This window comes from Bombina bombina, chromosome 3, assembly GCF_027579735.1.
Source record: "Bombina bombina isolate aBomBom1 chromosome 3, aBomBom1.pri, whole genome shotgun sequence".
Classification (NCBI taxonomy): domain Eukaryota; kingdom Metazoa; phylum Chordata; class Amphibia; order Anura; family Bombinatoridae; genus Bombina; species Bombina bombina.
This window is the reverse complement of record NC_069501.1, coordinates 15,468,831-15,540,919: the sequence shown is the minus strand read 5'-3', so window position 1 is coordinate 15,540,919 and position 72,089 is coordinate 15,468,831.

Below are 72,089 nucleotides of genomic sequence, written 5' to 3'. Positions count from 1 at the left end.
AAAAATCAAAGAATTTTTTCAAGAACATATCAATAGGCCCGAAGCTAACAGCACACACCAGGTACCAAATAGCCTGAAAAAAACAAGTACATTTGAGCAAATAAACTTCAGCCCTAGCATAAAAACTTTCACAAGACTAGTGACACAGGATTTGGAACAGAATATATATGATATTAAGTGGGAAACTAACTTAACTACTGAGGAACGGATCACCATTAGATCTTTGCAGTCTGATTCTTCCCTGATTATTAGGCCCGCAGACAAGGGCAGGGCAATAGTCCTGATGGACTATAAAGAATACAGGGAAGACATACTGCAGCAACTAATGGATACTGTAGCCTATAAGAAACTTGTGGGTGACCCAACAGGAACCTTTAAAAAGAAATTGGATAATTTATTAAATTTTATACCTGAACAGATTCGTGACTTTTGCACTACACACTATCCCAGAATACCGGTGTTATACACCATTCCCAAAGTGCACAAGAGCCTTGAGAAACCACCGGGATGCCCCATTATCTTGGCGTTCCGATCATTAACACAACCAGTGGCACAATACATTGATTTTTTACTACAGCCCATTGTGAGACAGATCCGTGCATTTTTATTGGACACCAACCAGTTGATTAGACTTTTGAAAGATGTCCTAATTGAAGAGGGAGATTTGTTGGTTACATTGGACGTCAACAGTCTGTATACTATCATTCCTCATGATAAGGGACTGTTGGCGGTCAAGAACCACATACTTGGAGATACTCAGTACATTGGCCCTCCGGTGGAATTTTTAATGATCCTAATAGAGTTTTGCCTCAAACAAAATTATTTTCAGTTCGAAAATGACTTCTATGTACAGACCGCTGGCACGGCAATGGGGTCAAATATGGCCCCATCATATGCCAATATCTTTATGTCAGAATTCAAAAATAGCTTTATTTGGCTCGGGGAGATATCGTCTATTGTCTTCTACTGAAGATATATAGACAACATCTTCCTGATCTGGTGGGGTGGTATGGACTCCCTACAATTGTGGTTTAATACTCTTAATAACATGGATACTACAGTATACTTTAAAACGACATCAGACAGCCAAAGTGTGAGCTTCTTGGACTTAGAGATTTTCAAGATTGGCCCCAAATTAGGGACTACTTTATATAAAAAATCAACAGATCGTAATTCGATCCTTAGAGCTGATAGCTTTCATCCACCCACACTATTTCAGGGTATTATCAAATCACAAATGGTTAGCGCCATCCGCAACAATTCTATTTATACACAGGGGTCTCCCAGTTGGAAGATACTAGGAAGAAGTTCCTCCAGAGTGGAGAAACAGAACATGATGGGTCCTATTCTTGACACAGTCCAACAATACACACAGGATGAATTGATAAACAAAGAGAAGAAGAATCTAGAATTTAATAGGATGATCATGGTGACCACCTATACCCCTGGCACCATTAATACTGGCAAGATTCTAAGAAGATACAAGCAATTGGGTAAATCTTTCATGCGCTGCTAATTTTAAAGGTAAGCTAAATCTCCTAGGATATTCCCCCTTTAAATATCAATTTGTGGTGGACAGAAAAAAGAAGTGGTAGGAGAAAAAGTGCAAATGGATGCTTAAACCTAAATGAGTATGTCTTTTAGAAAGGAAAAATATTACTTCCTATACTTATATATTTAATATGTTGAAACAAATGGTCTAAATGTTTCTAGTCATAGGCTCATTAATATAAAAAATGTAATTTTGTTACAAATGGTCTAAACGTTTCTAGTCATAGGCTCAAAGTACTGATTCAAAGTAATATTTTCTGAGATATTACCAGTGCCGTGTGCTAACTCAGTAAGGTAGAAGGAGCTAAGGTCTATTAATTCATGGTTAAAAACATGGTGTAAAAATGAGGGGTTTGACTTTTTAGAGCACTGGGCTGACTTTTCACTTGGGCACAATTTGTACAGTAAGGGTGGATTGCACCTGAATGACATGGGTGCAGGTGTGTTGGGGAACGGATGGTAGCACGTTTAGAGAATCTTTTAAACTAGGCAAAGGGGGGGAGGGTCAATTAGAACAAAATAGAACAGAGAGATCAGTCTGTGAATTTGTCACTCCCTTAATATCTCAAGGAAGGGGTGACTTAAGAAATGTCATATTAGAAAGTATAGGGGAAAGCACACCAAGTAGCAGCAGAAAGCACATGAAAATTAAATGTATGACAACAAATGCAAGAAGCATGACAGGTAAAATGGAGGAGCTGACGCTCTTAGTTGCAGAAGAGGACTATGATGTTATCAGTATAACTGAAACTTGGTGGGATGATTCACATGACTGGGCAGTTAACTTAGAGGGGTATACTTTATTTAGAAGGGACAGGAATATTAAAAGGGGTGGAGGAATCTGCATGTATATTAAATCTAACCTTAAACCTACAATAAGGGAAGATATTTATGATACAAGTGACAATGTAGAGACCCTGTGGGTTGAAATAAAGAGTGGGGGGAAAAATCCTAAAAAAATATTACTAGGAACATGTTACAAGCCCCCCAACATTAGTGACCTGGAGGAAACTCAACTACTAATGCAAATAGGTAAGGGTGCTAATAACAGTGCTGTAATTATGGGAGATTTTAACTACCCTGATATAAACTGGGCCAATGAAACTAGTAATTCAGCTAAGGGGGATAGATTTTTATATGTTCTCAGGGATAACTTCTTGTCACAATTAATAGAGGAGCCAACTAGGAGTAAAGCTATATTGGATTTAGTGCTATCAGACATTACAGATATAATATCAAACATAGAAGTCAAAGAACATTTGGGTAACCGTGATCATAACATGGTCAAAATTGAAATTTCTTTTATTTCTTTTCATATGCAGTGTCTTAAAGGTAGGGTGACCATATTGCCACTTTAAAAAGGGACACATATGAAAAATACATATGTCAGGGTTCTTATACAAATCAGTTGTTTAAACAGCACTGAAAAAAGCCCTGACATATGTATTTTTCATATGTGTACCTTTTTAAAGCGGCAATATGGTCACCCTACTTAAAGGTTTAACTAAGACTTTTAACTTCAAAAAAGCAAATTTCAACAATTTAAGGAAATCGTTAAATAATATAAGTTTGGACAATGTATTCTCTAATAAAAATACAGAGGATAAATGGATAATATTTAAAACTTTGTTAAATAAATATACATATCAACAAATACCATATGGTTATAAAAATAAAAATAAAAAATAAAAGCCGTTGTGGATAAATAAAAATGTGTTAAGAGAAATTAGGAAAAAACGTAGGGCATTTAAATTATTCAAAGAAAATAGTACAGACTCACAATGCATGCAAAAAAGCAAATTAGCCAAAATTGAAAATGAAAAATTAATTGCAAAGGATTCTAAGTCTAACCCTAAAAGGTTCTTTAAGTACATAAATAGCAAAAAATCTAAGAAGGATAATATAGGTACATTAAAATGCGGAGAGGGTAGCATGATTAACAGTGACAGGGAGAAGGCTGAGGTACTAAACCTTTTTTTTTCATCAGTATACACAAGAGAGGAACCATTGGATGATACTTTGGAACAAAATAGAACATGCCAGTCCATACCATTAACTGAGTTATGTTTAGAGGATATCAGGAAAAAAACTGGGTAATATTAAGATAAATAAAACTCCAGACCCAGATGGAATACACCCAACGGTGTTAAGGGAACTTAGCACTGTTATAGACAAACCTCTACTCTTAATTTTTCAAGACTCATTATCCTCAGGCATGGTACCCCAGGATTGGCGTAAAGCTGATGTGGTACCACTCTTCAAAAAGGGAAGCAGGGATGATCCAGGAAGCTATAGACCAGTTAGTCTGACATCAATAGTGGGGAAAATATTTGAAGGTATTATAAGGGATTATATTGATGAGCATATTTGTGTAAACAAGATTATAAATTCTAATCAGCATGGTTTTAGGAGAAATAGATCATGTCAAACTAATCTAATTAGATTCTACAAGGAAGTAAGTAAAAATATAGATAAAGGGGAATCAGTTGTTGTGATATACTTAGATTAAAATTAAGGGACTGGGAATAGCTGAAAATGTTAGCTCATGGATAAATAACTGGATAAAAGATTGGGAGCAACGAGTAGTAGTAAATGGATCATACTCAGATTGGACAAAGGTAATCAGTGGAGTCCCCCCAGGGATCAGTAATTTTTTTATAAATGACTTGGAGCAAGGATTAAATAGCGACATCTCTATTTTTGCAGATGATACTAAGTTAAGTAAGGTCATTAGGTCAGAACAGGATGAACTTTCATTACAAAGGGATCTGCAAAAATTAGAAGTATGGGCAAGTAAATGGAAAATGAGATTTAATACGGAAAAATGCAAGGTTCTACATTTTGGAAGTAAAAATAAGCAGGCAACGTATTTTTTTAAATGGGACAAGACTTAGCCAAACAGAGGAGGAAAGGGATTTGGGAGTAGTAATAGATAACAAGCTAAAGATGGGTGCACAATGCAGGGCAGCGGCTTCAAAGGCTTCAAAGGCTAATAAGATACTAGCATGTATTAAAAGAGGCATTGATTCAAGGGAGGAAAGCATAATTCTGTCACTATATAAAGCCCTGGTAAGACCTCACCTTGAGTATGGAGTGCAGTTCTGGGGACCGATCGCTAAAAACGATATTGCAGAACTAGAAAAAGTTCAGTGAAGGGCCACAAAGCTAATAAGGGGATTGGATAATTTAACCTATGAGGAGAGGCTAGCCAAACTGAGTCTGTTTTCTTGAGAGGTGACATGATTACTTTATATAAATATATTCAAGGCCCATATTCAGAGATGGCAGAAGCTCTGTTTATTCCTAGAAAATTGATTCTGACAAGAGGTCACAATTTAAGGTTGGAGGTAAGGAGATTTAATCTCCTGCAACGGAAAAGTTTTTTCACTGTAAGAGCAATAAAATTGTGGAACCCATTACCAAAGGAGGTAGTGAATGCCAATACCCTAGATACATTTAAAAATAGTCTGGATATATTTCTGTATATAAACAAAATTCATGGATATGATTGATAGTATTAAATGAGTCTCCTTTTAGTGGGGTTATTTAAGCTTAACTGTAGCTTTTTGTAAGTATTTTAGATTTATAGATTGAACTCGATGGACTTCAGCCTTTTTTCAACCTTATTTACTATGTTACTATGTTACATTATATTTAATACGTTAAAACAAATGGTCTAAATGTTTCTAGTCATAGGCTCATTAATATAAAAAATGTAATTTTTTTACAAATTGTCTAAACGTTTCTAGTCATAGGCTCATTAATATAAAAAATGTAAATTTGTTACAGTAAATACAGAGCGAAGATCGACCGACCAAATAAGGTTAAAATGTTTAGGGTACCCTGTTTAAAAAGAGGGGAAAAGGAAAAAATTGGATGTTTCCAGAAGAGTGATTGTTATGAAAACACAAATCAGTTATTCTTTATATATCCATTTTCTGTATTGGGGAGCGTTTTTTTTTTTAAAACAAAACTTGATCTCCTTATTATGATAATCGGATTGTCCTTTGGTGTAGACGTGTTAAAGTTAGTACTTACTGTCTGCCTCAAGCTTATCCCGCAGACTGGTCCTGGAGCCTGTCAGTAGTTTACCTTGTAACTTGTGTGGAGATGTTTCCGGGCTGTGTTCACAGACTAATCCTTTTTTGCTGTTCCTTGGCTCTGTGGTCCTGCGTGTGCTCTCTGAGGTCAGACATTCTAAGAAGACACTGGGAAATTTTGTCATCTGCCCCTAAGCTCGGATTCAGTAAGGAACTCAACCCCATGGTGGGGTTCAAAAGGAGCACCAATCTTCGTGACCTGTTGGTACGCACAGATCCAAAACAGTGCTATCAGAAGAAACAAAAGATAAACATCAAGGGAAGTTATCGTTGTGTGGGTTGCATGACATGCAATGGACTTATTGCAACAAAGAAATTTCATCACCCCCATACTTATAAGATGTATACCATCAGGCACTCAATCACCTGCACCACTACCCATGTAGTCTATTTGCTCATGTGCCCGTGCTCAAAATTCTATGTGGGTAAAACGAAGGGAAACCTGAGAGAAGGCATGGCGAATCACAGACTGGCTATACGCCAGGCACTTGTAAAAGGTTCGTCGGACCAACCTGTGACACGACATTGTGTGGAAAAAAGATCAGATACACTCTAATAGTGTGCCAATAGTGTGCCAAAACCTGACTGAGGTGGAGGTCGAGACAAAACCATCCTATACCGGGAAGCCCAGTGGATCTATAGGCTTGGAACCATTGTACCAGGAGGGTTGAATTCTATACCAGACTTCAAGGTGTTATTCTAGTCTGACACAAACCTAGGGTGCAGTGATCTAGCATGGTATGATGTGGCCTTGGTGGGCGGGTGATATCTGGGGGCATTACCTGTACATTAGGGGGCTCACATGGAAACCCTGATCCAGTGGAGGAGATCCTCTGGTAAGGATTTCTTAATTACCTGCTTGAGGGAGTCCCCCTTTAATACAGACATTAACCACAAGACCTGGAGTCTGGGAGATATACATGATAAGGATCTATATGTTAAAGGGCTTATTTTATTTTATTATGTTCATTGGAGTATGGACAATATGTGAACTTTTGGTGTGCCATGGAGGCATATACTAACGATATATACATATGCAGGACATTCAAGAGGAGATGCAGTGCTATCTTTGTTTTATTGTCATTTTTGTTTTCCTTTTAGCTATATAGTTTTATGATTATATATACAGATAGGGTAAGTAGTTAATATCCCTAGAGTCACTAATATTGGTCTGTAATGGAGGGGAAGTTGGATCTTGGATGATTAAATGTATTTGCACCCCTATTCACAGTAGAATCCTATATCAATGGGCACAGATGGGCTTAAGATCATAGAGGTATGAATCTTTCAAATCCTGCCTAAAAGGTGCCCAGTTGATATATGGTCATTATGTACAGTCACTATCACCTACATTACGAGTTTTGTCGGTAATGGTGTGCGGTGCTAACGAGCAGTTTTCCCTCACCGCTAACCTACAGACAACGCTGGTATTACGGGTTTTTATAAACCCGGCGTTAGCTGCAAAAAAAGTGAGCGGAGAGAAAAATTTAGCTCCACATCTCAACTCAATACCAGCGCTGCTTACGTTAGCGGTGAGCTGGCAAAACGTGCTCATGCACGATTTCCCCATAGGAATCAATGGGGCCGAGCCGGCTGAAAAAAAACCTAACACCTGCAAAAAAGCAGCGTAAAGCTCCTAACGCAGCCCCATTGATTCCTATGGGGAAATACTTTTAATGTCTACACCTAACACCCTAACATGAACCCTGTGTCTAAAAACCCCTAATCTTAAACTTATTAACCCCTAATCTGCCACCCTCGATATTGCCGCAATCTACATTATAATATCAACCCCTAATCTGCCGCTCTGGACACTGCCGCCACCTACATTATAATAATGAACCCCTAATCTGCCGCCCCCAACATCGCCGACACCTACATTATATTTATTAACCCCTAATCTGCCGCCCCCAATGTCGCTGCCACTATATTAAAGTTATTAACCCCGAAACCTAAGTCTAACACTAACCCTAACACACCCCTAACTTAAATATAATTTAAATAAAACTAAATAAAATTACTATAATTAACTAAATTATTCCTATTTAAAACTAAACACTTACCTATAAAATAAACCATAAGCTAGCTACAATATAACTAATAGTTACATTGTATCTAACTTAGGGTTTATTTTTATTTTACAAGCAACTTTGTATTTATTTAAACAAGGTACAATAGTTATTAAATAGTTATTAACTATTTAATAGCTACCTAGTTAAAATAAAGACAAATTTACCTGTAAAATAAATCCTAACCTAAATTACAATTACACCTAACACTACAATATAATTAAATTAATTCCCTAAACTAAATACAATTAATTACAATTTTAAACAATTGTCTAAAGTACGGAAAAAAAACACACACTAAATTACAGAAAATAATAAAATAATTACAAGTTTTTTAAACTAATTACACCTAATCTAATCCCCCTAATAAAATAAAAAAGCCCACCAAAATAATAAAAAGCCCTACCCTATACTAAATTACAAATAGCCCTTAAAAGGGCCTTTTGCGGGGCATTGCCCCAAAGTAATCAGCTCTTTTACCTGTAAAAAAAGTACAATACCCCCCAACACTAAAACCCACCACCCACACACCCAACCCTACTCTAAAACCCACCCAATAACCCCTTAATAAAACCTAACACTAACCCCTTGAAGATCACCCTACCTTGAGAAGTCTTCACCAAGCCGGACCGAAGTCATCAATGAAGCCGAGCAAAGTGGTCCTCCAGACGGGCAGAAGTCTTCATCGAAGCCGCCCAGAAGAGGTCCTCCAGACGGGCAGAAGACTTCATCCAGGCGGCATCTTCTATCTTCATGTATCTGGCGCGGATCGGCTCCATCTTCAAGACATCCGACGAGGAGCATCTTCTTCCAACGAAGTCGAACTGAAGAATGAAGGTTCCTTTAAATGACGTCATCCAAGATGGCGTCCCTTGAATTCCGATTGGCTGATAGAATTCTATCAGCCAATCGAAATTAAGGTAGAAAAAATCCTATTGGCTGATGCAATCAGCCAATAGGATAGATGTTCAATCCTATTGGCTGATCCAATCAGCTAATAGGATTGAGCTGGTATACTATTGGCTGATTGGAGCAGCCAATAGAATGCAAGCTCAATCCTATTGGCTGATTGCATCAGCCAATAGGATTTTTTTACCTTAATTCCGATTGGCTGATAGAATTCTATCAGCCAATCGGAATTCAAGGGACGCCATCTTGGATGACGTCATTTAAAGGAACCTTCATTCTTCAGTTGGACTTCGTTGGAAGAGGATGCTCCACGTCGGATGTCTTGAAGATGGAGCCGCTCCACGCCGGATGGATGAAGATAGAAGATGCCGCCTGGATGAAGGCTTCTGCCCTTCTGGAGGACCACTTCAGGCTTCTGCCCTTCTGGAGGACCACTTCGCCCGGCTTCGTTGATGACTTCGGCCTGGCTGGGTGAAGACTTCTCAAGGTAGGGTGATATTCAAGGGGTTAATGTTAGGTTTTATTAAGGGGCGGCGTAATGCAAGTCCCATAGAAAATATAGGATATGCAATTGACGTAAGTGGATTTGCGGTATTTTTGAGTCTGACCAAAAAAGAGAGCGGTACACCTGTCATTTCAAGACTCGTAATACCAGCGGGCGTTAAAAAGCAGTGTTAAGACCTCTTAACGCTGCTTTTTAAACCTAACGCACAATTCGTAATCTAACCGTATGTTATTATGAGGAACCTTTCACTTAGATTACGAGTTTTTTTGGTAATGCTGTGCGGTGCTAACAAGCAGTTTTCCCTAACCACTCACCTACAGACAGCGCTGGTATTATGGGTTTTTACAAACCCGGCGTTAGCCGCAGAAAAGTGAGCAGAGAGAAAAATTTAGCTCCACAAAAGTACAATACCCCCCCCCGAACATTAAAACCCACCACCCACACACCCAACCCTACTCTAAAACCCACCCAATACCCCCTAAATAAAACCTAACACTAACCCCTTGAAGATCACCCTACCTTGAGAAGTCTTCACCCAACCGGGCCAAAGTCATAAACAAAGCCGGGCGAAGTGGTCCTCCAGACGGGCAAAAGTCTTCATCGAAGCCGGCCAGAAGAGGTCCTCCAGATGGGCAGAAGTCTTCATCCAGGCGGCATCTTCTATCTTCATCCATCCGGCGCGGAGCGGCTCCATCTTCAAGACATCCGACGTGAGCATCCTCTTCCAACGAAATCCAACTGAAGAATGAAGGTTCCTTTAAATGATGTCATCCAAGATGGCATCCCTTGAATTCTCATTGACTGATAGAATTCTATCAGCCAATCGGAATTAAGGTAGAAAAAATCCTATTGGCTGATGCAATCAGCCAATATGATTGAGCTTGCATTCTATTGGCTGATCCAATTAGCCAATAGAATGCCAGCTCAATCCTATTGGCTGATTGGATCAGCCAATAGGATTGAACTTCAATCCAATTGGCTGATTGCATCAGCCAATAGGATTTTTTCTACCTTAATTCCGATTGGCTGATAGAATTCTATCAGCCAATCGGAATTCAAGGGACGCCATCTTGGATGACGTCATTTAAAGGAACCTTCATTCTTCAGTTGGACTTCGTTGGAAGAGGATGCTCCGCGTCGGATGTCTTGAAGATGGAGCCGCTCTGCGCCAGATGGATGAAGATAGAAGATGCCGTCTGGATGAAGACTTCTGCCCATCTGGAGAACCTCTTCTGGCCGGCTTCGATGAAGACTTCTGCCCGTCTGGAGGACCATTTCACCCGGCTTCGTTGAGGACTTCGGCCTGGCTGGGTGAAGACTTCTCAAGGTAGGGTGATCTTCAAGGGGTTAGTGTTAGGTTTTTGTAAGGGGGTATTGGGTGGGTTTTAGAGTAGGGTTGGGTGTGTGGGTGGTGGGTTTTAATGTTGGGGGGGTATTGTACTTTTTTTTACAGGTAATAGAGCTGATTACTTTGGGGCAATGCCCCGCAAAAAGGCCCTTTTAAGGGATATTTATAATTTAGTATAGGGTAGGGCTTTTTATTATTTTGGGGGATTTTTTATTTTATTAGGGGGATTAGATTAGGTGTAATTAGTTTAAAAAACTTGTAATTATTTTATTATTTTCTGTAATTTAATGTTTGTTTTTTTCCGTACTTTAGATAATTTTTTTCAATTGTATTTAATTGTATTTAGTTTAGGGAATTAATTTAATTGTAGTGTAGTGTTAGGTGTAATTGTAACTTAGGTTAGGATTTATTTTACAGGTAAATTTGAATTTATTTTAACTTGCCTGTAAAATAAAAATAAATCCTAAACTAGCTACAATGTAACTATTAGCTATATTGTAGCTAGCTTAGGGTTTATTTTACAGGTAAGTATTTAGTTTTAAATAGGAATAATTTAGTTAATGATAATTATTTTATTTAGATTTATTTAAATTATATTTAAGTTAGGGGGTGTTAGGGATAGGTTTAGACTTAGATTTAGGGGTTAATATATTTAATAAAGTTGCGGCGACGTTGGGGCACAGCAGATTAGGGGTTAATAAATGTAGGTAGGTGGCTTCGATGTTAGGGACAGCAGATTAGGGGTTAATAAAATTTAACTAGTGTTAATAACATTTAACTAGTACAAATATTTTTATAGTGTTTACGATGTGGGGAGGCCTTGGTTTAGGGGTTAATAGGTAGTTTATGGGTGTTAGTGTACTTTTTAGCACTTTAGTTAAGAGTTTTATACTACGGCGCTAGCCCATAAAACTCTTAACTACTGACTTTTAAATGCGGTATCAGTCTTGACTTTTGGTTAGACTCGTAATACCGGTGCTATGCAAGTCCCTTAGAAAATATAGGATACACAATTGACATAAGTGGATTTGCTGTATTTTCGAGTCTTACCAAAAAAGTGAGCGGTACACCTGTCATTTCAAGACTCGTTATACCAGCGTGCGTTAAAAAGCAGCGTTAGGACCTCTTAACGCTGCTTTTTAACCCTAACGCACAACTCGTAATCTAGCCGTGTAAATTTTGGTCTAAGAATGGGAACAGACCCTGACAATTTAGTGTGGTACACAAGATGAAACCTGACATTATCATCACGTCTGATGAATTACACAATACTAAGGTAGATGTTTTTTAGGTTTGTTTTTGCACATTGTGGGTATGGAGTACACCAATATGTTACTTAGTAAGATTAGTAGTAAATAGTTTTCTTATTATATTGTTGAAAATGTTCACCCAGCGAAACCAGAAGTGAGGAGTCGTTGCGCTTCCTGTTTGGGTTTCAATGGAACGCAAGGTTGAGTTCCAAGCAAGGTTGCATTCCAAGCACATAATTTGGCACTTTTTCTGTTTGAAGTGGGAGGTATGTGTAAGCAAATGTACACATAAAGTGTTATAGTGTTCACTATTATTCACTGTTTGTTTGATCTGAGGAAAGGGAAGATCGTTCCCTGAAATGTCATCCATTAAAGCTGACTTTATTTTGTTTATCAAATCCTGAGAGTGCAGTTTTTTTTGGAGAATTTATCACTGGCTATATTTGCACCCAGATGGCTGCATCTGGAGGATTGATTTTTTTATGCTGAACTTTATATATATATATATATATATGTGTGTGTGTGTGTTATGTCAGAAATCTTTTGCAAACTTATTTACATGTCCCTAAGTTCCTTTTTTTGTTCTGAACAATGCTGTCTGTCATATCTCTGTGTTTATTTATACCACTATATGTTTATAGTGTAAATGTATTATTATTATGAGCAGGAATAATTGCAAATATAACATTTATTGACCAATTTATCAAATGTCTGTCCGACATGATCCGATCAGCGGATCATGTCCGACAGACCTCTCTGAATGCGGACAGCATGCACTCTCAGCATTTATCATTGCACCAGCAGTTCTTGTGAACTGCTGGTGCAATGCCGCCCCCTGCAGATTCGTGGCCAATTGGCTGTTAGCAGGGGGTGTCAATCAACCCAATTGTATTGGGTCGGGTTGATTTCCGGCGATGTCTGTCTGCTGCCTCAGAGCAGGCGGACAGGTTATGGAGCAGCGGTCGTTAAGACCTGAAGACTCCCCAGAAACACGGGGCATCAAGCTCCATACAGAGCTTGATAAATCTGCCTCTTAATCAGTGTATCATTTGTATTTATTTGCAATCAATGGAAATTTTAAAGGGATAGGAAAGTAAAAATGTAAGTCAAATGTGCTTTGTTCTTTGGTATCCCTTGTTGGAAAAGAATACGCACATATCCTACACTAGTGGGAGCTGCTGCTAATTGGTGCCTGCACACATTTGTCTCTTGTGATTGGCTAACTAGATGTGTTCAGCTAGCTGCCAGTAGTGCAATGCTGTTCCTTCAGCAAAGGATAACAAGAGAATTAAGCATATTTGATAATAGAAGTAAATTTGAAAGTTGTTTAAAATTGTATGTTCTATCCAAATCAGGAAAGAATATTTTGGGGTTTCCTGTCCCTTTAAGAGCTTGTCCAGGTTTCTCTCTGCACCTGTCCAACCCCTCCTGATTGCAATCTGGTTTTAAAAACCACCCCTACACAGGTGTTATAAAATGGCCTGGCATATAAGATGACATTTCTTACTGAAAAATAAATTCAAGAGAAGGAAGACATCCACTGAAAATAGCATGCCAGTAAAGAGGTGATTTTAATTTCTCCTGTATCTGAATCTTGACAGTTTAATGTTAGGTGGGCTATCCCTTTGAGCTATCATCTTAAAGGACCAGTCAATACAGTAGATTTGCATAATCAACAAATGCATGATAAGAAGACAATGCAATAGCACTTAGTCTGAACTTCAAATGAGAAGTAGATTTTTGTTAAATAAATTGCAAAGTTATGTCTATTTCCACTCCCCTGTATCATGTGACAGCCATCAGCCAATCACAAATGCATATACGTATATGCTGTGAATTCTTGCACATGCTCAGTAGGAGTTGGTGACTCAAAAAGTGTAAATATAAAAAGAGTGTGCACATTTTGTTAGTGGATGTAAATTGGAAAGTTGTTTAAAATTGCTGCTCTATCTGAATCATGTAGTTTAATTTTGACTTGAGTGTCCCTTTAAGATTATATTGAATGAAACATAAATTCAAATTTTAAAATCCTTGTCTAAAATATTACACTGTGTGTCCTAATATCAGCATCAATGTTTATCTTTAATACTAATTGCACATATACAAACTTTCAAAGTATAATACACAATGTAACAAATGGCACTTACAAGTTCTGATGAGTGATCAATGACACAAGTATCGAGCAATCTGATTCGTTAGTGATAGTTTATAATGTGTATTTGAATTGATTGGCTGATGCTTTAAATCATGTGATTATGCATATTCCAATCAAAAGTGGTGCAGAAATTCACTAGTGTGTGGGTTATTTAGGAGTTTGTGTCATAATTGGTGCGAAAAGTGTTGCCTCAAATATGGTGCGAAGTGGAGAGTGTGACTTGTATTACATGGCTTAAACATGGTGCACATAGATTTTTCACAAAAAATAAAAAGGAAGTTAGCTATATTATGTTGTGTATTTCATTTTTATCTCTATATCTATTAGTGCAACAAGTTTGGGGCAAAACTTTACAACAAATTTGTAGAAATAATATTGTCCCCTTGCTTTATAGAGAGACAAAGTTGTAGCATAATCCATAAGTAGTAATGTATTTTTCATTTGTATCCCTATATCTAGTAGTGCAACAAGTTGGGGGCAAAACTTTGCACCAAAGATGTAGAAATAATATTGTCCCCTTGCTTTGTAATGAGAGACTAAGGGGCCTATCTAGCAAGCTCCGTACGGAGCTTGAGGGTCCGTGTTTCTGGAGGGCCTGCAGGCTCGCCAGATACACCAGTTATGAAGCAGCGGTCTAAAGATAATAACCGTGTCCGCCTGCTCTGATGAGGTGGAAAGGAATCGCCGGAAATTCAACCCGATCGAGTACGATCAGGTTGATTGACACCCCCTGCTGGTGGCCGCGAGTCTGTAGGGGGCGGCATTGCACCAGCAGCTCACAAGAGCTGCTGGTGCAATGCTGAATACGGAGAGCGTATTGCTCTGCACATTCAGCGATGTCTGTTGGACCTGATCCACACTGTCGAATCGGGTCCGACAGACATATGATAAATAGGCCTCAAAGTTGTAACATAATCCATAAGTAGTAATGTATTTTTCATTTTTATCCCTATATCTTCTAGTGCAACAAATGTGTAGCAATAATATTGTTTGATTTAGAAAGGGAATACAAATTAAAAAAAAATCTAATTTCTTTCATTATGTAATATGCTTCATTCTCTTGCGGCATCAAACATTAGCTTTCTGTGTTTTCAGACTCCCATTGAGTTCTATGGCATCTGTGACCTCAAGGGTGGTGGATTGAAAACTAGATTCGCTGAGACGGAAAAGACGCTAGCGTAAATGTAGAATTTTTGATAACTTTGTGAGAGCTTCAAATTGTGTTGATTAGGAGGGCGAATGAACACGATTCCGCTCGAATACCACAGTTTTTAACTCGATCAATATGTGTTGGATTGAGATCGTGGGATCGTATTTTGCGTCACAAATTTCAACATTTGCCGATCTTGACGGTTTGATAACTACAGCGGATCAATCTGGCAACAATTGCATATGCTGTCGGCATTTAACATTGCACAAGCAGTTCTAGTGAACTGCTTGTGCAATGCTGCCCCCTGCAGATTTGTGGCCAATCGGTCGCTAGCAGGGGGTGTCAATCAACCCGATTCTATAGAATCGGGTGGATTGATGTACGCAGCCTCTGAGGCACGGACCAGTTAAGAAGATGCGGTCTTAAGATCGCTGCTTCATAACTGCTGTTTCCAGCGAGCCTTAAGGCTCATGCAGAAATAGGGTCATCAGGGGCTACTGCTTTTTTTATGATGAAAATATTTTATTCATAAGTTTTTACAAATACAATAAACAATGGTCATAAGTTCCAACATTCGCAGGTCACTCGGTACAAATCACATTCACTACAAAGAAATAAATTTTAACATACGGATTCATATGTGTCTCCACTCTCCTAAGATGTTTCGTGATGCTATTCTATATAAGTTTTGCTTGGCCTAGTCCATTCCCGCCCCCCCACTCCTCCTCGAGGCTTCATAGTAATGTATGAAGGGTTCCCACTGTTGAAGAAATGTTTTTTTATCATCTAGATATTCTGCTGTGGCACTTGCCATATCAAAGTGATATATCATCTTTTGTTTAATCATATCAAAACTAGGGGGGGTTCCCTTCCAAAATTGGGCTATGCTCAGTCTGACAATAGTGCAAATCCATCTTGCTAACTTATTATTATGTTTGGAGATTCCTGGGATCGGGAAGTGTAGGAGAGCCTGCTCCATTGTCAACGTTATTGTTTTTTGGAAAATCTCACTCACAAGGGAGGAGGCATGATTCCAAATTTCCTTAACGAAACTACAGTCCCACCACATGTGTGAGTATGTCCCAGGTTCGCCACACCCTCTATAGCAAAGTTTGGTAAGTGGATCTCCTCCTCCTCCCGACCTAGTTGGGAATAAATACCATCTGAAGGCTACCTTAATGAAATTTTCCTTAAGAGCCGCATTTTGTGAGAAAGATAACCCGCTGGCTAAAGTCTCCCTCCACGTCTCTATAGACCAGGTTTTCCCTGTGTCATTTTCCAATTTTAGCATTATGGGTGGTTTGCTATCTTGAGGAGTACTGTTAATTAATGCATATAAGGTAGAGATCCCACCTCTAGTATGCTGATCAGAAAGGCAAAGCCTTTCCAATGTGGTACTTATAGGAACCCTCTCCCCACCATAATTTGTTGTGCTCTTGATTTTAATTGAAGGTAATGATACCAAATATTTCTGTCTTCGCTATCTAAGGCTTGATACTGTTCGTATGAAATTAACTTGCCTTCTTTGTATATATCTGCTATTCTATAAAGCCCTTTATTGTGCCATTTCTGTTGTGTGATTTTATCAAGTGGGGTGTTATTGGGTGTCAAGGGTGTGATCATAGACCTCCTATTGAGGAGGGGGAATTTGGAATTCACAGTTTTCCAAATGTGTAGGGTGTGCTGAATTGCAATAAATTCACATTTTTTAAGAGTGATACCGGTGTAAGGGGTCCATAAGAGATTAGATAATGGTGAGGTGTTCATAATGTTAGATTCAATTTTTACCCATTGCGAGTTATCATGAGGTTTGAACCAATGTAAGGTCTGGGCCATACGGGCTGAATAATAATATGGGATAAGGTTTGGAAGACCCACCCCCCCCCCCCCTCTCTTTTTGAAGTACACATGAGAGTTTTATTGATTCTTGCTCTTTTTCCCTGCCATACAAACTTTGAGATATCCTTTTGGAGTTTATGCTGGTCTGTTAGGGGAAGAGATATAGGCAGGGACCGGAATAAATATAGCAACTTGGGTAACAGGGACATCTTGGTAGAGATAATTTGCTTTTTTTATTTTACAACTGGTGTACTAGGTAAACAGGAAACATAGTTTGTACTAGACTTGTGTGCCGCTAATAAATTAGTTTTGTTTAGTTTTCAATTAGTTAAAAAATAATTTCTTTTCATTCATAGGAATGAGAGCTGCTTTAATCCTATTGGCTGAGATTTGAACAGCAAATTTCAGGGCAATGGCTAGATTAGGTTTTTTAGTAAGTTTTTTTTATTTTGTGGATTTGGGGAGGGTGGGGTTTGTAATGTTAGGGGGGATTGTTTTTATTTTGTAGCAAAAAAACTGATGTCTTTAGGGCAATGCCCTACAAAAGGCCCCTTTAAGGTAGTTGGTAGTTTATTATAGATTAGGGTTCATTTATTTTGGGGGTGTTTTTTTTAACGGGGTGTTAGAGTAGGAATCATTTTTATTATTTTGGATAATTTGTTTTATTTTTGTAATTTTTTTTTTTCTTTTATGGATGTTTTTTTTTTAGAATAGCCATTTTTTATTTTGTGGGCAGTAAAAGAGCTGAATGCCCTTAAAGTTAGGATTAACTTTATTTTTTTATTTTTATTTTGTGGGTTTGGGGGGTGGGGGTTTTAGGGCAATGCCCTACAAAAGGCCCTTTTAAGGGCCCTTGGTAGTTTATTATAGATTAGGGTTTTTTGTGTGTTTTTTTTACGGGGTATTAGAGTAGGAATACTTTTTATTGTTTTGGATAATTTAATTTGTTATTTTTGTATTGTTAGTTTTTTTTGTAATGTTAGGTTTTAGTGTACGACAGCTTAGGTTTTATTTCACAGGTAAGTTTGTATTTATTTTAAATAGGTAGTTAGTAAATAGTTAATAATTATTTACTAAATTTTCTACCTAGTTAAAATAAATACAAACTTACCTGTGAAATAAAAATAAAACCTAAGCTAGCTACAATATAACTATTAATTATATTGTAACTAGTTTAGGTTTTCTTGTAATTTCACAGGTAAGTTTGTATTTCGTTTTAAATAGGTATTTTATTGTGTTAATAATTTAACCTTAAATTTAGGTCTATTTTAATTATGTTAACTTTAGGGGATGTTAGGTTTAGGGTTATGTTTAGGGTTAGGGTTAGGGTTAGTGTTAGGTTTAGGGGTTAATATAGTTTAATTAAGGTTGTTGCGATGTGGGGGCCGATGGTTTAGGGGTTAATAGTTTTAGATAGTGTTGGCGATGTGGGGGGTGCGGTTTAGGGGTTAATAGGTTAAGTTAGTGTCGGCGATGTCGTGGGAACGGCGTTTTAGGGGTTAATACGTTATTTAGTGATTTAGTTAGTGTTGGCGATGTTTGGGAACGGCGGTTTAGGTGTTAATAGGTTTAGATATTGTTGGCAATACCACAGGAAACCACAGGGCTCAGGTGCAAGAATCTAAGAAGGGCCGCCCCACCCCCCTATCCCCCCACCCACAGAAAAAAAAAACATGTGAATCAGATTAAATGTCTGCAATAGGAGGTACCCTGTGCCCACATTCTGTGAGATGGTCTGACCCCCCTATTACTGTATATAGTGACAATGTTTAACCCACCAGTACTGTATATAGTGAGTTAGTGACACAGTCTGTAATTTGCTGGTGAGATGGCTGGTCTGACCCTACCCGCCCCAGTACTTTATAGAGTGACCACAGTAGTTTGTGACATGGTCCAGCCCCCCCGTACTGTATATAGTGGTACTGTATAGACTGACACTGTTTACCCCCTCCCCCATGCTGTAGTTACAAGGTCTGTAATTTACTGGTTCCACAAACATACACACACACACACATACATGCATACATACACACACACAGTCACATACATACATACACACACACATACACACATACATGCATACATACACACACACACACACATACATGCATAAATACACACACAGTCACATACATACATACACACACACATTAACACCAATGGGTAAAACAGAAACACTAACCCCTGTAGTCAGGAGGCATCATGTCACACTCATATGATATCAGTGCAGGCAGTGGCAGGTCAACATATTTTATTGAAAAGAAAAAAAAAATATTTGTTTTATTTTCTTTTAAGCTGGCCCCCACCCTCAGGGGGCCCAGTCACAGTTGCAACCTCTGGGTTTAGGGGTTCATAGGTTAAGTTCGTGTCAGCGATGTTTGGGAACAGCGGTTTAGGGGTTAATATGTTTAGTTTGTGTCGGCGATGTTTCGAAAAGGTCAAGACTGGATGTTCCACAGCACCTTGTTATAACAAATTCTTTGTTTGAAAAGCATAAAACAGCAAGTTAATGCAACGTTTCGAGGACAGGCCCCTTAATCATGCATAGGTTCAAATACATTGATCAGCTGTCTTTTAAAGGTAGTCTGGCACCATTCTATTGATTCCTTACACTATAGCACCATCTATTGGGTACATTTCATATTTTCTTTTGTCAGCTTACATTTAGATATATTGTATTTGACCATACGTATTTGTACTGCAAACAATAATGTCACATCATAATTTGCAACAAACTATGAATATAAGCAATTTACAAAATCTTTCACTATACTGGTCTTTAGATTGCACTATGCCTATATAGAGACTTCAGATAACTTTGCAGTCTAACAACTTATAACTAAAGAATACTGAATCATAAGTATTAGAATATCTTAAATCCAAATAAGTAAGACATTCAAAATAATACAGAATGGAATAAAAAGCAATGATACATATATACATTTTTGGGCACTTCTTAATGATAGAAATACTGTGAGGTCATAATCTTTATTTAGCCCTTTTGGTACTAACGTGTCAAGTCTATTGATCCACCACATTTCCACCACATTTCTCTTTGTTTGAGTTATTTTTCCCTGTCCATGCCATTTCTAGGGGGCACTACCTGTTTGATTACCTGCCACCTCAGTTGGCTGGTTTGATGGCCTTTTCCTAAAAAATGGCTAGAAAGGGGTGCCTCACGGTTATTACACTTTATATTGGCTCATTCTATCCCTGGCTTTATGTGTCGTTCCCCCTATATAAATTAGGGAGCATGGACACTAAATGAGATAAATAACAAAAGTGACTTCACAAGTATAGTACCCACTTATCTGTCTGTTTTTTTTGTTCTGTGTTATATGTGTTTTGTGAGTGTATCTGTGTGTGCAAATGTGTCTGTGTGTGCAAATGTGTCTGTGTGAGTTTCTGTGTGAATTTTCTGTTTTTGTAGAGGGGGCCCAATCAGCAGATTAGTTAGGGGCCCAAAAATTTCTAGTGGCGGCACTGATTGGTATAGCCCCATTATATTATTGCAATGCTAAGGTTGCAGTAGCTTGACATTTAAAAAACACTTGTCTATGTATGTGGTAGTATCTCTCTCTATATGAGTGTGTGTGTATGTATGTGTGAGTATCCTTTACAGTCATATAAAACTGAAAGCAACCCTCACTGAAATATCAAAGTATTTAGGAACATTACATGCATGTATATATGTGAGTGAGTGTCTGAGTATGTATGTATGTATGTATGTGTGGGAGTATATGTGTGAGCATCTGTGTGTGTGTGTGTGTATTTCACCAATTAATTGCTGTTTTGTAAAAGATCTGCATAGAACATTTATTTTATTTTTTATTTACATGTTTTTGTGGAAATGTGCATTGTTTTACAGTCTAGGGACACACCATAAAAAGATTTTGTAACATGTTATGTTATTTTCATTGATGTGGCCATACTCAGTAGTAGCTGATGCCTTAGAAAGTGTCCATGTAAAAAAGACTGTGATCAATTTTATAATGGAAGTCAATTTGGAAAGTCTCTTATACCTGCATACCCTATCTGAATTAGAGCAACACCAGGACATGGGATCAAGACCTGAAGCTGGAGGGTAGTAGGTTCAGGGATAGTTTAGAACAGCATTTATTTACAGAAAGGGTAGTTGATTCACAGAATAGACATAAGTGAACTGAAGCTTTCTGGGATATGTTCATCTGCCATCAGAATATTGTATTGTCAGTATTTGTTTACAATTAAAGCAAAAAAGTGTAGACATTAGTTGTCAGGAACAAAGACCCCCCCCCCCCCAGGTAAAGCACAAACTACTATATTACTAATATTAAATACTACTACAATGGGTCTCTTTTATTCTATTTTTTGTTCTTTGGGATAATGTCTGGTGGTGTAGTACTGTGTATGTTTTGTTTCTGTAGTCTGTATGCGTGTATGCTACTCATTGTGCAACCTGCTAATTTAAATGTAAATTTAAGCTACCTCTATTGGCATCTTATATGTGCGTCTCGGGCGTTTCATAGCCAATGCCTCACCAGCCTCTGACCTCACCGCAGGTCACTGCACCAGTGTTATATGTTGTAGAGCTAATATATATCCACTTACAGAGCTTGTGCACAAACACAGGAAGCAGGTGCAAATAAGTTAGAACTGAAGCATGTAAACTCACAGGAATGAGGTACTTGCACAACATGGAAACAAGAGGAATACCAGATAAATTATCCAGCGCAGGTTGTATATAAAAATGCAGACAAAGGCTTTAGAAATCCAAATAAGAGAGATTAGACTATGGCAGTTGCACAGACAGTGATAACCTATGCTAATGCAAGGAATAGGCCTCTGAACAAGACTTATAAAGGACCCAGGTGAAACCAGACAAGAATCACAACAGTAAATGAAACACCCACAGATAGGTGATTGACAGATGCAGCAATCTAATGGAACATGAACAAAGCTGTCTCTTTAAAGGCACAAAGAATCCAACAAAATGGTCTTTCAAAAGGAAGCTTCTTAAAGAAACAGCAACAGTACTGGTAAGACAGGCAGGACATGACAGAACCCCAGTAGAGAAATATAGGAGACGTATAAAATATAGATGTCTATATTGTGCTGCTAAGGAGCACAATATCACCTCCTGCCCTCTCCTCAAGAAAAGGCATTGGGTAAGATTCCCCTCTTAGTACATTGATTTTCAAAAAACAGTTACTTATTGTACCCTTTCCATATCTCTCCAGTGGGTTCAGAATGTTCTTCAACTTGAAGTCATTAGAGATTACAGTTCCTGCTCCAACTTTATTGATTTGAGTGTGTTACAGTGTAATAAAATACCTTATGTTAAAAAGCATAACTTTGTCTCAGTAAAGATTTTTGATGGTTTCCCAATTCCAAATGGTCCAATCACCCATAACAGCATTCTATTACTCATGTCCACAACAACTGGACACTCAGAACACATAACACTCAAAATCATCTCCTCACCACTCTACCCTCTTATCCTTGGTCTTCCTTGGTTACAGCTCCATTCTCCTTCTTTTACTTGGAATAACCTCCAAATATATTTCAACTCTCTTTATTTTTCCAAGATCTGTCTCCAACATGCCATCTTGCTCCATCCTATTAAGACTCCTAACCCCTCTAATTATACTGAATTTATTGATGTATTTAGTGAAAAAGAAGGCCAATCACTACCCCCTCATCATTCTTATGATTGCCCAATTTACTTATTCCAGGTTCAACCATTCCCTTTGGTCACATATATTCGCTATCTGAACCAGAAACAACTCAAAACCTATATTGACGAAAATCTCTGTAAAGATTTCATTAGACCCTTAACCTCACAAGCTGGAGTGGGCATGTTCTTTGTACAAAATAAAGATCAATCATTACGTCCCATTATAGATTACAGACAATTGAATACAATTACCATAAAAAATGTTATCCTCTTCCTTTAAGCCTTGATCTTGTAGAAAGGTTAAAACAGGCTACCATTTTCACAAAACTCGACTTAAGAGGGGCTTATAACCTGGTTCGTATAAAGCAAGGTGATGAGTGGAAAATTACTTTCTGTACCAAATACGAGGGGGTAGTTATCAACGCGTCTACTTTTCCTGCCTTCGCCGGTTCAATACGCCCGCCTAAGCTCGCCTACCATCGCCGCCGCAGACCTGCAAAATTTCGCCTAAGTTATCAATAAAACTGTCAAAAAGCCGCGCACCAAGTACGGGGCGATGAGCAGCGGACTGTGAGAGTTATCACTCATCCGATCTCGCTGCTCTTCGGCTTTTTGACAGCTTTATTGCTAGTCTGTCACTAAGCACTCACACTATACTACACTGTTCTACCCCCTATACCGGCACCCCCGGAGCCCCCGCAACTCAATAAAGTTATTAACCCCTAAACCGCCGCTCCTAGACCCCGCTGCAACTCTTATAAATGTATTAACCCCTAAACCGCCGCTCCCGGACACCGCCGCAACCTACATTATACCTAGTAACCCCTATCCTGCCCCCCCTATACCGTCGCCCTCTATAATAAAGTTATTAACCCCTATCTTGCTGATCCCGCACCTCGCCACAACTAAATAAATAGTTTAACCCCTAAACCGCCGCTCCAGGACCCCACCGCAACCTATATTAAACTTATTAACCCCTAATCTGCCCCCCCTACACCGTCGCCACCTATAATACATTTATTAACCCCTATCCTGCCCCCCACTACACCGCCGCCACTGTAATAAATATATTAACCCCTAAACCTAAGTCTAAGACTAACCCTAAAACCCCCCTAACTTAAATATTAATTAAATAAATCTAAATAATATTTCTATTATTAACCCCTTAAGGACAAGGCCATTTTTCAATTTCTTTCCCTTAAGGACCAAGGCTATTTTTACATTTCTGCGGTGTTTGTGTTTAGCTGCAATTTTTCTCTTACTCATTTACTGTACCCACACATATTATATACCGTTTTTCTCGCCATTAAATGGACTTTCTAAAGACAACATTATTTTCATCATATTTTATAATTTACCATAAAAAAATTATAAAATATGATGAAAAAATGGAAAAAAACACGTTTTCTAACTTTGACCCCCAAAATCTGTTGCACATCTACAACCACCAAAAAACACTCATGCTAAATAGTTTCTAAATTGTGTCCTGAGTTTAGAAATACCCAATATTTACATGTTCTTTGCTTTTTTTGTAAGTTATAGGGCTATAAGTACAAATAGCTATTTCCAAACCATTTTTTTTCAAAATTAGCGCTAGTTACATTGGAACACTGATATCTGTCTGGAATCCCTGAATATCCCTTGACATGTATATTTTTTTTTTTTAGTAGACATCCCAAAGTATTGATCTAGGCCCATTTTGGTCTATTTCATGCCACCATTTCACCGCCAAATGCGATCAAATAAATAAAATTGTTCACTTTTTCACAAACTTTTTCACAAATATTAGGTTTCTCACTGAAATTGTTTACAAACAACTTGTGCAATTATGGCACAAATGGTTGTAAATGCTTCTCTGGGATCCCCTTTGTTTAGAAATAGCAGACATATATGGCTTTGGCATTGCTTTTTGGTAATTAGAAGGCCGCTAAATGCCGCTGCGCACCACATTTGTATTAGGCCCAGCAGTGAAGGGGTTAATTAGGTAGCTTGTATGGAGCTTGTAGGGTTAATTTTAGATTTAGGGTAGTGTAGTAGACAACCCAAAGTATTGATCTAGGCCAATTTTGATATATTTCATGCCACCATTTAACCGCCGAATGCGATCAAATAAAAAAAATTGTTCACTTTTTCACTAACTTTGGGTTTCTCACTGGAATTATTTACAAACAGCTTGTGCAATTATGGCACAAATGGTTGTAAATGCTTCTCTGGGATCCCCTTTGTTCAGAAATAGCAGACATATATGGCTTTGGCATTGCTTTTTGGTAATTAGAAGGCCGCTAAATGCCGCTGCGCACCAAACTTGTATTATGCCCAGCAGTGGCAGGGTTAATTAGGTAGCTTGTAGGGAGCTTGAAGGGTTAATTTTAGCTTTAGTGTAGAAATCTGCCTCCCACCTGACACATCCCACCCCCTGATCCCTCCCAAACAGCTCTCTTCCCTCCCCCACCCCACAATTTTCCCCGCCATCTTAAGTACTGGCAGAAAGTCTGCCAGTACTAAAATAAAAGTTTTAATTTTTTTTTTTTTTATTATTTAAAAATCATATTCTGCTGTGTAGGATCCCCCCCTTAGCTCCCAACCTGCCTGATCCCCCCCAAAGAGCTCTCTAACCCTCTCCCCACTAACTATTAGTCACCATTTTCGGTACTGGCAGCTGTCTGCCAGTACCCACTTTGCAAAATAACTTTATTTTTATTTTTTTAACCTAACATTTTCTGTAGTGTAGCTGCCCCCCTCCATACCCTACACCCTCCCCCTCCCAGATCACCCCCAGATCACTGCTTGATTGCCACTCCTCTGTACCCACCACCCTCTTCCAGCAAAAAAAATTGACATCAGAATTGCTTTAGATCGTGATCGCGCACGCGTGAACACGCACCCGCATCTCACCTCCAGCGCGCGCTCCCGCGCGCACCCGGCATAGTTAACAGCCGGAAGGAAGTTCCCCAGTGATGGGCCACCCACCCACCTCCCTGCAATGGCTCCCACCCACCAACTATCGGCACCATCACTGCCCGATGCAGAGAGGGCCACAGAGTGGCTCTCTCTGCATCGGTGTGCCTAAAAAGGTATTGCAGTGATGCCTCAATATCGAGGCATCACTGCAATACCTTGAAAGCGTCTGGAAGCGATCAGGATCGCTTCCAGTCGCTTGAAACCCTTAACGACGTACAGGGTACGTCGCTGGTCTTTAAAGACCAGCTTCTGTAAGACGTACCCTGTACGACATGCGTCGTTAAGGGGTTAACTAAGTTAATCCTATTTAAAACTAAATACTTACCTTTAAAATAAACCCTAATATAGCTACAATATAAATAATAATTATATTGTAGCTATCTTAGGATTTATTTTTATTTTACAGGTAACTTTCAATTTATTTTAACTAGGTACAATAGCTATTAAATAGTTATTAACTATTTAATAGCTACCTAGCTAAAATAAAGAGACATTTACCTGTAAAATAAAAACTAACCTCAGTTACAATTACACCTAACACTACACTATCATTAAATAAATTATTCCTATTTAAAACTAAATACTTACCTATAAAATAAACCCTAAGATAGCTACAATGAAATTAATAATTACATTGTAGCTATTTTAGGATTTATATTTATTTTACAGGTAACTTTGTATTTATTTTAGCTAGTTAGAATAGTTATTAAATAGTTATTAACTATTTAATAACTACCTAGCTAAAAGAAATACAAAATTACCTGTAAAATAAATCCTAACCTAAATTACAATTAAAACTAACACTATACTATCATTATATTAATTAAATAAATTAAATACAAATAACTACAATTAAATACAATTACATAAACTAACTAAAGTACAAAAAATTAAAAAAGCTAAGTTACAAAAAATAAAAAAAATAAGTTACAAACATTAAAAAAATATTACAACAATTTTAAGCTAATTACACCTAATCTAAGCCCACTAATAATATAACAAAGCCCCCCAAAATAAAAAAAATTCCATACCCTATTCTAAATTAAAAAAGTTCAAAGCTCTTTTACCTAACCAGCCCTTAAAAGGGCCTTTTGCGGGGCATGCCCCAAAGAAAACTGCTCTTTTGCCTGTAAAAGAAAAATACAACCCCCCCCAACATTAAAACCCACCACCCACATACCCCTAATCTAACCCAAACCCCCCTTAAATAAACCTAACACTACCCCCCTGAAGATCATCCTAATTTGAGTCGTCTTCACTCAGCCGAGCCACCGATGGAACCGAAGAGGAGATCCGGAGCGGCAGAAGTGATCCGCCAAGGGGCGCTGAAGAAGTCTTCCATCCGATGAAGTGATCCTCCAGGCGGCGCTGAAGAAGTCTTCCATCTGGGCGATGTCATCTTCCAAGCGGCGCTGAAGAAGTCTTCCATCCGGGCGATGTCATCTTCCAAGCGGCGTCTTCAATCTTCTTTCTTCAGGATCCATCTTCATCCCGCCGACGCGAAACATCCTTCTTTCCCGACGGACTACCGACGAATGAAGGCTCCTTTAAGGGACGTCATCCAAGATGACGTCCCTTCAATTCCGATTGGCTGATAGGATTTTATCAGCCAATCAGAATTAAGGTAGGAAAAATCTGATTGGCTGATTGAATCAGCCAATCAGATTGAAGTTCAATCCGATTGGCTGATCCAATCAGCTAATCAGATTGAGCTCCCATTCTATTGGCTGTTCCGATCAGCCAATAGAATGCGAGCTCAATCTGATTGGCTGATTCAATCAGCCAATCAGATTTTTCCTACCTTAATTCCGATTGGCTGATAGAATCCTATCAGCCAATCGGAATTGAAGGGACGCCATCTTGGATGACGTCCCTTAAAGGAGCCTTCATTCGTCGGTAGTCCGTCGGGAAAGAAGGATGTTCCGCGTCGGTGGGATGAAGATGGATCCTGAAGAAAGAAGATTGAAGACCCTGCTTGGAAGATGACATCGCCTGGATGGAAGACTTCTTCAGCGCCGCTTGGAAGATGACATCGCCCGGATGGAAGACTTCTTCAGCGCCGCCTGGAGGATCACTTCATCGGATGGAAGACTTCTTCAGCGCCCCTTGGAGGATAACTTCTGCCGCTCCGGATCTCCTCTTCAGTTCCATCGGTGGCTCGGCTGAGTGAAGACTACTCAAGGTAGAATGATCTTCAGGGGGGTAGTGTTAGGTTTATTTAAGGGGGGTTTGGGTTAGATTAGGGGTATGTGGGTGGTGGGTTTTAATGTTGGGGGGGGGTTTGTATTTTTTGTTTACAGGCAAAAGAGCAGTTTTCTTTGGGGCATGCCCCTCAAAAGGCCCTTTTAAGGGCTGGTTAGGTAAAAGAGCTTTGAACTTTTTAAATTTAGAATAGGGTAGGGAATTTTTTTATTTTGGGGGGCTTTGTTATTTTATTAGGGGGCTTAGATTAGGTGTAATTAGCTTAAAATTGTTGTAATATTTTTTTAATGTTTGTAAATTATTTTTTTTATTTTTTGTAACTTAGCTTTTTTATTTTTTTGTACTTCAGTTAGTTTATGTAATTGTATTTAATTGTAGTAATTTGTATTTAATTTATTTAATTAATGTAATGATAGTGTAGTGTCCTAAGATAGCTACAATATAATTATTATTTATATATTTATATTGTAGCTATATTAGGGTTTATTTTAAAGGTAAGTATTTAGTTTTAAATAGGATTAACTTAGTTAATAAGAGAAATATTATTTAGATTTATTTAATTAATATTTAAGTTAGGGGGGTGTTAGGGTTAGTGTTAGACTTAGGTTTAGGGGTTAATAATTTTATTACAATGGCGGCAGTGTAGGGGGGGCAGGATAGGGGTTAATAAATGTATTATAGGTGTAGGGGGGGCAGATTAGGGGTTAATAACTTTAATATAGGTTGCGGCGGGCTCCTGGAGTGGCGGTTTAGGGGTTAAACTATTTATTTAGTTGCGGCGGGGTGCGGGATCAGCAAGATAGGGGTTAATAACTTTATTATAGAGGGCGGCGGTATAGGGGGGGCAGGATAGGGGTTAATAGGTATCATGTAAGTTGCGGCGGGGTCTGGGAGCGGCGGTTTAGGGGTTAATACATATATTATAGTTGCAGCGGGTCAGGGAGCAGTGGTTTAGGGGTTAATATGTATAGAGTAGCTTGCGGTGGGCTCCGGGAGCGGCGGTTTAGGGGGTAATACATTTATTTAGTTGTGGCGGTGTAGGGGGGACAGATTAGGGGTGTTTAGACTCGGGGTACATGTTAGGGTGTTAGGTGCAGACATCTCCCATAGGAATAAATGGGATATCGGGCAGCAGCGAACTTGTACGTTTGCTATGGTCAGACTCCCATTGATTCCTATGGGATCCGTCGCCTCCAGGGCGGCGGATTGAAAACCAGGTACGCTGGGCCGGAAAAGTGCCGAGCGTACCTGCTAGTTTTTTGATAACTAGCAAAAGTAGTCAGTTTGTGCCGCACTTGTGTGCGGAACATCTGGAGTGACGTAAGAATCGATCTGTGTCGGACTGAGTCCAGTGGATCGAAGCTTACGTCACAAAATTCTACTTTTGCCGGTCTCTAGCCTTTGATAACTAAGGCGAATCAGCCTCGCCACAAATATGCTGCGGAATTCCAGCGTATTTGAGGTTGATGGCTTGATAACTACCCCCCACGGTCTCTACGAATATTTGGTAATGTCATTCGGGCTCTGTAAGGCCCATGCAACTTTCCAGGCATTTATTAATTATATCTTTCATGACCTTTTAGACATGTCATTTATTTGAATGACATTCTGATCTACTCAACCTCAGAACAAGAACACATTAAGCATGTATGATGGGTCTTATCCAGACTTAGGGGCCTATTTATCAAAGCGTCAACTGAAAATACAATTGAATTCCGCATCGTATTTGTTGCAAGATTGATCTACCGTAGTTATCAAAGCATCAAGATCGGCAAATGTTGAAATTTGTGACGTAAAATACGATCCCGAATCTCAATCCGACGCACATCGATGCTTGCGTCATTACAAATGTTTCGAACTCAGATTTTACTCTATTTGAGCCTTTTCCCAATTTATCAAACATTAACAGTTACGCTTGTGTGTATTCCGAAGCAACATATCTAGTTTTCAATCTGCCAACCTTGAGGTCACGGATGCCATAGGACTCAATGGGAGTCTGAAAACACAGAAAGCTTATGTTCGATGCTGCAAGAGAATGAAGTATATTACATAATAAAAGTAAATTAGAAAGTCTATTAAAATTGTATACCCTTTCTAAATTAAACAATTTTATTGCTCCACATTTGGTGCACTACTAGATATAGGGATGTCTATGTTCGCTATGTTTAAGCCATGTAATACAAGTCCCACTCTCCACTTCGCACCAATTTTGACGCAACACTTTTTGCACCAATTATGATGCAAACTCCTAAACAACCCACACACTAGTGAATTTTTCAACCACTTTTGATTGGAATATGCATAATCACATGATTTATGACATCAGCCAGTCTGATTTAAATATACATTTTAAACTATCACTAACAAATCAAAATGTTCGATACTTGTGTCATTGATCACTCATCAGAACTTGTAAGTGCCATTTGTTACATTGTGTATTATGCTTTGAAAGTATGTATATGTGAAATTAGAATTAAAGATAAACATTGATGCTGACATTAGGACACACAGTGTAAAACTTTAGAAAAGGATTTTAAAATTTAAATTGATGTTTGATTTAATACTCTTAAACTGATAGCTCAAAGGGATAGCCCACCTAACATTAAACTGTCATGATTCAGATACAGAACAACTGGATAAACTAATTGTATAAGAAGATACAAAATAGTTAGTAGCAAAGAACTCCACACAATTGTCATAAGTCTTAACTTCCAAAAAATCTAATGTGATTTAGACAATACTTCTATTTTTAAAAAAGTTCCATTCCATTCATACATTACAATCTTTATTAAATAAACTAGGAACACACATTCATACTGTTGCAAAGGCAAGTGAATTAAAAACACTTAAACCTGGTTTTAGTAAATATAGGTTTTGCTCAAATAATCATAGTAATTGTATATATGGGCACACTGTAGTATTATCCTATAGAAAGCTAAGTCCTTACAATCTGAGGGCTATATTACTTTTAAACATTAATAGCTGCTATTGTGGGTACCATAGATTAGTTTGCAGAGATTTTTTAAGGCATATATATTTTTTTAAATACCAGATAAGCTAGTTAAAAGCAACAAACAGGGGAGACACAGCTACTCCTGTTGGACCCCTGACGCGCGTTTCACAGAACGCTTCCTTAAAGGGACACTGTACCCAAAAATTTTTTTTCGTGATTCAGATTAAGCATGACATTTTAAGCAACTTTCTAATTTACACCTATTATCAAATTTTCTTCATTCTCTTGGTATCTTTATTTGAAATGCAAGAATGTAAGTTTAGATGCCGGCCCATTTTTGGTGAACAACCTGGGTTGTCCTTGCTGATTGGTGGATAAATTCATCCACCAATAAAAAAGTGCTGCCCAGAGTACTGAAACCAAAAAAAAGCTTAGATGCCTTCTTTTTCAAATAATGATAGCAAGAGAACGAAGAAAAATTGATAATAGGAGTAAATTAGAAATGTGTTTAAAATTGCATGCTCTTTCTGAATTACAAAAGAAAAAATTTGGGTTCAGTGTCCCTTTAAGAATTATGACAATTGTGTGGAGTTCTTTGCTACTAACTATTTTGTATCTTCTTATACAATTAGTTTATCTAGTTGTTCTGTTCTGCCTAACTTAGGCCTAGATTTAGAGTTGGGCGGTAGCAGTGAAAACCAGCGTTAGAGGCTACTAACGCTGATTTTTACCGCCCTCAGGTATTTGGAGTCACTCAAAAAAGGGTCTAACGCTCACTTTCCAGCCACGACTTTTCCATACCGCAGATCCCCTTACGTAAATTGCGTATCCTATCTTTTCAATGGGATCTTTCTAACTCCGGTATTTAGAGTCGTGTCTGAAGTGAGCATTAGAAATCTAACGACAAAACTCCAGCCGCAGAAAAAAGTCAGGAGTTAAGAGTTTTCTGGGCTAAGGCCGGTTCATAAAGCTCTTAACTACTGTACTCTAAAGTACACTAACACCCTTAAACTACCTATGTACCCCTAAACCGAGGTGCCCCCTAATCTGCCGACCGCCACCTACGTTATACTTATGTACCCCTAATCTGCTGCCCCTAACACCGCTAACCCCTATATTATATTTATTTACCCCTAATCTGCCCCCCACAACGTCGCCGCCAACTACTTACACTTATTAACCCCTAATCTGCCAACCGCAAAGCGCCGCCACCTACGTTATCCTTATGAACCCCTAATCTGCTGCCCCTAACACCGCCGACCCCTATATTATATTTATTAACCCATAATCTGACCCCCTCAACGTTGCCTCCACCTGCCTACACTTATTAACCCCTAATCTGCCGAGCGGACCGCACCGCTACTATAATAAATGTATTAACCCCTAATCCGCCTCACTAACCCTATAATAAATAGTATGAACCCCTAATCTGCCCTCCCTAACATCGCCGACACCTAACTTCAATTATTAACCCCTAATCTGCCGACCGGAGCTCACCGCTATTCTAATAAATGTATTAACCCCTAAAGCTAAGTCTAACCCTAACACTAACACCCCCCTAACTTAAATATAATTTAAATCTAACAAAATTAATTAACTCTTATTAAATAAAGTATTCCTATTTAAAGCTAAATACTTACCTGTAAAATAAATCCTAATATAGCTACAATATAAATTATAATTACATTGTAGCTATTTTAGGATTAATATTTATTTTACAGGCAACTTTGTAATTATTTTAACCAGGTACAATAGCTATTAAATAGTTAAGAACTATTTAATAGTTACCTAGTTAAAATAAATACAAAATTACCTGTAAAATAAATCCTAACCTAAGTTACAATTAAACCTAACACTACACTATCATTAAATTAATTAAATAAAATACCTACAATTACCTACAATAAAACCTAACACTACACTATCAATAAATAAATTAAATACAATTCCTACAAATAACTACAATGAAATAAACTAACTAAAGTACAAAAAATAAAAAAGAACTAAGTTACAAAAAATAAAAAAATATTTACAAACATAAGAAAAATATTACAACAATTTTAAACTAATTACACCTACTCTAAGCCCCCTAATAAAATAACAAAGACCCCCAAAATAACAAAATGCCCTACCCTATTCTAAATTACTAAAGTTAAAAGCTCTTTTACCTTACCAGCCCTGAACAGGGCCCTTTGCGGGGCATGCCCCAAGAATTTCAGCTCTTTTGCCTGTAAAAAAACATACAATACCCCCCCCCCAACATTACAACCCACCACCCACATACCCCTAATCTAACCCAAACCCCCCTTAAATAAACCTAACACTAAGCCCCTGAAGATCTTCCTACCTTGTCTTCACCTCGCCGGGTTCACCGATCGGTCCAGAGTCTTAATCCAAGCCCAAGCGGGGGGCTGAAGAGTGATGTCCATCCTCGGGCTGAAGTCTGGATCCAAGCGGCGGCTGAAGAAATCCATCATCGGGCTGAAGTCGGAAGTCCATCATCGGGATGAAGTCTTCTATCAAGCCGCATCTTCAATCTTCTTTCTTCTGGAGCGGAGCGGAGCCATCTTCTTCCAAGCCGACGCGGAACATCCTCTTCAAACGACGACTAGACGACGAATGACGGTTCCTTTAAGGGACGTCATCCAAGATGGCGTCCCTCGAATTCCGATTGGCTGATAGGATTCTATCAGCCAATCGGAATTAAGGTAGGAATATTCTGATTGGCTGATGGAATCAGCCAATCAGAATCAAGTTCAATCCGATTGGCTGATCCAATCAGCCAATCAGATTGAGCTCGCATTCTATTGGCTGTTCCGATGATGGACTTCCGACTTCAGCCCGATGATGGATTTCTTCAGCCGCCGCTTGGATCCAGACTTCAGCCCGAGGATGGACATCACTCTTCAGCCCCCCGCTTGGGCTTGGATCAAGACTCTGGACCGATCGGTGAACCCGGCGAAGTGAAGACAAGGTAGGAAGATCTTCAGGGGCTTAGTGTTAGGTTTATTTAAGGGGGGTTTGGGTTAGATTAGGGGTATGTGGGTGGTGGGTTGTAATGTTGGGGGGGGGGGGTATTGTATGTTTTTTGTACAGGCAAAAGAGCTGAAATTCTTGGGGCATGCCCCGCAAAGGGCCCTGTTCAGTCAGGGCTGGTAAGGTAAAAGAGCTTTTAACTTTAGTAATTTAGAATAGGGTAGGGCATTTTGTTATTTTGGGGGTCTTTGTTATTTTATTAGGGGGCTTAGAGTAGGTGTAATTAGTTTAAAATTGTTGTAATATTTTTCTTATGTTTGTAAATATTTTTTTATTTTTTGTAACTTAGTTCTTTTTTATTTTTTGTACTTTAGTTAGTTTATTTCATTGTAGTTATTTGTAGGAATTGTATTTAATTTATTTATTGATAGTGTAGTGTTGGGTTTTATTGTAGGTAATTGTAGGTATTTTATTTAATTAATTTAATGATAGTGTAGTGTTAGGTTTAATTGTAACTTAGGTTAGGATTTATTTTACAGGTAATTTTGTATTTATTTTAACTAGGTAACTATTAAAAGTTCTTAACTATTTAATAGCTATTGTACCTGGTTAAAATAATTACAAAGTTGCCTGTAAAATAAATATTAATCCTAAAATAGCTACAATGTAATTATAATTTATATTGTAGCTATATTAGGATTTATTTTACAGGTAAGTATTTAGCTTTAAATAGGAATACTTTATTTAATAAGAGTTAATTAATTTCGTTAGATTTAAATTATATTTAAGTTAGGGGGGTGTTAGTGTTAGGGTTAGACTTAGCTTTAGGGGTTAATACATTTATTAGAATAGCGGTGAGCTCCGGTCGGCAGATTAGGGGTTAATAAGTGTAGGCAGGTGGAGGCGACGTTGAGGGGGTCAGATTAGGGGTTAATAAATATAATATAGGGGTCGGCGGTGTTAGGGGCAGCAGATTAGGGGTTCATAAGGATAACGTAGGTGGCGGCGCTTTGCGGTCGGCAGATTAGGGGTTAATAAGTGTAAGTAGTTGGCGGCGACGTTGTGGGGGGCAGATTAGGGGTTAATAAATATAATATAGGGGTCGGCGGTGTTAGGGGCATCAGATTAGGGGTACATAAGGATAATGTAAGTAGCGTCGGTTTACGGAGCGGCAGATTAGGGGTTAAAAATAATATGCAGGGGTCAGCGATAGCGGGGGCGGCAGATTAGGGGTTAATAAGTGTAAGGATAGGGGTGTTTAGACTCGGGGTACATGTTAGGGTGTTAGGTGCAGACGTAGGAAGTGTTTCCCCATAGCAAACAATGGGGCTGCGTTAGGAGCTGAAGGCGGCTTTTTTGCAGGTGTTAGGTTTTTTTCAGCTCAAACAGCCCCATTGTTTCCTATGGGGGAATCGTGCACGAGCACGTTTTTGAGGCTGGCCGCGTCCATAAGCAACTCTGGTATCGAGAGTTGCAGTTGCGGTAAAAATGCTCTACGCTCCTTTTTTGGAGCCTAACGCAGCATTTTTGTGAATCTCAATACCAGAGTTATTTTTATGGTGCGGCCAGAAAAAAGCCTGCATAGCTAACGCACCCCCTTGGCCGCAAAACTCCAAATCTAGGCCTTAGAATCCACACCAGATGTTGATCCAAGTGATCTAGAATAATTAATGTATCATTCAAATGTGAAGGCTTATTTATTGTGATATATATATATATATATGAGCAGCATCTGTTACTACTTAACTTGAATAATCACCAACCCTATATGTTCTAAAATGATTCAGATACAGCAGAAATTAAAATCACCTCTTTACTGTTATGCTATTTTCAGTGTGTTTCTTCCTGTTCTTGAACTTCTTTTTCAGTAAGAAATGTCATCTTATATGAAAGCCCATTTTATAATACCTGTGAAGGGGTGGTTTTTAAAACTAGATTGTAATCAGGAGGGGTTACACAGGTACAGAGAGAAAACTGGCCCAGCTCTTAAAATATCCATTCATTGCAAATAAATACATATAATACTCTGATTACATGTTATATTTGCAATTATTCCTGCTCAGAATAATAATAAATGTACACTATATACAGTACATATAGTGGTATAAATAAACACAGAGATACGAAAGACAACATTGTTTTGAACAAAAAATGGAATTTAGTGACATGTAAATATGTTAGAAAATATTTCTGACATAACAAACACACACATATATATATATATATATATATATACATACATACAAGTATATTATATCTGCATCACTGGAACACGTAATCACTTTGTACTCTACAGTATGTGCAAAGAAATATGTACAAATTCTAGCATTAATAATCATTTATAAAAAAAAAATATGAGATAAAGGCCCCTAGTTGTCAAGCCGTCAACCTCAAATACGCTGGAATTCCGCAGCGTATTTGTGGCGAAGCTGATTCGCCTTAGTTATCAAGCCCTACAGACTGGATGAAGAATTCAGCTCGGCTGAGTGAAGACGACTCAAGGTAGGAAGATCTTCAGGGGGGTAGTGTTAGGTTTATTTAAGGGGGGTTTGGGTTAGATTAGGGGTATGTGGGTGGTGGGTTTTAATGTTGGGGGGGTTGTATTTTTATTTTACAGGCAAAAGAGCTGTTTTCTTTGGGGCATGCCCCCACAAATGGCCCTTTTAAGGGCTGGTAAGGTAATAGAGCTGGTATCTTTTAAATGTAGAATAGGTTAGGGAATTTTTTTATTTTGGGGGGCTTTGTTATTTTATTAGGGGGCTTAGATTAGGTGTAAGTAGCTTAAAATTGTTGTAATATTTTTATAATGTTTGTAAATTATTTTTTTATTTTTGGTAACAGTTCTTTTTTTTATTTTTTGTACTTTAGATAGTGTATTTATTTGTAGGTATTTGTATTTAATTTATTTAATTTATTTAATGATAGTGTAGTGTTAGGTTTAATTGTAACTTAGGTTAGTTTTTATTTTACAGGTAAATTTCTCTTTATTTTAGCTAGGTAGCTATTAAATAGTTAATAACTATTTAATAGCTATTGTACCTGGTTAAAATAAATTGAAAGTTGCCTGTAAAATAAAAATAAATCCTAAGATAGCTACAATATAATTATTATTTATATTGTAGCTATATTAGGGTTTATTTTAAAGGTAAGTATTTAGTTTTAAATAGGATTAATTTAGTTAATAAGAGAAATATTATATAGATTTATTTAATTAATATTTAAATTAGGGGGGTGTTAGGGTTAGTGTTAGACTTAGGTTTAGGGGTTAATAATTTTATTACAGTGACGGCGGTGTAGGGGGGCAGGATAGGGGTTAATAAATTTATTATAGGTGGCGACGGTGTAGGGGGGGCAGGATAGGGGTTAATAAATGTATTATAGGTGGCGACGGTGTAGGGGGGGGCAGATTAGGGGTTAATAAGTTTAATATAGGTTGCGGCGGGGTCCGGGAGCGGCGGTTTAGGGGTTAAACTATTTATTTAGTTGCGGCGAGGTCCGGGATCCGCCGGATAGGGGTTAATAACTTTATTATAGGTGGTGGCGGTATAGGGGGGCAGGATAGGGGTTAATAGGTATAATGTAGGTGGCGGCGGTGTCCCGGAGCGGCAGTTTAGGGGTTAATACATTTATAAGAGTTGCGGCGGGGTCCAGGAGCGGCGATTTAGGGTTTAATACATTTATTATAGTTGCGGCGGGGTCTAGGAGTGGCGGTTTAGGGGTTAATAACTTTATTTAGTTGCGGGGGGCTCCGGGGGCGCCGGTATAGGGGGTAGAACAGTGTAGTTAGTGTGGGTGCTTAGTGACAGGGGTATCAATAAAGCTGTCAAAAAGCTGAAGAGCAGCGAGATCGGATGAGTGATAACTCTCACAGTCCACTGCTCATCGCCCCGTACTTGGTGCGCGGCTTTTTGACAGATTTATTGATAACTTAGGCGAAATTTTGCACTTCCGCGGCGGCGATGGTAGGCGAGCTTAGGTGGGCGTATTGAACCGACGAAGGCAGGTAAAGTAGACGGCTTGATAACTAGGCCCCAAAGGCATATCATGACTTCTAGAAATATAAATACACATTAATTTATGTGAAAGTATCATATAACATATATTTTTGTATAACAAATAAATATAAAAATAACTTTCTATGAGATATTGTTTGTTAAGGTATAAATGTAGCAATTTCTTCGGCATTAAAAGTTGAAAAATAAAAGATTAGCTTTGGAGAAATGTGCTTATTCATGGACAGTAATGAAATGGTATAAATAAAGTTGGGAATAACCGTGACATCGATGACTGTTAGTTAACAACAGTCTGATGCTCTTTGCACCGTACTTGACGCGCGTCATTTTGACGGCTTTTTTGATCAATAAGGGGATAGTATTCAGATCCGCAGCAGCGATGTCTGGCGAGGGTATTGACGCAGACGAATGCAACATAGTTGACGCTTTGATAAATCGGCCCCGTAGAACCCACAACTTTTATGTAAAGCTGGAAAATGTGAGTTCCACTCACACAGTATTAGTTGTTTGGGTTACAAAATTTCCCCTGGGATGATCTGTATGGAGGATAATAAAATCCAATCCATTCTCAAGTGGCCTATCCCTGAAAATGTGAAAGCACTACAACGTTTCCTTGGCTTTTCAAATTTCTATAGAGAATGTATCAAAAACTATTCATTCATTGTTAAACCTTTAAAGGGACACTGTAGTAAAAAATTAATTCCTCATATTTCAAAAGTAAACCTTTAAATAAAGACATTTTCAATACCCATCACGTTTAAAATACTTACCGTTTATAATCTATTTGTCTTTGAAATATTACCTTTTTCCAAACCCACTTACTTTCTCTTCATTACCAATTTCCAATCCGGGCTGACAACTCCAGTTGGAAGATGGCGACTCTTCGACATGATGCGCATGCACGAGCTAGCGAAACGTCATTAAATACGTCACCGTCTTATTTTCAGTTTGTCTGTGCCGCAATATGCACATGCGAGAGTACTCAAACTCAATTGCGCATGCATAGATTGATGCAATAGAATTATAATAAGATGCAAATACTCACCATCTGATTGGTAAGTGTGTTATACAGTGGACAGTCCATATTTCAGGGCTGAATGAAGTGTTATCATGGGGATAAAATAAAACTTTATTTTACTAATAAATGGAGCTTTGTTTCAGCACAGAATAAGGTACATTAGATTTGTTTGATAATTGTAATTGAAAATATATGGTCCGTTTTGCATATAAAAAACAAAAATTAGTTATCCTTCAACTAGACTTATAGGATCTACTTCCAAGTTCGTCTGGAACCTTGGAGCACAACAACCCTTTGAAAATCTAAACACTGGCATTCACCACACAACCAGTATTAAACATACCAGACCCGAACTTACAATACGTCCTGGAAGTGGATGCATCCGACTTTGCCATTGGTGCAGTCCTATCACAAAGAGCCTCTTTAACTTCACCTCTACATCCAGTTGCTTATCATTCTAGAACCCTTTCTTCTGCAGAAATAAACTACCCCATTGCCAAAAAAGAACCATTGGCAATCAAAGTCGTACTTGAGAACTGGAGACACTTACTATACCTGTGTTAATTTATACTGACCACCGTAACCTGGACTTGAGAACCACCAAACTTTATCTTCTAGACAGGTTAGATGGAGTTTGATCTTCGATAAATTCAACTATCTCATCACCTATAGGTCTGGCACATCTAATACAAAGGCAGATGCCATGTCTCGTATGTATTCAAAGACTGTAACAACTTGTAACGCTTCCCTGATACCACAAGAATAAATCATCTCCCTCTTGACAGATTTTATACTCATCTACGATATGTCCAGAACAGTGATCCAGACTTGTCTAATCTCCAACTCCTTAAAAAACAGACCACGTCTTCTACAAAGATGATAGATTGTACATTCCAGACAAACTACATATTGAGGTCTTCCAAATGGTTCATGGTAACCCTCTCAGTAGACATCCTGATTTGCACAAAACATTAGAACTCCTCAGAAGAGAATTCTGGTGACCATCTATGTATAATACAACATATGATTATGTCTACACCTGTTCAGTTTGTGTAACCTCAAAACACCCAAAAACAGCTCCTTACGGACTTTTACTTTCTCTCTCATCTCCTGAAAAACCCTGGCAATCTCTTTTTCAATGGACTTCATTGTTGATCTGCCACCATCAGCAAATAATACTTCTATATTTGTTGTCATTGACCAACTCACCAAGATGGCACCTTTCATTGCTTTACCAGGTGTCAGGTATCACATAACCACTGTACCTTTAAGACCCAGAGCAGGCTCACTCCTCTCCCTATTTAAGGCTCGTCCTCATGATATCTCATTGCTTAGTATTGCAGTAATCTTTCCTAGATCCTCTGTGAACCTATGCCATCCTGTGAACGCTATTCACAAACCTCTGAACTCCTGAGAAACTTAACATTGAAACTCCTATCTCTGTTGTCTTGTTTTACTTTAAGGCAACTTATCGTTTTTCCTGTGTTCTATATTTAAAGTTGAGAGGACTCTGCTTTACCTCTCTGCCGCACTCCAGTTCCAGCTACCTCTCTCCTTGCCTGTCAGCTCGCAGCAGTGTTCTACGGGACCGCGGTGACGTCATCCGCCAGCTTCACATTACCGCTCTTAGCAGCAGCTCCTATTCTCTGCTCACTCCCTCAGCTTGCGGCCAGTTTTGCTTGGCGCTCCTGCTTGGTAAGCACTGCTCTATTTTGATCCTCTGAGCTACCGCAGAACATTGTATCTTTGCCTTACTCTCCTAAAAAACAAATCTAAACGTATATGAGTGCCAATATTATTTGTTCTGTTCCTCTCACTTCCATAAGTTTTTCTCACTGTGTGGCAGCCATTTTTAGTTTTCTCTTGCAAGAGTCTGAATGTTATAAACATCACACAGCATACAACTCTTATATCAGGATTGTTTTCAACTACCCCTGCTGCTTTATTTTTTCCTCCCACAGTGTCAACCCTGACACATGTGGCAGCCATAGGGGATATGTGGGAAACTGCACCTGTATATTAATATTGTATTGTGTGATTACTGAGTAATACATTGTTGCGCAGGATCACCATGTGTATCCCATACTATTCACTAATACAATACACCCTATTTAATACTGTCATATCCTAGCAGTTGTGGTTCTAAAGCATCTGATGTTACATTCTTATTTAAGCTCTTTAAATTTCAGTTCCCTTGACATACCCTTGACATAATACTAAGCCCACTATCATGGACCCAGCTGGGATGAATACACATATTCAGAACCTCACTCAGAGGGTTGATCTGCTTACAGAGGCCTTGAATACCCTCAAAGTGGAGAATGATACTATGAAAACTTACATCCGGGATGTTGTGGATAAAAGGGTCCCCTTACTGGAGCCCCAGGTTAGTACTCCAGAGAAATTTAATGGTGATCGCTCTCAATATAGGGATTTTAAGAATGCCTGTTTGCTCATGTTTTCTTTAAAACCCCATACCTATCCAAATGATAGAGCTAGAGTATTAACTGTTATTTCCTATTTGAGGGGTGAGCCACGCACCTGGGCTAACTCCTATTTTGAAAGTAACGATGAGATTCTTAATTCATTAGAAAATTTCTTTACTGCCATGGGTACCCTATACGAAGATCCATACAAACAGCTCACCGCAGAAAACGCTATGAGAAACTTAAAACAGAAGAAAAGAATAGTCGAAGACTATATTACAGACTTTAAAAAATGGGCCAAAGACTCACAGTGGAACAACCTGTCACTGAGAAATCAGTTTAGGTTGGGCCTATCAGATGGCATAAAAGATGAGCTCTCTTGCACTGACTTACCCCAAACCCTAGAAGAATTGATGTCTCTCAGTATTACCATCGACAGGCGCCTTAGAGAGAGACAACAGGAACGCTCCTACCATGATAGCTATCCTAAAAAACAAAACATACCTGCTGTGAGTAAATCTTCTTCCGAACCTATGGATATAGGTTTCATTAAAGGCCCCCTTTCCTCCGAGGAGAAGATCAGACGTAGGGCCAACAACTTATGTTTGTATTGTGCCTGCGACAGTCACACTGTTAGAGATTGCCCATCCTTGCAGAAACAGAACAAGGGTAAGACTAGCATTCAACCTTTTTGTTGTACCACTCAGCTCTTACCTGATCCATACTTACACTTGTCTCTTCTCTTGCAGTGGGACTCCCATCGGGTCAACGCTACCGCGATCATTGATTCGGGAGCAACAGCTTCCTATATTGATAGTGTATTTACTCAAAAAAATAAAATACCTGTAGTCAAAAAGAAGTCTCCTGTCTTATTAAGAGGTATTGACGGTACTCCTATCCCCACTGGTCCTGTCGAATATCAGACTATCCCTTTACTTATCACCTCCACCGACCATCATAGGGAATATTTTACTTTTGATATCATTCCCTCTCCTATTGCACCTATTGTTTTAGGTATAAATTGGCTTTGTACTCATAACCCCCAAATAGATTGGAACTCACTTACACTTGATTTCAATTCAAAGTTTTGTCTGTCTACTTGTTTCCCTGCGACTGTTCTTCATACATCTGCACTTCCTGAGGATCCTCAGATCCCTGCTGTTTACCAGGACTTTGCAGATGTTTTCAGTAAGGCAGAGTCTGAAAACTTACCACCCCATAGAAAATATGATTGCCCTATAGAGATCATTCCAGGGTCTGAAATCCCTACAGGGCATATCTATCCTCTATCCAATCCAGAACTCTTACATTTAAAGACTTACCTAGACGAAAACCTTAAGAAGGGTTTTATTCGCCCCTCTACCTCTCCAGCTAGTGCAGGAATTTTCTTCGTGAAAAATAAGGATGGTACTCTTAGACCCATTATCGATTATCGTCAACTTAACAAGGTTACTATAAAAAACCGTTACCCCTTACCCCTTATTCCTGAGTTAATAGAGAGGTTAGAGGGCGCAAAATTCTTTACCAAACTGGATTTGAGGGGTGCCTATAACCTCATCCGTATAAGAGCTGGCGATGAGTGGCTGACGGCATTTCGAACCCGTTACGGTTTGTTCGAATATGTCGTCATGCCTTTTGGGCTCTGTAACGCGCCCGCAACTTTTCAGCACCTCATCAATGATATCTTTAGAGATATTTTAGATATTTTCATTGTTATATATCTTGACGATATTTTAATTTACTCCAAAACATTTGAAGAACATATCTCTCATGTTAGACAAGTACTTTCTAGACTAAGAGGTAACCACTTATATGCCAAGGCAGAAAAATGCCTTTTCAATACACAGTCTATATCCTTTCTCGGTTATGAGATTTCTCCCAAAGGTATCTGTATGGAAAACAAAAAGGTTGAAGCAGTCTTAAACTGGCCCATACCAAAAAGCGTACGTCAGGTTCAATCTTTTATGGGTTTTGCGAATTTTTATCACAAGTTTATCAAAAACTTCTCTAAGATATCTCTACCTCTCACTTCGCTCACAAAAGCAAATACATCGTTTAAGTGGACCCCTCAAGCACAACAAGCTTTTGATTTACTTAAACAGATGTTCACTTCAGCTCCCATACTCCGTTTTCCTGATCCTAATTTACAGTTTGTACTGGAGGTAGACGCTTCCAACCATGCTATTGGAGCTGTTCTCTCACAGAGAGAAAGTTTGAAAAAAACCCTTCATCCTGTCGCCTTTTATTCTAGAACTCTAAACTCTGCAGAACAAAATTACCCTATTGGTGATAAAGAACTTTTAGCCATAAAACTGTCTTTAGAACATTGGCGACACCTTCTTGAAGGCACTCCAGTGCCAACACTCATTTATATGGATCATAGAAACCTCCAGTATTTGAAATCCACTAGAACACTCTCGGCCAGACAGGTTCGCTGGAATCTTTTTTTTTCACGCTTCAACTTTCTGATAACCTACCGACCAGCAACAAAAAACCAAAAGGCTGATGCCCTTTCGAGAATTGGAGGCCATCCCAGTTCTCCACCAACCCTTCGCTCAGTGATTCCAGAAAATAATTTAATCTCTTTTACAACGGATATGACACCCTTACTTAAAAAGGAACAAACTTTGGATTCCACAAAACCATCACAACTCTTACAAAAGAACTCTCAAGGTCTCTATACTCATGACACAAAATTGTATGTCCCTCCTACTCTTAGACCTTCATTTCTCCGATCTATTCATGACAGCTTCTTAGCTGGTCATCCAGGTTTGCGCAAAACGCAGGAATTGGCAAATAGGACCCACTGGTGGCCAACCATCTCTGCCGATGTCAGAAATTATGTAAGCTCTTGTGCAACCTGTTCTGTTTCCAAGAGGTATAAACATTCCCCTTATGGTCTCCTTTTACCTTTACCAACTCCAAAGAAACCTTGGGCTGAAATCGCCCTAGATTTCATCGTGGATTTACCTCTATCATCAAAAAACAATACTATATTAGTGGTTGTCGATCTATTCACGAAGATGTCTCATTTTATTGCTTTCCCCAAACTTCCTACTGCTCTGGAGACAGTTCACTTGCTCATTGAACATGTTATTAAACTACATGGCTTACCCATATCTATACTCAGTGACAGAGGAACTCAATTCTCTAGTAAACTTTGGCACCAATTTTGCAAGACCTTCTCAGTTGAAAGGAAACTGACAACTGCCTATCACCCCCAATGCAACGGACAGACCGAGAGATGTAATCAATGGTTAGAACAATTCCTAAGATTATATTGTTCCAACAACCAAAATTCTTGGTCTGATTACCTCCCCTTTGCAGAGTTTTGTTACAACAATACTATCCATTCCACCACTGGTATCACACCATTTTTTGCAAATTACGGCTTTTACCCAAACTTCCATTTATTTCAAAATTCTACCACATCATCCCCCACTATATCTGAGTTGTCTGACAACATATCAGCTAACTTCAAAACTATTGAATCTGCTATAAACAGCGCAAAAGAAGTATACAAACGGTATTATGACCGCCGTAGACGTCCTCCTCCTCAGTATAAGGAAGGTGACCTGGTTTGGCTCTCCACCAAACATTTACGTCTCAATACTCCTTCAAAAAAGATGTCTCCTCTATACATCGGTCCATACCCAGTATTACGTACCATAAATGCTAATGCCATACGTCTCAAATTACCAACTACCCTCAAAATTCATCCAACTTTCCACGTCTCGCTTATCAAGCCCTACAGAGAAGTTAGAGACCCCATTACTTCGGTAGTGCAACCACCAGTTACTATAGATCCTACTGTGGAGTATGAGGTACACACTATTTTGGATTCACGAATTAGACGAGGTCACTTGGAATACCTCATTCATTGGAAAGGATACTCGCACGATGAGGATTCCTGGGAACCAGCTTGCAACATTTCGGCTCCACGTTTAATTACACTTTTCCATCAGCGACATCCAGATCGCCCGAAGCTTTGAGCCCCGGAGTGGCTCCTTGAAGGGGGGATTCTGTCAGGTATCACATAACCACTGTACCTTTAAGACCCAGAGCAGGCTCACTCCTCTCCCTATTTAAGGCTCCTCCTCATGATATCTCATTGCTTAGTATTGCAGTAATCTTTCCTAGATCCTCTGTGAACCTATGCCATCCTGTGAACGCTGTTCACAAACCTCTGAACTCCTGAGAAACTTAACATTGAAACTCCTATCTCTGTTGTCTTGTTTTACTTTAAGGCAACTTATCGTTTTTCCTGTGTTCTATATTTAAAGTTGAGAGGACTCTGCTTTACCTCTCTGCCGCACTCCAGTTCCAGCTACCTCTCTCCTTGCCTGTCAGCTCGCAGCAGTGTTCTACGGGACCGCGGTGACGTCATCCGCCAGCTTCACATTACCGCTCTTAGCAGCAGCTCCTATTCTCTGCTCACTCCCTCAGCTTGCGGCCAGTTTTGCTTGGCGCTCCTGCTTGGTAAGCACTGCTCTAGTTTGATCCTCTGAGCTACCGCAGAACATTGTATCTTTGCCTTACTCTCCTAAAAAACAAATCTAAACGTATATGAGTGCCAATATTATTTGTTCTGTTCCTCTCACTTCCATAAGTTTTTCTCACTGTGTGGCAGCCATTTTTAGTTTTCTCTTGCAAGAGTCTGAATGTTATAAACATCACACAGCATACAACTCTTATATCAGGATTGTTTTCAACTACCCCTGCTGCTTTATTTTTTCCTCTCACAGTGTCAACCCTGACACATGTGGCAGCCATAGGGGATATGTGGGAAACTGCACCTGTATATTAATATTGTATTGTGTGATTACTGAGTAATACATTGTTGCGCAGGATCACCATGTGTATCCCATACTATTCACTAATACAATACACCCTATTTAATACTGTCATATCCTAGCAGTTGTGGTTCTAAAGCATCTGATGTTACATTCTTATTTAAGCTCTTTAAATTTCAGTTCCCTTGACATACCCTTGACACCAGGAGTACCCTCAGCTGTTAAAACTGCTAACTTCTTCATAGACAACATTGTCTACTTACATGGCTTGCCCAAAACCTCAGGCTTGCCCAAAACCTCAGATAGAGGTGTTCAATTTACTTCCAAATTTTTGAGAGAATTATGCAAATATCTCAGCATTGAAAATAATTTCACTAGTGCTTATTATCCTCAGTCAAATGGGTTAGCTGGAAGGACAAACCAGTGGTTGGAGCAATTCTTAAGCTATTATTCATCACATCTTCAGGAAAAATGTTCTTGTTTACTTCCCCTCGCAGAAAATGTCTTTAATACCACACACCATTAGTCCAACAACTAAAATTACTCCTTTCTACGCCAATTATGGTTATCATCCTGCCTTCCATAATTTCAAATATCACTCAAACACTCATCCTGCTGTAACTGACGTTATTAAATCAATTGCAAATCAAACAAAAACATTTCAATGAACAACAAAGGAGGTCTCCACCTGTCCATAAATTAGGTGATAAAATATGGCTATCCACCCGAAACTTGAAGTTCACCACTCCATCAAGAAAATTAAACAAGTAGTTTATCGGACCATACTCTATAAATAAGATTATCAATGTCAATGCTGCATGCCTCATCCTACCTCCTCATCTGAGCATCCATCCCACCTTCCATATTTCTCTACTGAAGCCTTTCTGGCCTAACCCCTTTCAACACTGCCTTGCTCCTGTTCCCCCACCGAGTCTTGTGGATGGTGAATTGGAATATCAACTGGAGGCTATCCTTGACTCCAGGATTCGTAGATGTTCCCTTCAATAGTTGGTGCGATGAAGGGCTATGATGCTTCTGAAGATTCATGGATCCCCGCTTCCAATGTCTCTGCTCCATCCCTCATATGCCTTTTTCATTCTCGTCATCCCTCCAAACCATGTCTACAGCCCTGAGGTCTATCTTGGTTGGGGGGTCCTTCCATGTTTGTGTGCTAGCCCTATAACTTTCTACAGTTACCTGTTCAACTTCCTATTTAAGCCACCTCCTTCCTCTATACCTTTGCCTAGGTATTGAATGATACAGAGTCAAGGGTCGTTTGTTTTCCTTACCCTGAAGCTGTGTTTCACTACCTGTCTGAGAGGACATCAGACAGCTGATCAACCAACCTTTTTGCTGTCCTTTTTTATTTGTTGAAGATTTGCTGTTGTTTCGGACTTATCAAGACAAATTTGCCACTGTCTTTACTCCTCCGATGTAGCGCTGCTACTTACCTCCCAACAGGAACTGTCACAGAATGTTGTGCACTTTTATGGAAGCTCTTTATCACCACAATCCCTCAACTGCATTCAAGTACAAGCTACCAGCTGACCGTCTAGCATTCCGGTTCCGCGCTTCCTTTCAATCAGCTTAGTCCGTTGCTTCACTTAGTTGTGTCCTGCAGCCACCATCTTGAGGCGTGCATATTTGCTTCATTCTCCTCTCCGTCTCAGTCTGTCAAGGAAGCTGTTAAGCTTATCATCTAAGGAGTTCCCATTGCTCTCTCACTACCACAGAGCAAGCAATCTCAAACTACACAATCAGCTGTTCCACTCTGCAGCGTGAATCTGTTACATCCGCAGCTGCTCTCCCTACAGAGAGATTGTTTAGCCCACGCTTCAGATCCAGCTCAAAGTTAAGTTTGCCTTCATTTTTCCTTCTATTTGTTACTGTTTAAATATTACTTTTCAGCTAGATAACAAGTTTTTGTCGGTAAGGCTTGCGGCTCTAACGCACCGCTCCCTTAAGACAACGCTGGTATTACAGGTTTTTTTTTTAAACCTGGCGTTAGCCGCAAAAAAGGTGAGCGTTGAGCAGAATTTAGCTCCACATCTCACCTCAATACCAGTGTTGCTTACGGTAGCGGTAAGCTGGCTAAACGTGCTCGTGCACGATTTCCCCATAGGAAACAATGGGGCTGAGCTGGCTGGAAAAAAACCTAACACCTGCAAAAAAGCAGAGTCCAGCTTCTAAAGCAGCCCCATTGTTTCCTATGGGGAAAGAAAAAATATGTCTGCACCTAACACCCTTACATGAACCCCAAGTCTAAACACCCCTAATATTACACTTATTATTACACTTATTAACCCCTAATCTGCTGCCCCAACATCGTCGCCACCTGCATTATACTATTAACCCCTAATCTGCCGCTCCGGACACCGCCGCCACCTACATTATACTTATAAACCCCTAATCTGCTGCCCCCAACATCGCTGACACCTACATTATAGTTATTAACCCCTAATCTGCCCCCCCAACGTCGCCACAACTATAGAATGCGAGGTCAATTCTATTGGCTGATCCAATCAGCCAATTGGATTGAACTTCAATCCGAATGGCTGATTAAATCAACCAATCAAATTTTTCCTACCTTAATTCCAATTGGCTGATAGAATCCTATCAGCCAATCAGAATTTGAGGGACGCCATCTTGGATGATGTAATTTAAAGGAACCGTCATTCATCGTTAGTCGTCGTGCTGGAAGGATGCTCCGCGCCGGATGTCTTCAAGATGGAGTCGCTCCTCGTCGGATTGATGAAGATAGAAGATGCCGCTTGGATGAAGCCTTCTCCCAGTCCGGATGTCCTCTTCTGCCCGGATAGGATAAAGACTTCTGCCGGTCTGGATGTCCTCTTCTGCCCCATCGGATGAAGACTACTGGACGGATCGGTTGACCACTTGTGCCCGGCTGGGTGAAGACGGCTCAAGGTAGGGTGATCTTCAATGGGGTAGTGTTAGGTTTTTTTAAGGGGGCATTGGGTGGGTTTTAGAGTAGGGGTGTGTGGGTGGTGGGTTGTAATGTTGGGGGGTATTGTATTCTTTTTTTTACAGGTAAAAGAGCTGATTACTTTGGGGCAATGCCCCGCAAAAGGCCCTTTTAAGGGCTATTTGTAATTTAGTATAGGGTAGGGCATTTTATTATTTTTTTTTTATTTTTTTTTATTTTATTAGGGGGCTTAGATTAGGCGTAAATATTTTAAAGTTCTTGTAATTTTTTTTTCTGTAATTTAGTGTTTATTTTTTTTCGGAATTTAGTGTTTGTTTTTTTTTGTAATTTAGTTTATTGAATTTAATTGTAATTAATTATAGGTAGTTTAGGTAATTAGTTTAATTATAGTGTAGTGTTAGATGTAATTGTAACTTAGGTTAGGATTTATTTTACAGGTAATTTTGTACTTATTTTAGGGAGGTAGCTATTAAATAATTAATAACTATTTAACCTCTTAAGGATATATGACGGAATATTTCCGTCATAAAACAATTGAGCAAACTGAAAGCTGTGTCCTTAAAGGGTTAATAACTATTGTACTTAGTTAAAATAAATACAAACTTGCCTGTGAAATAAATATAAATCCTAAGCTAGCTACAATGTAACTATTAGTTATATTGTAGCTATCTTATGGTTTATTTTACAGGTAAGTATTTAGTTTTAAATAGGAATAATTTTTAAAATTTTGTTAAATTTATTTAATTTAATTTAAATTATATTTAAGTTAGGAGGGTTAGGTTTAGACTTAGGTTTAGGGGTTAATACCTTTAATATAGTAGCAGCGACGTTGGGGGTGGCAGATTAGGGGTTAATAAATGTAAGTAGGTGTCGGCGATGTTAGGGTAGGCAGATTAGGGGTTAATAAAATTTAACTAATGTTTGTGAGGCGGGAGTGCGGCAGTTTAGGGGTTAATACATTTATTAAATTTGCAGCGATGTCCGGTCAGCAGATTAGGGGTTAATAAGTGTAGTTAGGTTGCGGCGACGTTGGGGTGGCAGATTATGGGTTAATAAATATAATGTAGGTATCGGCGATGTTAGGGGCAGCATATTAGTGGTTCATAAGTATAATGTAGGTGGCGGCGATGTCCGGTCGGCAGATTAGGGGTTAAAAAAAATATAGTGTTTGCGATGTGGGAGAGCCTCGGTTTAGGTGTTAATAGGTAGTTTATGGGTGTTAGTGTACTTTTTAGCACTTTAGTTAAGAGTTTTATGTTCCGGCATTAGCCCATAAAACTCTTAACTACTGACTTTTAAATGCAGTAGAAGTCTTGCCAGGAGAGGGTCTACTGCTCACTTCTTCCAAGACTCGTAATACCAGCGTTAGGCAAGTCCCATAGAAAAGATAGGATACGCAATTGACATAAGGGGATTTGCGGTAGCCTAGAGTCGCAAAAGAAAAGTGAGCGGTAGACCCTTTCCTGCCTGCCTCGTAATACCAGCGGGCGGTAGAAAGCAGCGTTGGGACCTCTTAACGCTGCTTTTTAAGGCTAACGCAGAACTCGTAATCTAGGCGTTTGTGTCTCTACTGTTTTAATTTAACTTATCAATATTGAGCTTGTTTCCATTGAGCCGTAATTAGGTTTGTGTGCGCTCGCAAACCGATAAATATGCTGTCGGAAGAAATATCGTTTATTGACTGTTTCCAATGGCGCGTTATACCTCAATATCGGCAGCTGGACTCCGGCTGCCGAAATTTTTTTTGTGTCCCATAGAAGTAATAGAAGCCGTTAATCGATAAATTATACCAGGTTTCCAATGAAAGCGCAAACCGTTAATACACTGTCGGAGGCTGTCGATACACTGAGAAAAATTATACCCAGCTCAACTAGGTGTAAAAGAGGAAAATTGTGCTTTTTGAGACCTATTTTCTATTGATATTATATAACTTGCAAATAATGCAAGTGTTTTAATGTAGAAATAAATTGTTATAAGTAATATTTATTGTTGTCTCATGTATAGGAATAGTTGAACTTATATTCTAATAGAAATATCAGTATATATTTAAATATAATAATATATGCAAGAACATATCTACAGAATGCAAACTAGACCTATGCCTAGGGCAGCAATACATATTACTTATATTTATGAAGTGGTAAATATAATTATATTAAAAAATAGTATTTGATTATTAAAAATATGGATAAGTGTATCTTTCATTTTCTTGAGAGGTGATCACCGGTAAGGAGCACGGACGTTAAACGTAAATTCTATAGCATAAGGTCAGGTTACCTTAGCAACTAATTGATTTTCAAGAAATCCGACATCATATGGAAGCGTTAAAATAACGTTAACTTACAGCTACACGAAAAGAGAGACTGCGCGCAACACGCTAATCTTTTCAATGGAAACCTGGTACTAAAATGGAGCCGTAAATTACTTTTAGCGGTCGGCCGCTTCGGTAGCTTACGGCTCCATTTTTAACGACTCAATGGAAGCGAGCTCAAAGTTGTCTGTTTATCTTTGTACATTTGACAGAATATATAAATTGCAATTTAATTCAATTGTGGTTATTTCTGATATCCCTTACTCTTGCATACACATCTCACTTTGAAACGTGATAATACCCTTGGTTTGGTGGAAATGTGTCTTTTATACTTTGTGTGAGGCATTCACAAATATACTAGGAACTAATATAATAATTACTGCAACTAGAATCATTTGCATGGTAAAATTATAATAATGTTTTTTTACAATATAGCTGCATCAATTAAATGTATTATTCTCATGAGAAAATGTCAGATGTCTGGGCATGAAAAGCAGACAAGGTGTTGTAAAGGTAAATATTTATATATCACACCAGCCAAATAATAGGGAACAAAGAAAAATGAAGTATTTTATTATACTGTAGTAAACATCCTGTGTGAGGGAGTTGTGTGTGTGATTTCAGTGAAAGAATAATATATACATAGAAGTCTGTGGGATACAGCAGGTATTGTATTTATCTCAAGTTAACCCCATCTGTGCTGGGTGTAATGTGGTCATGCCTGGCTCTGCAAGTTGGTGTGGCCCTTGTTCAGTAGACGGACCCCTGTGTATTATCTGTAAACCCAATATATTGCTAGTGTAGAGCATATCTGTGCTTGAAACGTCTTAAGGGTTATGCTGCCTGACTGAGACGTGAATCTGGTGCTGTCTGTGAGTGTGCAACATTGTTGCCAATGTTGGGGTGGAGATTCCTTACCGTATATAAATGCATGGATAGCTGGATCACTCCCTCTTTTGTTCCTGACTGTTCAAGAGAAGTTTTTTCTCACCCAATCCCTCCATCTCTTTGATGTTGTTAACCTATTTTGTTTACAAGTGGGGGCGGCACTGAGTAGGTGGCAACCGTTAGGGTGGCTTTAGGACTTTGGCGGGAGCATGTCTGCTCAGGATAGCTGATTGTAAGACCAAAGTAACTAAGGTTTTGCTTCCCTTCATTGATGTTTGTTGATGCGTCTTACATCATGAGGGCCCTTATGGTTTGAAGCTTGATATAAGCATGGTGGGGTCACGGCCTAATAATTTTTCTGGCTTCTGTAAGGGTGTGGTTGAGCTAATGGGAGGGGCATTATGTTGCAAGTCGCAGCTTGTAACGCCTCTCCCAGCGGGCCTGCTGACCTAGAAATCCCTGTCAGATGATGCCAACCCCTGAAGGGCAATGCTCGGCAGGAGCATTGCAGCACCCGACTTGTGGCCGTTGACCTCATTTCGCTTGTTGTAAATATTAACGCCTAGATTACGAGTTTGGCGTTAGCCTTAAAAAGCCCGCTGGTATTACGAGTCAGGCAGGAAAGGGTCTAGCGCTCACTTTTCTTCCGCGACTCGGGGCTACCACAAATCCCCTTACGTCAATTGCGTATCCTATCTTTTTAATGGGATTTGCCTAACGCCGGTATTACGAGTCTTGGAAGAAGTGAGCGGTACAGCCTCTCCAGTCAAGACTTCTACCGCATTTAAAAGTCAGTAGTTAAGAGTTTTATGAGCTAACGCCAGAACATAAAGCTCTAAACTAAAGTGCTACAAAGTACACTAACACCCATAAACTGCCTATTAACCCCTAAACCGAGCCCCCCCCCACATCGCAAACACTATAATAAAATTATTTAACCCCTAGTCTGCCGACGAGACATCGCCGCCACTTTAATAAATATATTAACCCCAAAACCGCCCCACTCCCACCTCGCAAATGCTAGTTAAATTTTATTAACCCCTAATCTGCCTGCCCTAACATCGCCGACACCTACCTACATTTATTAACCCCTAATCTGCCACCCCCAACGTCGCTGCTACTATATTAAAGGTATTAAACCCTAAACCTAAGTCTAAACCTAACCCTAACCCCTCCTAACTTAAATATAATTTAAATTAAACAAAATAAATTTACTATAATTAAATAAATTAATCCTATTTAATACTAAATACTTACCGATAAAATAATTCCTAAGGTAGTTACAATGTAACTTATAGTTACATTGTAGCTAGCTTAGGATTTATATTTATTTCACAGGAAACTTTGTATTTATTTTAACTAGGTACAATAGTTATTAAATAGTTATTAACTATTTAATAACTACCTAGCTAAAATAAGTTACAAAATTACCTGTAAAATAAATCCTAACCTAAGTTACAATTACACCTAACACTACACTATCATTAAACTAATTACCTAAACTACCTACAATTAATTACAATTAAATTCAATAAACTAAATTACGAATCAGCTCTTTTAACTGTGAAAAAAATTACAATCCCCCCCCAACATTACAACCCACCACCCACACACCCCTACTCTAAAACCCACCCAATCCCCCCTTGAAAAAACCTAACATTACCCCATTGAAGATCACCCTACCTTGAGCTGTCTTCACCCAGCTGGGCACAAGTGGTCATCCGATGGGGCAGAAGAGGACATCCAGACTGGCAGTAGTCTTCATCCTATCCGGGCAGAAGAGGACATCCGGACCGGCAGAAGGCTTCATCCAAGCGGCATCTTCTATCTTCTTCCATCCGACGAGGAGCGACTTCATCATGTAAACATCCGGCGCGGAGCATCCTTCCAGCACGATGGACTAACGACGAATGACGGTTCCTTTAAATGACATCATCCAAGATGGCGTCCCTCGAATTCCGATTGGCTGATAGGATTCTATCAGCCAATCGGAATTAAGGTAGGAAAAATCTGATTGGTTGATTTAATTAGCCAATCGGATTGAAGTTCAATCCGATTGGCTGATTGGATCAGCCAATAGAATTGACCTTGCATTCTATTGGCTGATCCAATCAGCCAATCGGATTGAACTTCAATCCGATTGGCTGATTAAATCAAACAATCAGATTTTCCTACCTTAATTACGATTGGCTGATAGAATCCTATCAGCCAATCGGAATTTGAGGGACGCCATCTTGGATGACGTCATTTAAAGGAACCGTCATTCAGCGTTAGTCAGTTGTTCTGGAAGGATGCTCCGCGCCGGATGTCTTCAAGATGGAGTCGCTCCTCGTCGGATGGAAGAAGATAGAAGATGCCGCTTGGATGAAGCTTTCTGCCGGTCCAGATGTTCTCTTCTGCCTGGATAGGATGAAAACTTCTGCCGGTCTGGATGTCCTCTTCTGCCCCATCGGATGACCACTTGTGCCCGGCTGGGTGAAGATTCCTCAAGGTAGGGTGATCTTCAATGGGGTTGTGTTAGGTTTTTAAGGGGGGATTGGGTGGGTTTTAGAGTAGGGGTGTTTGGGTGGTGGGTTGTAATGTTGGGGGGGTATTGTAATTTTTTTTTACAGGTAAAAGAGCTGATTACTTTAGGGCAATGCCCCGCAAAAGGCCCTTTTAAGGGCTATTTGTAATTTAGTATAGGGTAAGGCATTTTATTATTTTGGGGGGCTTTTTTATTTTATTAGTGGGCTTAGATTAGGTGTAATTAGTTTAAACTTCTTGTAAAAAAAATTTCAGTAATTTAGTGTTTGTTTCTTTTGGTAATTTAGTTTATTGAATTTAATTGTAATTAATTGTAGGTAGTTTAGGTAATTAGTTTAATGATAGTGTAGTGTTAGGTTTAATTATAACTTAGGTTAGGATTTATTTTACAGGTAATTTTGTACTTATTTTAGCTAGGTAGTTATTAAATAGTTAATAACTATTTAATAACTATTGTAACTAGTTAAAATTAATACAAAGTTGCCTGTAAAATAAATATAAACCCTAAGATAGATAGAAATGTAACTATTAGTTATATTGCAGCTATCTTATGGTTTATTTTATAGGTAGGTATTTAGTTTTAAATAGGAATAATTTATTTAATTGTAGTTATTTTATTTAGATTTATTTAAATTATATTTAAATTAGGGGGGGTGTTAGGGTTAGGGTTAGACTTAGGTTTAGGGGTTAATAACTTTATTATAGTGGCGGCAACGTTGGCGGCGGAAGATTAGGTGTTAATTAATTTAATATAGTTGCTGCGACATTGAGGGGGGCAGATTAGGGGTTAATAACTATAATGTAGGTGTCGGCGATGTTGGGGCAGCAGATTAGGGGTTTATAAGTATAATGTAGGTGGCGGCGGTGTCCGGAGCGGCAGATTAGGGGTTAATAGTATAATGTAGGTGGCGACGATGTCGAGGGCGGCTGATTAGGGGTTAATAAGTGTAAGATTAGGGGTGTTTAGACTCAGGGTTCATGTTAGGGTGTTAGGTGCTGACATATTTTTTATTTTCCCATAGGAAACAATGGGGCTGCGTTAGGAGCTGAACGCTGCTTTTTTGCAGGAGTTAGGGTTTTTTTTTCAGCTAATTCAGCCCCATTGTTTCCTATGGGGAAATCGTGCACGAGCACGTTTAGCCAGCTTACCGCTACCGTAAGCAATGCTGGTATTGAGGTGAGATGTGGAGCTAAATTCTGCTCTACACTAACCTTTTTGCGGCTAACGCCAGGTGTAATACCAGCGTTGGATTAAGGGAGCAGTGGAAAAAAAAGGAGCGTTAGAGTCGCAAGCCTTACCGACAAAAACTCGTAATCTAGCAGTAAGTTATTTATATATATTAGGTCCTCAGATGCCGCCACCTCGAGTTAAGCTTTAAGCTTTGTGAAAAAAAGTTTAGTATTTTTTGTGCCTGGCTGTTTAAATAAACGCAACCTTGCTCCATAGTCTTTTAACTCCAATGAGTTGTCTGTGTGTTTATTGCAATATGGTGGGAGTTAAATTATGGCTATTTAACCATTAGAAGAAATCTACTATGTAAATGTTACGACCACCTTTTTTTATGTGTGTGACTGTGATTGGTCACTTGTAACCTGCATAATTGTAATCATGAATAATAAACAGAAATGTAATATGTTTTTATATAACCAAGAAATATAACACAGCATTTAAATAAGATAAATGTTCTATTGTATAATTAGATGTCCTTGCTTAGTGATAGTTTGTTCAATCCTGTTATTTCCCCAGAAAAACAAAAATCACCTTGCACCTGTGGTTTTTATCTGGTAGGAAATGACAAATAAACTTCTATGTACAATCAGAACCAACGAATCCCTATTATTCTCTCATGAGAAGAGACCCAGTGAGGCCAGATCTAACTGATTATGAGCCTATCATCTTGGCACAACTTATGGTTTAATAAATACTACTGAGAGGAACTCTCTCTTGTTTTTATGGTTGAATTTCTCAATGGGGCCCATGTATCAAGCTCTGTATGGAGCTTTAAGGGCCGTGTTTCTAGTGAGCTTTCAGACTCACCAGAAGCACCAGTTATAAAGTAGCGGTCTAAAGACCGCTGCTCCATAACCTGTCCGCCTGCTCTGAGGAGGCCGACAGAGATTGCGTGAAATCAACCCGATCCAATATGATCGGATTGATTGACACCCCCTGCTAGCGGCCAATTGGTCACTAATCTGCAGGGGGCGGCGTTGCACCAGCATTATTGCTCTCTGCATTCAGCGATGTCTGTCAGACATGATCCGCTGATCGGATCATGACGGACAGACATTTCATAAATAGGCCCCAGAGTCTTGACTAAATGAGTCTGAAATAAAATACCTGCAGCCAATGACAACACACAACACCTGAGGATCCACAGTAAGTTCGGATGTGAAGACCATTATGGTTTCCCGTTAATTTGTATTTGGGTTCCTTTGAACTGTTTTGGTGACTGAATCAGTGGACTAACTTTTTTGAGTTAAGTGCAGTTTATGATTTTATCTCACTTGATTCATTGTATGTTGTAAATTATTTTACATTACTGATGATTCAGTGTGCAAGAGGAAGTTACTATACGTGGAGCGCCGTTGCATATATCAGTTTAGCGTGCTCCTCTAGTTGTACCCAGCTATTTAATGTCCCTTTAAACATTCAGGAGTTAAGTGTATAAAAGTCACTACCTATTGGATGAATCAGATCAGTAATTGTGTTAGTTCTTTTTTTTTTTTAATGTTCTATCCAACTAGTGGGGTGTCCAGAAGGAACTTTACTCAAAAGCTTATTTATTAATAAGAGCGCACCTGAGATTACAGGCAGTGTGAGAGATTGGCCATCTTGTTAGTTAATATTAAGTTGAAAGTATCTAAACCATATTGGGTTATATTCATGGGTACTCACTATACTGTTGCAGAGGGGTCTCATTGTTCTGTTCATTGTGTTAATTATCCCAATACAGAATATCTTGCACATCAAATAAGAAATGCTAGCTATGCAACACTCTGGAGACATTTGCCACACAAAATATATAAATGCATATAACTTAATAATGAAATATTCAGGTGTCTGCCTTGTTATGGAAAGTAGTCTCTGCCCAAGCAGCCAGTGAATTCCGTGACCAGCAATATAAGGGTCTACATTGTGCCCACATGTCTGTCTTACAAATAACACTTATAATAATAAGCTATAGAATAGATATGAAAATGGTTCAGTCAGGCAATCATCTCATTCCACCATTTACTGCCCCCTATGGACAGTGACAGTTATTGCAGGTTCCTTATTCCTGCTCAGCGCACATCGCTGGTCCAGGTGTGACTGGGCATCATCCTTTGGTACATGTTGGAGTCGGTATTTGGTGATTCTGCTGGATCATAGGAGTCCAAACGAAACCTCAATGTCCCACAATGTGATCTGAGAAAGACAGATAGAGAATAAATCTTCAGCTGTATTAATGCTAAGTAGTGATAAGCACCTGAGGAACAAGCCGAATATGCATGAATAGCACAATAACAAATGCACAACAAGGTCTTAGGACCAGCTACCAAGGTGCTTCATCACAAACAGAACAGAAGGCAATAGTTATTTTCTGCACATTCATGTACTAGATTTTATTATTATTATTATTATTATCAGGTATTTGTAGAGCGCCAACAGATTCCGCAGCGCTGGATTTGCATGCCTGTCATTTCCAGACACTGTTTTGTGACTCATTTTGGACTTTAGTTATTTTTTGTAAGGTGCTCCAATGGCGTAGTAACTCAGGGTAAAATCCCACAGGTGGTGAAACCCCCTTTATGCAGAATACTCACAGAGTAGCAGCACTTATCGCAAAGTGCAAAATAGTGCAGTCTGGGTTCTTAAGAGCTCAGCAGCTAGCTCACACCGGTCACTGCCAGCACTCACTCTATCACCAAATCCCACAGCAAACACCATATACCAGTGACAGGCTGGAAAAGCAAATAATAAAAAAAATATTTAAAATTTGTTTAAAACCAAATAAAAGCTTTTACTGGGTTTTAACCACATTTAAATAAATTTCAAATCCAAGTCAAGCTTCATCTGTTTATCCAGCCTGACACTAATCCTGTATGGTATGACTGCTGACAGTGACCGGTGAGTATTCTCCATCACAGGTGGGATTTTACTATGAGTTACTATGCCATTGGAGCGCCTTCATTTTTTTTATTTTTTTTGTTTCTAACATTCAGATATCTGGCATTCTTTGAAGAGATGACTGTAGCCTCTAATCATCCTGGATTTTTCACCTGCCTGAGAGTGGCGCCTCTATAATACTCAGTATCATTATTCTTATAGTGGGATTGATTATTCTTTTATCTGTATTTTTTTGTAAGAAATAAATAGTAAAATGGTTGCTTCAGAAGGCAGAAGCTAGAGCCAATAGATATCAGATTAGTTATGCCAGTTATATCTCAGCTGAGTCCCTCTGAGGTGATTGTGTGGTTCTGAGATTAGGAGGAGTTGCTTTGGAAGCAAAAGGACTAGTTATTTGTTCCTCTGAGACAGAGATGTATCTAGCTTCTGTGACACAGGGACTAGTTATTTGTTCCTCTGAGACAGAGATGTATCTAGCTTCTGTGACACAGGGACTAGTTATTTGTTCCTCTGAGACAGATGTGTATTTAGCTTCTGTGACACAAGGATTAGTTATTTGTTCCTATAAGACAGGGGTGTATTTAGCTTCTGTAACACAGGGACTAGTTATTGGTTCCTCTGAGACAGAGGTGTATTTAGCTTCTGTGGCACAGGGACTAGTTATTTGTTCCTCTGAGACAGAGGTGTATTTAGCTTATGTGGCACAGGGACTAGTTATTGGTTCCTATGAGACAGAGGTGTATTTAGCTTCTGTGACACAAGGACTAGTTATTTGTTCCTCTGAGACAGAGATGTATTTAGCTTCTGTGACACAGGGACTAGTTATTTGTTCCGCTGAGACAGAGATGTATTTAGCTTCTGTGGAACAGGGACTAGTTATTTGTTCCTATGAGACAGAGATGTATTTAGCTTCTGTGGAACAGGGACTAGTTATTTGTTCCTCTGAGACAGAGATGTATTTAGCTTCTGTGACACAGGGACTAGTTATTTGTTCCTCTGAGACAGAGATGTATTTAGCTTCTGTGACACAGGGACTAGTAATTTATTCCTCTGAGACAGAGATGTATTTAGCTTCTGTGACACAGGGACTAGTTATTTGTTCCTCTGAGACAGAGATGTATTTAGCTTCTGTGACACAGGGACTAGTTATTTATTCCTCTGAGACAGAGATGTATTTAGCTTCTGTGACACAGGGACTAGTTATTTGTTCCTCTGAGACAGAGATGTATTTAGCTTCTGTGACACAGGGACTAGTTATTGGTTCCTATGAGACAGAGGTGTATTTAGCTTCTGTGACACAGGGACTAGTTATTTGTTCCTCTGAGACAGAGATGTATTTAGCTTCTGTGACCCAGGGACTAGTTATTGGTTCCTCTGAGACAGAGATGTATTTAGCTTCTGTGGCACAGGGACTAGTTATTTGTTCCTCTGAGACAGAGATGTATATAGCTTCTGTGACACAGGGACTAGTTATTTGTTCCTCTGAGACAGAGATGTATTTAGCTTCTGTGGCACAGGGACTAGTTATTGGTTCCTATGAGACAGAGGTGTATTTAGCTTCTGTGACACAGGGACTAGGTATTTATTCCTCTGAGACAGATGTGTATTTAGCTTCTGTGACACAGGGACTAGTTATTTGTTCCTCTGAGACAGAGGTGTATTTAGCTTCTGTGACACTGGGACTAGTTATAGGTTCCTCTGAGACAGAGGTGTATTTAGCTTCTGTGGCACAGGGACTAGTTATAGGTTCCTCTGAGACAGAGGTGTATTTAGCTTCTGTGACACAGGGACTAGTTATTGGTTCCTATGAGACAGAAGTGTATTTAGATTCTGTGGCACAGGGACTAGTTATTGGTTCCTATGAGACAGAGGTGTATTTAGCTTCTGTGACACAGGGACTAGTTATTTGTTCCTCTGAGACAGAGATGTATTTAGCTTCTGTGGCACATGGACTAGTTATTTGTTCCCCTAAGAGAGAGGTGTATTTAGCTTCTGTGACACTGGGACTAGTTATAGGTTCCTATGAGACAGAGATGTATTTAGCTTCTGTGGCACAGAGACTAGTTATTGGTTCCTATGAGACAGAGGTGTATTTATCTTCTGTGGCACAGGGACTAGTTATTGGTTCCTATGAGACAGAGGTGTATTTAGCTTCTGTGGCACAGGGACTAGTTATTTGTTCCTCTGAGACAGAGATGTATTTAGCTTCTGTAACACAGGGACTAGTTATTGGTTCCTCTGAGACAGAGGTGTATTTAGCTTCTGTGGCACAGGGACTAGTTATTTGTTCCTCTGAGACAGAGGTGTATTTAGCTTATGTGGCACAGGGACTAGTTATTGGTTCCTATGAGACAGAGGTGTATTTAGCTTCTGTGACACAAGGACTAGTTATTTGTTCCTCTGAGACAGAGATGTATTTAGCTTCTGTGACACAGGGACTAGTTATTTGTTCCGCTGAGACAGAGATGTATTTAGCTTCTGTGGAACAGGGACTAGTTATTTGTTCCTATGAGACAGAGATGTATTTAGCTTCTGTGGAACAGGGACTAGTTATTTGTTCCTCTGAGACAGAGATGTATTTAGCTTCTGTGACACAGGGACTAGTTATTTGTTCCTCTGAGACAGAGATGTATTTAGCTTCTGTGACACAGGGACTAGTAATTTATTCCTCTGAGACAGAGATGTATTTAGCTTCTGTGACACAGGGACTAGTTATTTGTTCCTCTGAGACAGAGATGTATTTAGCTTCTGTGACACAGGGACTAGTTATTTATTCCTCTGAGACAGAGATGTATTTAGCTTCTGTGACACAGGGACTAGTTATTTGTTCCTCTGAGACAGAGATGTATTTAGCTTCTGTGACACAGGGACTAGTTATTGGTTCCTATGAGACAGAGGTGTATTTAGCTTCTGTGACACAGGGACTAATTATTTGTTCCTCTGAGACAGAGATGTATTTAGCTTCTGTGACCCAGGGACTAGTTATTGGTTCCTCTGAGACAGAGATGTATTTAGCTTCTGTGGCACAGGGACTAGTTATTTGTTCCTCTGAGACAGAGATGTATATAGCTTCTGTGACACAGGGACTAGTTATTTGTTCCTCTGAGACAGAGATGTATTTAGCTTCTGTGGCACAGGGACTAGTTATTGGTTCCTATGAGACAGAGGTGTATTTAGCTTCTGTGACACAGGGACTAGGTATTTATTCCTCTGAGACAGATGTGTATTTAGCTTCTGTGACACAGGGACTAGTTATTTGTTCCTCTGAGACAGAGGTGTATTTAGCTTCTGTGACACTGGGACTAGTTATAGGTTCCTCTGAGACAGAGGTGTATTTAGCTTCTGTGGCACAGGGACTAGTTATAGGTTCCTCTGAGACAGAGGTGTATTTAGCTTCTGTGACACAGGGACTAGTTATTGGTTCCTATGAGACAGAAGTGTATTTAGATTCTGTGGCACAGGGACTAGTTATTGGTTCCTATGAGACAGAGGTGTATTTAGCTTCTGTGACACAGGGACTAGTTATTTGTTCCTCTGAGACAGAGATGTATTTAGCTTCTGTGGCACATGGACTAGTTATTTGTTCCCCTAAGAGAGAGGTGTATTTAGCTTCTGTGACACTGGGACTAGTTATAGGTTCCTATGAGACAGAGATGTATTTAGCTTCTGTGGCACAGAGACTAGTTATTGGTTCCTATGAGACAGAGGTGTATTTATCTTCTGTGGCACAGGGACTAGTTATTGGTTCCTATGAGACAGAGGTGTATTTAGCTTCTGTGGCACAGGGACTAGTTATTTGTTCCTCTGAGACAGAGATGTATTTAGCTTCTGTGACACAGGGACTAGTTATTTGTTCCTCTGAGACAGAGATGTATTTAGCTTCTGTGGCACAGGGACTAGTTATTTGTTCCCCTGAGACAGAGGTGTATTTAGCTTCTGTGACACTGGGACTAGTTATAGGTTCCTCTGAGACAGAGATGTATTTAGCTTCTGTGGCACAGGGACTAGTTATTTGTTCCCCTGAGACAGAGGTGTATTTAGCTTCTGTGACACTGGGACTAGTTATAGGTTCCTATGAGACAGATATGTATTTAGCTTCTGTGACACTGGGACTAGTTATAGGTTCCTATGAGACAGAGGTGTATTTAGCTTCTGTGACACAGAGAGTAGTTATTTATTCCTCTGAGACAGAGATGTATTTAGCTTCTGTGACACAGGGACTAGTTATTTGTTCCTCTGAGACAGAGATGTATTTAGCTTCTGTGACACAGGGACTAGTTATTTGTTCCTCTGAGACAGAGATGTATTTAGCTTCTGTGACACAGGAACTAGTTATTTGTTCCTGAGACAGAGATGTATTTAGCTTCTGTGGCACAGGGACTAGTTATTTGTTCCTCTGAGACAGAGATGTATTTAGCTTCTGTGGCACAGGGACTAGTTATTTGTTCCTCTGAGACAGAGATGTATTTAGCTTCTGTGACACAGGGACTAGTTATTTGTTCCTCTGAGACAGAGATGTATTTAGCTTCTGTGACACAGGGACTAGTTATTTGTTCCTCTGAGACAGAGATGTATTTAGCTTCTGTGACACAGGGACTAGTTATTTGTTCATCTGAGACAGAGATGTATTTAGCTTCTGTGGCACAGGGACTAGTTATTTGTTCCCCTGAGACAGAGGTGTATTTAGCTTCTGTGACACTGGGACTAGTTATAGGTTCCTCTGAGACAGAGATGTATTTAGCTTCTGTGGCACAGGGAATAGTTATTTGTTCCCCTGAGACAGAGGTGTATTTAGCTTCTGTGACACTGGGACTAGTTATAGGTTCCTATGAGACAGAGATGTATTTAGCTTCTGTGACACTGGGACTAGTTATAGGTTCCTATGAGACAGAGGTGTATTTAGCTTCTGTGACACAGAGAGTAGTTATTTATTCCTCTGAGACAGAGATGTATTTAGCTTCTGTGACACAGGGACTAGTTATTTGTTCCTCTGAGACAGAGATGTATTTAGCTTCTGTGAAACAGGGACTAGTTATTTGTTCCTCTGAGACAGAGATGTATTTAGCTTCTGTGACACAGGAACTAGTTATTTGTTCCTGAGACAGAGATGTATTTAGCTTCTGTGGCACAGGGACTAGTTATTTGTTCCTCTGAGACAGAGATGTATTTAGCTTCTGTGGCACAGGGACTAGTTATTTGTTCCTCTGAGACAGAGATGTATTTAGCTTCTGTGACACAGGGACTAGTTATTTGTTCCTCTGAGACAGAGATGTATTTAGCTTCTGTGACACAGGGACTAGTTATTTGTTCCTCTGAGACAGAGATGTATTTAGCTTCTGTGACACAGGGACTAGTTATTTGTTCATCTGAGACAGAGATGTATTTAGCTTCTGTGGCACAGGGACTAGTTCTTTATTCCTCTGAGACAGAGGTGTATTTAGTTTCTGTGGCACAGGGATTAGTTATTGGTTCCTCTGAGACAGAGATGTATTTAGCTTCTGTGACACAGGGACTAGTTATTGGTTCCTCTGAGACAGAGGTGTATTTAGCTTCTGTAGCACAGGGACTAGTTATAGGTTCCTATGAGACAGACAGGTGTATTTAGCTTCTGTGACACAGGGACTAGTTATTTGTTCCTCTGAGACAGAGATGTATTTAGCTTCTGTGGCACAGGGACTAGTTATTGGTTCCTCTGAGACAGAGGTGTATTTAGCTTCTGTGACACAGGGACTAGTTATTGGTTCCTCTGAGACAGAGGTGTATTTAGCTTCTGTGGCACATGGAGTAGTTATTGGTTCCTCTGAGACAGAGGTGTATTAAGCTTCTGTGGCACAGGGACTAGTTATTTGTTCCTATGAGACAGAGGTGTATTTAGCTTCTGTGACACAGGGACTAGTTATTTGTGCCTCTGAGACAGAGATGTATATAGCTTCTGTGGCACAGGGACTAGTTATTTGTTCCTCTGAGACAGAGATGTATTTAGCTTCTGTGACACAGGGACTAGTTATTTGTTCCTCTGAGACAGAGGTGTATTTAGCTTCTGTGGCACAGGGACTAGTTATTGGTTCCTCTGAGACAGAGGTGTATTTAGCTTCTGTGGCACAGGGACTAGTTATTGATTCCTCTGAGACAGAGATGTATTTAGCTTATGTGACACAGGGACTAGTTATTTTTTCCTCTGAGACATAGGTGTATTTAGCTTCTGTGACACAGGGACTAGTTATTGGTTACTCTGAGACAGAGGTGTATTTAGCTTCTGTGGCACAGGGACTAGTTATTTGTTCCTCTGAGACAGATGTGTATTTAGCTTCTGTGACACAGGGACTAGTTATTGGTTCCTCTGAGACAGAGGTGTATTTAGCTTCTGTGGCACAGGGACTAGTTATTTGTTCCTATGAGACAGAGGTGTATTTAGCTTCTGTGACACAGGGACTAGTTATTTGTTCCTCTGAGACAGAGATGTATTTAGCTTCTGTGGCACAGGACTAGTTATTTGTTCCCCTGAGACAGAGGTGTATTTAGCTTCTGTGACACTGGGACTAGTTATAGGTTCCTCTGAGACAGAGATGTATTTAGCTTCTGTGACACAGGGACTAGTTATTTGTTCCTCTGAGACAGAGATGTATTTAGCTTCTGTGACACAGGGACTAGTTATTTGGTCCTCTGAGACAGAGATTTATTTAGCTTCTGTGACACAGGGACTAGTTATTTGTTCCTCTGAGACAGAGGTGTATTTAGCTTCTGTAGCACAGGGACTAGTTTTAGGTTCCTATGAGACAGACAGGTGTATTTAGCTTCTGTGACACAGGGACTAGTTATTTGTTCCTATGAGACAGAGGTGTATTTAGCTTCTGTGACACAGGGACTAGTTATTTGTTCCTCTGAGACAGAGTTGTATTTAGCTTCTGTGGCACAGGGACTAGTTATTGGTTCCTCTGAGACAGAGGTTTATTTAGCTTCTGTGACACAGGGACTAGTTATTGGTTCCTCTGAGACAGAGGTGTATTTAGCTTCTGTGGCACATGGAGTAGTTATTGGTTCCTCTGAGACAGAGGTGTATTTAGCCTCTGTGGCACAGGGACTAGTTATTTGTTCCAATGAGACAGAGGTGTATTTAGCTTCTGTGACACAGGGACTAGTTATTTGTGCCTCTGAGACAGAGATGTATATAGCTTCTGTGGCACAGGGACTAGCTATTTGTTCCTCTGAGACAGAGATGTATTTAGCTTCTGTGACACAGGGACTAGTTATTTGTTCCTCTGAGACAGAGATGTATTTAGCTTCTGTGACACAGGGACTAGTTATTTGTTCCTCTGAGACAGAGGTGTATTTAGCTTCTGTGGCACAGGGACTAGTTATTGGTTCCTCTGAGACAGAGGTGTATTTAGCTTCTGTGGCACAGGGACTAGTTATTGGTTCCTCTGAGACAGAGATGTATTTAGCTTATGTGACACAGGGACTAGTTATTTATTCCTCTGAGACAGAGGTGTATTTAGCTTCTGTGACACAGGGACTAGTTATTGGTTACTCTGAGACAGAGGTGTATTTAGCTTCTGTGGCACAGGGACTAGTTATTTGTTCCTATGAGACAGAGGTGTATTTAGCTTCTGTAGCACAGGGACTAGTTATAGGTTCCTATGAGACAGAGGTGTATTTAGCTTCTGTGGCACAGGGACTAGTTATTTGTTACTCTGAGACAGAGGTGTATTTAGCTTCTGTGGCACAGGGACTAGTTATTTGTTCCTATGAGACAGAGGTGTATTTAGCTTCTGTAGCACAGGGACTAGTTATAGGTTCCTATGAGACAGAGGTGTATTTAGCTTCTGTGGCACAGGGACTAGTTATTGGTTCCTCTGAGACAGAGGTTTATTTAGGTTATGTGGAACAGGGACTAGTTATTTGTTCCTCTGAGACAGAGGTGTATTTAGCTTCTGTGACACAGGGACTAGTTATTTGTGCCTCTGAGACAGAGATGTATATAGCTTCTGTGGCACAGGGACTAGTTATTTGTTCCTCTGAGACAGAGATGTATTTAGCTTCTGTGACACAGGGACTAGTTATTTGTATCTCTGAGACAGAGATGTATTTAGCTTCTGTGACACAGGGACTAGTTATTTGTTCCTCTGAGACAGAGGTGTATTTAGCTTCTGTGGCACAGGGACTAGTTATTGGTTCCTCTGAGACAGAGGTGTATTTAGCTTCTGTGGCACAGGGACTAGTTATTGGTTCCTCTGAGACAGAGATGTATTTAGCTTATGTGACACAGGGACTAGTTATTTATTCCTCTGAGACAGAGGTGTATTTAGCTTCTGTGACACAGGGACTAGTTATTGGTTACTCTGAGACAGAGGTGTATTTAGCTTCTGTGGCACAGGGAGTAGTTATTTGTTCCTCTGAGACAGATGTGTATTTAGCTTCTGTGACACAGGGACTAGTTATTGGTTCCTCTGAGACAGAGGTGTATTTAGCTTCTGTGGCACAGGGACTAGTTATTTGTTACTCTGAGACAGAGGTGTATTCAGCTTCTGTGGCACAGGGACTAGTTATTTGTTCCTATGAGACAGAGGTGTATTTAGCTTCTGTAGCACAGGGACTAGTTATAGGTTCCTATGAGACAGAGGTGTATTTAGCTTCTGTGGCACAGGGACTAGTTATTGGTTCCTCTGAGACAGAGGTTTATTTAGGTTATGTGGAACAGGGACTAGTTATTTGTTCCTCTGAGACAGAGATGTATTTAGCTTCTGTGACACAGGGACTAGTTATTGGTTCCTCTGAGACAGAGGTGTATTTAGCTTCTGTGACACAGGGACTAGTAATTGGTTCCTCTGAGACAGAGATGTATTTAGCTTCTGTGGAACAGGGACTAGTTATTTGTTCCTCTGAGACAGAGGTGTATTTAGCTTCTGTGACAAAGGGGCTAGTTATTTGTTCCTCTGAGACAGAGATGTATTTAGCTTCTGTGACACAGGGACTAGTTATTTGTTCCTCTGAGACAGAGATGTATTTAGCTTCTGTGGCACAGGGACTAGTTATTTGTTCCCCTGAGACAGAGGTGTATTTAGCTTCTGTGACACTGGGACTAGTTATAGGTTCCTCTGAGACAGAGATGTATTTAGCTTCTGTGACACAGGGACTAGTTATTTGTTCCTCTGAGACAGAGATGTATTTAGCTTCTGTGACACAGGGACTAGTTATTTGTTCCTCTGAGACAGAGATGTATTTAGCTTCTGTGACACAGGGACTAGTTATTTGTTCCTCTGAGACAGAGATGTATTTAGCTTCTGTGACTGTCAGGCAAACAAAATTATCTAAAGAACAAAGAGAGTACTTTAGTTAAACCACAGCTGCTGAGATTAAAAATTAGTTTTGTAGCTCAGGAGTAACTGGTAAACACAAGTGCTACTTTTAAGCGAAGTGTGTCCCACAATAACTACTAAGCAGTTTGATATATGGTTAATTTAAGCTAATAAACCCTGATTCTGCCACATGTGAGTAATCACTGAAAATTGCAGCAAGGTCTTTAACTCAGAAACCAAAGTGCAGCAGAAAATAAAAAGAACTGCAATATGTAAAAAGGAACATAATCACAGGGTGCTAATGAGGATAATGATGCCTGCAAGTGTACTGAAGTGGCACATAGATAATATGCAATAAAGAAAGCAAGATAAGCAAACTGTGAAACAATATTCAGAACCAAGCAATCAGGTTGATATATGAAATGAGAGTATCCGGTTTTAAAGTCACTTAGAAACTGATTAGAATTATCACAGTAGGTGGAGGTACCTGTAGAGAAGCCGGGTGGCTGTAATATTAAGTGCAGAGGTTCTTGAAGTCCGGTTTGTGGTGATCCGTGAGATAGGGAGCTGATGTGTAGCCGGTCGGTCCGTTTGGTTGGCGTGTGACGTCACCGCGTAGGAATCCAATAGATCCGGCCGGAATGATGTTAACTGTAGCGGCTCCTAGCAGCTTAGCGTAACAGGCACACAGGCTTAACAGGATTGCAGAGTAAGCTTAGGAGTGAGTAACAATTTCAATACCAAGCAATGATCTAAAGGGCTGATGGTCTTTTATAGGGAACAGGAAGTGAATGTAAAGTTGTCTTAAAGGTACAGTGGTTAGATAGCACTAAGGAAAAGAGAGTCCTGCGCACAATCCTGACAGAATCCCCCCTTCAAGGAGCAACTCCGGGGCTCAAGGACTGGGACGGTCAGGGTTCCGTCGATGGAACAGGTTAACCAGTCTAGGAGCGGAGATGTTACCTGCAGGCTCCCAAGAATCATCATCTGGTGTATAACCCTTCCATCGAATCAGATATTGGAGATTACCACGATGAAGTCTTTAGTCAAGGATGGAATGTACCTCATACTCCGTGTTAGGGTCCACTACTACGTCTGGGATGAAATCAACGGAGGCAGAGTTCCTGAGAGCTCTATAGGGTTTTAAGAGAGAGACATGGAAGGTAGGATGTACCTTCATAGACTCAGGTAATTTAAGACGAACAGCATTAGGATTGATGACGTGTGTCACAGGATAAGGTCCGATGAATAGTGGAGTAAATTTCCGACACGGAGTGTTCAACTTTAGGTTTCTGGTAGACAACCAGACTAAGTCACCAATTGAGTAAGGTGGAGAAGGCAATCTTTTCCTGTCGTAGTAATATTTCTGAGATCTTTTTGCATCCTCTATTGCTGCTTTAACAGTTGTGAAATTGGAGGCAATAAGATTTGAGAGATCAGAGATGTTAGGCGAATTACTTTGGTTGTCTGGAAGTATCTGAAATCTGGGATGGAAACCGTAGTTCACGTAGAATGGAGTTTGTTTGGTGCTAGAGTGAATAGTGTTATTAAAGCAGAATTCTGCGTAAGAAAGATGGTCTGACCAATGAAGTGGTTGTGAGGAGCAATAAGTTCTAAGGAATTGCTCAAGCCATTGGTTTGACCTTTCTGTCTGGCCGTTGGTCTGAGGATGGTAAGCAGTGCTGAGGCGTTTGTCGATGGAGAAGGCCTTGCAGAATTCACTCCAGAGTTTGCTAGTGAATTGGGATCCTCGGTCAGTAAGCATGGTGTTTGGGAGACCATGATGTTTAAAGACGTGAGAGATGAGTAGTTGAATGGTTTCGGAGGCAGAAGGGAGTTTATGGTACGGAATGAAATGTGACATCTTGCTAAAAAGATCAACTACAACAAGAATGGTTGAATTGTTTTTTGATTTTGGGAGATCTACGATAAAATCTAGAGCTATCTCTAGCCAAGGTCTACTGGGAGTAGGTAGCGGAGTCAAAAGTCCATAAGGTGGATGTTTAGCTTTTTTGGAAATAGTACAATCTGCACAGGTGAGGACATAGTTTTTAACATCCTGACTGATTCCTGGCCACCAGTAAGTACGTGTGACAAGTTCCTGTGTTTTCTTGATACCTGGGTGTCCTGCGAATAAGGAATCATGTGAGGATTGGAGTACAATCTGTCTGAGAGTAGGGGGAATGTACAATTTGTCCCGAAAGTAGAAGAAGCCGTCAGGTTTTTTCTGTAACTGGGAGATTGGTTTTGATGTATCCATTGTTTGTTCACGGGAGAGATGAGAGTTAGTATCAATAATGAAAGATACAAAGTTCTCGAGAGGAATAACAGTGTTTCTGGGAGCCTCAGATCGGATGTGCATTGGTAATCTTGATAAGGCATAAGCCTTATGGTTTTTGTTTGCTGGTCGGTAGACAATCTGGTAGTTAAACCTAGAGAAGAAAAGGTTCCAGCGTACCTGTCTTGCTGAGAGTGTTCTGGTGGTTTTCAAGTATTGTAGGTTCCTATGATCCGTGTATATGACTGTGGGGATCGAGGTGCCTTCCAGTAGGTGACGCCAATGCTCCAACGACATCTTAATTGCGAGAAGCTCCTTATCTCCAATCGGGTAATTTTGTTCCGAACTGGATAGACTGCGAGAGAAGAAGGCTACAGGGTGTAGAGGTTGGTTGATGCCTGTTCGTTGGGAGAGAACTGCTCCTACGGCTATGTCCGAAGCATCCACCTCTAATACATAAGGCAAGTCAGGATTAGGAAACCTCAAAATCGGTGCAGTTGTAAACCGATGTTAAAGCATATCAAAAACCTTTTGTTTGTCATCATTCCATATAAAGGGTGTGTTATTTTTTGTTAATGAAGTTAAAGGTTTTGATATGTTTGAGAAGTTCTTTATAAATTTGCGGTAAAAATTCGCAAAACCGAGGAACCTTTGCACATCTTTTTTGTTTTTGGGAGGAGGCCAATCAAGAATGGCCTGAATCTTAGATTCCTCCATGTGGATTCCAGTGGATGTTATTACATAACCTAAGAAGTTTATGCTTTGTGTATTAAAGATGCATTTCTCAGGTTTAGCATAGAGGAAGTTACTTCTCAATCTAGATAGTACCTGTCTAACGTGTAGAATGTGTTCAGACAGAGTTTTTGAATAAATCAAGATGTCATCCAGATAAATGACAAGGAAAACATCTAGAAAATCTCTGAAAAGATCATTGATTAAATGCTGAAAAGTGGCCGGGGCATTACATAGCCCGAATGGCATCACGGTATATTCGTACAGGCCGTAGCGTGTACGAAAAGCCGTGAGCCACTCATCTCCACTTCTTACACGAATTAGGTTATAAGCTCCCCTTAGATCTAATTTGGTGAAATATTTAGCCCCTTCTAATCTTTCGATCAGTTCGGGGATTAGAGGTAAGGGGTACCGATTTTTTATTGTTACTTTATTTAGCTGTCTGTAGTCTACTATAGGGCGTAGAGAACCGTCTTTGTTTTTAACAAAAAATATGCCAGCTCCCGCTGGTGAAGTGGAGGGCCGAATAAATCCCTTTCTCAAATTTTCCTCAAGATAGGCTTTTAGATGAGTAAGTTCGGGATTGGATAGGGGGAATATATGCCCATAGGGTATCTCAGCTCCTGGTACTAACTCAATAGGGCAGTCATATTTCCTGTGGGGAGGTAAATTCTCTGATTCAGTTTTGCTGAATACATCAGCAAAATCCCTATACTGTTCAGGTAGTTGTATATCAGACTGTATAGAAGAGGCGAGCATGATGTTCATTGGAAAACATGTAGTATTGCAATAGTTGGAGTTAAAAGTGACAGCCATGTTTGACCAATTAATATGTGGGTTATGTAGAGATAACCAGTTTAGGCCCAAAATGACTGGAGATACAGGTGAGGCTATAACATCGAATGATAAGTACTCCCTATGATGTTCAGGGGTTACCACCAACAGTGGTATTGTTTGATATTCTACTAACCCTGAAGATATGGGCCTTCCATCTATACCCCTCAATAAGACAGGACATTTTTTGTGCATAAGTGGAATTTTATTAACAAGTGTATAGTCCTTATGTATGTAAGAGGCTGTAGCTCCCGAATCAATTATTGCGGGTACGTTGAGGCGATGATGATCCCACTGA